Source organism: Globicephala melas, chromosome 7, assembly GCF_963455315.2.
Source record: "Globicephala melas chromosome 7, mGloMel1.2, whole genome shotgun sequence".
Taxonomy (NCBI): domain Eukaryota; kingdom Metazoa; phylum Chordata; class Mammalia; order Artiodactyla; family Delphinidae; genus Globicephala; species Globicephala melas.
This window is the reverse complement of record NC_083320.1, coordinates 57,410,673-57,482,761: the sequence shown is the minus strand read 5'-3', so window position 1 is coordinate 57,482,761 and position 72,089 is coordinate 57,410,673. Positions and strand designations below refer to the sequence as shown.

Genomic DNA, 72,089 nt, shown 5'->3' with positions numbered 1-72,089 from the left:
ACCCTGTCTGCACACCTTCCTAGGGTGCCGGACTTTGTGCTGAACGCACAGTGGAACCTCGTTGTCCGAGGGCAGAGCATGCCTCACCAATTCCCTGTTTGTTGCTGTGCCCTGTTCTGTTCATCCGTTAGGATCGCTGAATGGCCACTCATTCAGTAGGTCCATCTGTTGGGGCCAGGGGAGACCGAGACAAGGGAAATGAGTCCCAGCGCTAAGAATAGGTCCACACAACAGCATCGTTAGATGTAACTATTGTTAATAAGAATAGTGACCACTTAATCACGACTTACTATATGCTTCCATACATTAATGAGCTCACTTAATTTTCATAACACCCCTATGAGATAGATGCTATCGTTCCTCCATTTTATAGGTAGGGAAATTGAGGTAAAACACAATTAAGTTACTTGCCCAAATTGAGATTCCACCACAGGAAAAAAATCCCATCACTTAACTTCTCCCCTTAACATTGTTTCTTTTCAGTGTTAAATGGACTTCAACAGAGTCCCGAGTGGTGCAAAGGGCCATCACTATCATCTTACAACAGATTAGTTGCTGAAAAATGGAAGGGAAACCAAATATTTGTTGGATAAGTCTCATTTTCCAAAGAATTATATTGATTTCATCCTTGAATCTGAGTTTTCATTGATTCAGAGCTTCCCAGCAGTGAAGTTGGTCTGTGTGAGATCCTGATCTCTTGCCCTCAGACTGGCTAGTTGGCAGTAACCTCTCCCATTCACTCCAGTGGAATGTGCAAATATTATCATGCCTACGGGTTCCTTGATGTGACACTGGTAGTGAAAGCACAGCAAATTAATGGGTATTTCAAGTTTTCTTGCTCTTGCCTTCTTTGTTGAATACTTCAATACTAAATGTGCTGGGTAAGTTTGCGGCTTAAAGGGGCTTTTTTCCCCTCTTTTTATTATCTCAATTTAGACCATCTGAAGTTTTAATTTTCTGAAATTAGATTTTTTCCTGGCTTGGAAGAAGGCAAGGTTTCAGTATTTAAGAGACACAGAGGAGTGAGATACCAGTAGAATAGAGTTTTGGGATATTACATTAGAAGGTGTTGAGTTCATTGAGATTAAAAGAACACACAGGTGGGGGGAGAGATAAATTAGGAGTTTGGGATTAACATATACACACTACTACATGTAAAACAGATAAACAACAAGGGCCTACTGGAAGCACAGAGAACCATATTCAACATCTTGTAATAACCTATAGTGGAAAAGAATCTGAAAATATATATAACTGAATATATGTATAACTGAATCACTTTGCTGTACACCTGAAACTAACACAACATTGTAATTTAACTATACTTCAATTTTAAAAAATGGTTAAAATGTTAAAAAAAAGCACACTGAAACTGGAAGTAAACTTCAATACGGTGCTGCACGAGAGGGTGATCTTGAAGGTAAGTGACTCAGAGCACACAGAAATTTGCAAAATCCAGATTACATAAACTCTATCTTATCCAAGAACTGAAAGCAATCAACCAAAGAATTATTTATGCAAAGATCTATACAAATGTTCTTCCAATAAAGACTTATCTGCATTTGAGAAGGTCTGAAGTATTTCTCCTCAAAGCCTGCTCCACATATCCCAGGTAGTTAGAACAGGGCTTCTCAAACTTGCTGTCCCTTAGAATCAAGTGAGGAGATTTTTAAAACTCTTGCGGCACAGGCTGTACCCTATACCAATTAAATCAGAATCTCTGGGCCTGAGACATAGGCATCAGTCTTTTAAAAAATTTCTCAAGTCATCTGAACATTTGAGAACATTGTTCAGAGCAGTGGTTTTCAAACTTGAGCTGCACTAGGATCACCTAGAGAGCTTGTTAAACCATAGCTCGCTGGTTCTCACCCCCAGAGTATCTGATTCAGTAGGTCTGGGGTGGGGCCTGAGAATTAGTAGATCTAGCCATCTTCCAAATGGTGCCAATGCTGCTGGTCCAGGGAACCACATTTTGAGAACCACTGATTTGGAGAATTATTTACATATTCATTAATGCCATCTGAAGACATGTAAGTCATAAATTTTTTTGCTGGGCAGCTTAAGTAGATGCAACATCCTTGGAAAGGAATCTAACCACAGTTGTGAGCTCACTGCACACACTGGTTCTTTGGCAGGGCTACATTCATGCCCATCTGTTAGGCTGGCAGCATGCCCACAGAGAATGTGCTATGCCAATTTCAGCAGGGCATAGGTGCTAATCAAACACGGTTGTGTAGGGATGGTTTTCAGCACACAGCGAGCGCCGTTTCTTGGGCCAGGCAATCCTGCTGTTTGCAAACAGCTCCAGTCTGGGGCCTCATGCTTCCTTACATCTGTAGGTGCTTGAGGACATGATTAAAAAAATAATCAACAAATGGTTGATTATATTTCTCCCTCAATCTGCCTTAGTATTGTAATTTGGCATGTAGAGAAGCACTCTCCCTTCGGTGAGCTGGAAGCCATTCCTAAGTACTTTACATATGTAATGCTTGAAAACAGCAAGATTTGGATGAACTGCATGTATTTGTTTGTAAATGTCATCATTGGTTTTTTTTTTTGATTTAAAATTTTCTTTATCTTAATTTTAAAATTTATTTCTCTTTATCTTTTTTCTTTGTTTTTAAATAAAGGTGTTCACTCTGTTTCTGAGCTAGGCTTTTTTCCCTTTTATCACCAGTTTTCTTAAGTCTCTGATTTGACTTTTAAAGTATGGAAGTGTCTTATTAAGAAGTTAAACCGAGAGTGGGGGAGTTTCTGCTGCAGAATTCCAATTACATTATAAATCGATTACATTGATTATAAATCAAAGTGTATTTATTATTTCATTTGTCCCACGATCAAACCTGGGCTTTGAAGAGATCTTTGAACATTTTTAGATTAAAACATTAGTTTTCAGATTAAGAATTCCTTGACCACTTTAAAATAAATACAAAGTAAAACAATGAAAAAAGAAATTCATTGATTTATAAGAAAGAAACCCACTGATTTCTGCAAAATCTTCTAAGAAATCATACAGATTATGCTGGGATTATACAAGGGAAACTAGGGCTGGGAGAATGAAGGGGCAAGGAAAAATGAGAAGAGACAGCCCTCTTTCTTTACCATGGTTTGGATTTTTTTTTTTTTTTTTTTTTTTTTTGCGGTACGCGGGCCTCTCACTGTTGTGGCCTCTCCCGTTGCGGAGCACAGGTTCCGGATGTGCAGGCTCAGCGGCCATGGCTCACGGGCCTAGCCGCTCCGCGGCATGTGGGATCCCAGACCAGGGCACGAACCCATGTCCCATGCATCGGCAGGGGGACTCTCAACCACTGCGGCACCAGGGAAGCCCTATGGTTTGGATGTTATAGTTGATTAAGTGGGCTAGAAAGAGCAGTCAGGATCTGAAGCATTATGTACCCCAAATTCCAGGGGAAGGAACCTCTGGCCATGAGACCTAAAGCAAGGCAGAATAATGAATTGTGACTATGGAAAATCATTTTTATCAACTGTTCCTACCTAATTTAATGAGGAAATTGGATTTAGAAATGATAGGCCCCCACTAGTCTCTAAAGCCCTTGGAAGGGTCTAGACGTTTCCTTCAGAATTTCCACTGAAGTCTCCATTGACCATCCCTCCAACTTCTGTATTACAAGTACTTCCTTTCAAGGGCAAGTTTTGAAGTTAAATTAAGGAAAAAAAGCCTTATTATAATTAAATGTTATCTTCTTCACTAGTAATTATTTTTCAAGAAAAATTTTTTATTCCTTTGTACTTTCAAGGTTGGATTTGTGGCTAAACTCAAATAGGATTTGGGGAATGTGCCTACGGATGCATCTAGCTTGTACAACATCTTTCCTTTGAGAAAGTATGATCCAAGAGAGAAGTACACAGCTTAGAAATGAGCAAAAATCTTGGGCAGACAATCTGTTCAAAAGTTGAGAATCATCTGCACACAGGAGGTTTTCAATAGGAAGTCAGCACATTCGGTATACTTTTCACACACTCTCAGTTGGGATGTTATGCACTTCAGAGACTAAATTACTATTCCATTGCAACCTTAGGGAAACATTCTCTTGGAACAATTTCTAATTATCTGAATAAATCCACTTCTGTATAGAGAAAGGAAGAAATGGAAAAAGCCAAATATATCAAACATCTGAAACATCAATTTAAAACATTTTATGTAGTATTCAAGCAAAACTTTTAAAATTTCAAAAGGTAAAAATTATTTTATAGTAAAGTTGCAAAGTCTAAAGGCCAATTGGTGGCTTTTTGAAAACATCTTTACTGAGGTATAATTGACGTACAATAAACTGCAGATATTTAAAGTGTATACTCTGGTAGGTTTTGACATATGTATACACCTGAATGCAACACCACCTTCAAGACAGTGAACACATCCATCACGCTCCAAAGTTCCCTTGATGTCCTTTGTAATCCCTCCCTGCCCACCGTCACCCCCTCCCCTCAAGCAACCACTGATCTGCCTTTCTGTCACTACTGATTAGTTTGTATTTTCTGGAGTTTTATATAAATGGAACCAAACAGTGTGTACTCATTTTTGTCTGAATTCTTTCACTCAGCATAATTATTGAGAGTCTTTCTCAGTTGGTGGCTTTTTATCCCTGATTTCAAATAGTCTTTAGGTCAAGTGAGATTTAGCTTTGCATTAGGATGACATAGGCTCTGTCCAATAGAAGGCCAATCAATTGGAATTGTAAGTTGGAATCCGTGTAGCCAAGGAATTAGCAGGCAGTCACATTTACTTATAATATCAGAGTCCATCTCAGTTGGGTTTTGGGTTATGAGTAAAGGAGACATTTTCTGGTTAACTTACAGAAAGGAGGAATTACTGGAGAGAGAGGGATTGGCTTATGGAAAAAAAGGAAAATGTGAACCACCAGGACCGTGTAGTGCCATTTCAAGCCATATTGAAGCCTGAGGCAAAAGAAAAAAATCAGTAACACTGATCCTATATTTAAGATTTTGGTATTTTGTTCATCATGGAAATTTGCATGAATTTTGATTTTTAAAAATATTGTATTAAATTATTATTTATATTGACTACTGAGTTTTTTGGAGCACCTCTTAAATTTTGTGCTCCAGGTCAGTGCCTCGCTTACTTCACCCCCTCACCCTAATCCTGGCCCAGGCTCTGTCTGGATGAAAAACTGGGGCAGCTCTGGGTTCTAAGAAGGAGGCCAGTTTCTTTGAGGCATGGCGGAAGTGTAGGTCAGCCCTCACTGCTTTGCTCACTGCTTTTTCAAGGTTCAAATTCCAGGAGGCAAGACCCTGATTGGCCCAAATTGGGTCACAGCATGTATCTAGTCACTCCAGTCTCAAATATGCGTCATTTTATTATTATTATTTAAATAGTTTTTTCATTTTAAATAAACTTTATTTTTTGGAGCAGTTTTGTGTTCATAGCAAAATTATGAGTTCCAATATTACCCATTCCCCTTCTCCCCCGCTCCACACTCATAGCCTCCTTCACTACCAGTACCCTGCACCAAAGTAGAAATTTGTTACATTGACACTACATTGCATTATCATCTAAAGTCCATAGTTTATATCAGGGCTCATTCTTGGTGGTGTACATTCCATGGGTTTGGACAAATGTATAATGGCATGTATCCACCATTACAGTATCATACAGAGCAGTTTCACTGCCCTAAGAATCCCAAGAGTCACTTTAGACTTCCTCCTTCTAGCTAATTATCCTCATCTTTAGTGATACTCCTTCCTGAATACAATCTTGGTTTGTTCATTCTTTTCCTTATCACAACCTCAGAACTGTGAAAGAATAAATTTCTCCTGTTTTAAATTATAGTAAGTGCCCTACATATGAACCTTCACATGGGGAACTTTCAAAGATGCGAACGTGCATCTGGTTCCAGCAAGGAATCAGAACCTGTGTCATGAACGTCAAGCATGAGTGAAATTGCAGCTTGCCCTCCGACTCCTATTGTTGACGATCCTTCAGCTCTACCATCTCCCACCTCCTCTCCCTCCTCCAGTCAGTAGGTCTTCTTGCCTGTTCACTCGATGCCAGCCCCCGTATGCCAGCTATTGTACTGCACTTTTCAAGGTACTGTACTGTAAGATTAAAAATGTTTTATTTTTTGTGTTTGTTTTTTATGTATTATTTGTATGAAAAGTATTATAAATCTATTACAGCCGACTGTGTTTGTTGGGCACCTAAGCTAACTTTGTTGGACTTAACGAATAATGGACTAACGAATGTGCTCTCGGAACGGAACTCGTCCATACATAGGAGACTTACTGAACCCAGTTTGTGCTAATTTGTTATAGCAGCCCTGATAAGCTAATACACCACTTCACTCCCACTAGGATGGTTATGATAAAAAAGACAGACAGTAAGAAGTGTGGAACTGTGGAGAAATTTGAACCCTCATATATTGCTGGTGGGAATGTAAAATGGTGCAGCCACTTTGGAAGACAGTTGGACAATTCCTCAAAAGGTAAACAGAGTTATCATGAAACCCAGCAATTCAACTTCTAAATATATATCCAAGAGAAATGAGAACTTATGCCCAGATAAAAATACTAGTGCTTATAGAGGCATTCTTAATAACGCCAAAAAGTGGGAACAACCCAGATGTCCATAAACAAAATGAGACGTATCCACACACTGGAATATTATTTGGCAATGAAAAGGAATAGAGTACTGACCCATGCTACAAAATGGATGAACCTTGAACACATTATGCTAAATGAAAGAATCACAAAAGACCGTATACTGGAGGATTCCTTAATGTGAAATGTCCAGAATAGGCAAATCTGTGAAGGCAGAAAATAGATTAGGGGTTGCTTAGGGCTGGGGGTGGGGCATGGGGAGTGACTGCTAATGGACATAGTATTTCATTTGGGGGCTGATGAAATATCCTAAAATTAGACAGTGATGATGGTTGTACAACTTTGTGACTATACTAAAAACCACTGAAGTGTACCCTTTAAATGGGTGAATTTTATGAGATGTGAATTATATCCCAATAAAGCTGCGAAAAAGGAATCCATTCTTCTGTGAATGCTTTTTATTTTAGCTGTGCTGAACTCCCTTTGCTGTTTCCCACCTCTGAGATCTTATACATAGTGTGCCTGGAATGTTCTCCCCAGTTCTGCTACCGGTAAATCCTGATTTATTCCCAAAACCCAGTTTGCACATCCCCTCTTCTGGGAAGCCTCAGTCCTCCCAGGAAAGTAAGCACTTTTCCAGGCTGCCTCTTTTTTTAACTGACATATAATTGACATATAATATTATATTAGTTTCAGGTGTACAACATAATGTTTTGATATTTGTATATGTTGTGAAGTGCTCACAATACGCCTAGTTACATCTGTCACCACACACTGATGAGAAAATGAGAACTTTTTAGATCTACTTTCTTAGTAACTTTCAAATAAACAGTACAGTATTATTAGCTATAGTTACCACGCTGTACATTGCATCCCCAGGACTTACTGATCTTATAACTGGAAGTTTGTACCTTTTGACCCCATTCACTGATTTCGCCACCCCCCACCCCTGCCTCTGGCACTCTGGCAACCACCAATCTATTCTCTGTAGTATCTATAAGTTTTTTAAAAAAAATTCCACATATAAGTGAGCTCATACTGTATTTATCTGACTTATTTTACTTAGCATGACGCCCTCAAAGTCTTGCCTCAATTTGGTATTTGGGGAACAGTTGCACGTTTCTCCCTGTATCGCCATTCTTCGTCTGCCTTTTGCTTTGGTTTCGCCTGTGGATCGAGAAGACGAGGAACATATCTTACCACGTTGGCATCTACCCTCAGTGCTCGTCACTGTGCCTGGCACATAGCAGGCACTCAGGGAGTGCTTGCTAAATCTAACTGAATAATCTGAAAGCAGATGGAACCAAGCTCAAGAGTAAACAGCAAAGAAAGGATTACATAAGGTTGTGGTCGTGAACAGCATTTCCTAATTAAACTGCTAAGAATTTGGTAATAATTTGGTGTTTGAGGTGCCTATGGTTATAAAAGCTCTCAAATGTATCCTTTTATCATCCTAGCTATACTTCCAAAAGCCAGCTAGCTTTTAAGCTTTCATTCTTTCTTTTCTCCTACTCTCTTTCCTTCCCTCCCTCCCTCCCTTCCTGCCTTCCATTTTATCCCTGAGTCAACATATGCTGTTTTTTCCTATTAAAAATTTTAAAAACTCTCCATTTTGAAATAATTTCAGGCTTACAAAAAAGACTGCACACGTCAAAGAACTTTCATATGCCCTTCATGCAGCTTCTCAAATGTTATCTTACAAAACCACAGTACAGTGATCAAAACCAGGAAATCAATATTTATCAAATACTATTCACTAACCTACCGGCCTTATTCAAATTTTGCCAATTGTCCCATTAATGTTCCTTTTCTGGTCCAGGATCCAATACAGGATCAGAGTCATGCCTTTTCAATCTCCTCCAATCTGGGACAGTTTCTCAGTCTTTCAATGACCTTGACACTTTTACAGAGTACAGGGCAATTGTTTTGAAGAATGTCCCTTCATCTTACAAATGCATACCAGATACTTTTTGTAGGAGCTGTGCTAGTCTCTGGGGTGCCTGAGTCTAGGTTCAGTCTTTGCCCCCAGGAAGCTGGTCTTACAGTGAAGAGGCGCAGAGATGTACAAATTAACAGGTAATTACAATCTAGTGTAATTACACTACAGTGCTATAATAGAGGTAAACTCTGAGCATGAAGAAGGTATTAGAAGTGGCAATTGGCTATATCTTGGGGGTCCTGGAAAGACTTCTTGCAAGAGAATATCTCATCCAACAGCGGAAGGATGGGGAGGTGATCAGGGCAGAAGGTGGGGGCCACAGACAGAAGACCGTTCCAGGCAAAATTTAACCCATCAAGTATAGCAGAACACTGCAGTCATTTTAAGGAATAGCCTAAATACTCATAAAAACCTTTATAATCAGGACCACATTTGAACATGTTGAAGAAATCTGCTTTGACCTTTTCTGTCTTGTCAGAATTCATTAAAAAACCCTTGACATTCTGACATTCATCTCTGTACTTTGGCAACTGCAGAAGTTCTGATGAGAAAATTGACTTTAAGAAGCACAATGAATGTGAAGCTAAAGAAAAAAAAATTTATGGAGGTGAATTAATACAAGTAAATTCTGAAGTACATGAGCCTCTGAAGAGAATGATTAAGGATGGTATAAAGGGAAATTAATTTATTGGAGGGACTCTGGCCCTGGTCATTGTCAAGAAGCAATCACATAAACGTCACGATCAAGTCAGACAAAATCATGCAATTGTGTAACCTTTTTGTATCTTGTACCACCCAACAGGAATAGTCCCCACTGGAACACAAGACTTATAATAGGTTTGTGTTAAGAGATAGCTGGCCAGACTCATTTAAAGATGGGCACCTGTATGTTGACTTGTGAACCAGAGCCTAGTCTATCATCACTCAGGGTCAAGTGTTTTTGGTTAGGAACGTTTGAATAAGATTCTTGGCTGTGAGTTAAACACATTATTTAAAGGATGGGGCTATAGGTAAACTGTGCGTTCAGAACAGACCTCCTCTTCTTCTCCTCCGCCTCTTCCTCTTTGTTATTATTTTTTGTTCTCTACTTTCCCTTATGGTAACAGCCTTTCCCCTACCTTACTCCACCTGCCAAAACTTGACCAATCATAATTTCTTCATCTCTTTGGCCACTGTGATTGGCTTGAAGAGTGGGAATAATACTTCAGCATGGCTAATCAGAGCCTTTGGCTGGGATATTTCAAATAGGATCTAGAAAGAGAAGTCTCATTCATCTCTAGTGGTGGAGTTAAACAGGCAGGAGTCTGGAAGTTATAATTAGAAAAATGCAAATGATTCTGACTAGATTCAGGTTAAAAAAAAATCTGGTCAAAAAAGAATGCCATTAGAAATATAAAAAGAGTGTTTTGTCTGGTGTCATTGTGATGTGAATTTTTACATATAAGTTGTGTTTTAAACATTTAATGATTATTCTTCTGAATGCTCATATTACCCTGTCTTTGGTCAGTGGCAACCTTTCAGGTTGGCTCCTGAGAACTGTTGATGCAACTCTAACTCTATAGCTTCCTCACTTTCAGTTGTGATATGTAGACTCATCCTGTACATTTCCTGTTCCAATCAGGAGACAGCTATTTCCCCAAGGATCTTTGGTCTGTTCAGTGGAAAACAATATTTGGAGTCCACAACCTCTTCCCCTTTGTAAGGTTCTAGGGAACTAACTTATATTGAAAACTGTTACAGGGAAAATAGCATTTATATTGCCTTTTCCATTTGAACTGTACCTCAAGATATCAACAGTTCATAAGGGGAAGTTTTTCTGTTCTGTGTTTTGTTTTTCAATAGAAGTATTTCAACTAACAAAAGAAGATGGACTGGTATCATTAGAATATCACTATTTTCCATTCCGTTTTGAATTAATGGACCTGGGCAATGATCACCAATGGTTGTTAGCATCTCAAAAAGAGAGACAGCTAGATGTTATGTACTTCTTGATGGAAGTAATCTTGCCACAAAACAGTTGAGTCCATTCAAGTGTCTCACTATCACTACCAATTTATAGAAAATATAAGGGACAGAGGAATATGTTACACTGTACCACAGACATTCAAACAGCAAAAATCCAACCTTAGGAAGCCTATATGACCAAAACCTGACTTCTTCAACAACAACAAAAACATTTCCAAAAGGTGGGGGTGAGAAGAAAGAGGGAGAGAGGGGGAAAGAGAGAGAGAGAGAGAATGAGAAAGAGAAAGAGAGAGGGAGAGAAGTATGGAAAGGAGGAGTAAACTACAGATTAAAATGTACTTGAGGCATATCAACCAATTTTAACACTTACTGAATATTGACTATTGGATATTGATTGTAATTGGTTATTTGGAAATTGACCCAAACAAACTGGAAACATTTATAAAGCAATTGGGGAAATGTGAACACTCACTGGAGAATTTTGATACTAGGACAATATTTTCTACATATTATTAGGTTGATGAGGGCATTATGGATCTGGTTTTACAAAGAGTTCTTTCCTTCAGAGATTCTACGCAGGAAGTAATATGATATCTGAGAATTTTCCTCTAAATAACCTGTGGGGAGTGCAGGGTGGTGATGTAGCTGAAACAAAACTGATGAGCTCAGTGATGGGTACACTGGGATTCCTTATATCATTCTACTTTGTATCTGCTTGAAGATTTCCATAATAAGACTTTGTTTTTAACTGAAAAGACAATCTACCACCTGGGAAGAGATATTTAATGCCTAGAACTTAAAAAAAACAAATATATAAAAAGAAGTTATTAATATCAATAAGAAAAAGGCCAAAATTCCAACTTAAAAATTGGGCAAAGGATATGAATAGGCAGTTTACAGAACAAACTCTAATGATTCTGAAACACATTAAGAGATGCTCAGCTTTACCACTAATCAAAAGAATGAAAATTAAAATCACATTGAGATATCTTTGCACAACTATTAGTTTGGCAAACATTAAAATGCTAGATGATACCACATGCCGGAAACTTTGTGGAGAAATGGGAACTGTCCCTTGCCTTCGTAGGAATTAAAATTTTTATATCCACTTTGGAGACCAACTAGGTAACAGCAAGTCTGAAAATCTGCACATCTCCCAGAAATGAAAAATTACAAGACACTTGCCTTCTTCACCTTCGGTAAAGATGGGATGCAAGTGTCTGACCCAGTCTGCCAAACAGATACATCAGCTCCAAACTTTGAATCTGAAAATGACGTTAAAAAGTAGGGACCAAGAGAATGGCCATCATCAAAAAATCTACAAACAATAAATGCTGGAGAGGGTGTGGAGGAAAGGGAACCCTCTTGTACTGTTGGTGGGAATGTAAATTGATACAGCCACTATGGAGAACAGTACGGAGGTTCCTTAAAAAACTACAAACAGAACTACCATATGACCCAGCAATCCCACTACTGGGCATATACCCTGAGAAAACCATTATTCAAAGAGTCATGTGGGCTTCCCTGGTGGCACAGTGGTTGAGAATCTGCCTGCTAATGCAGGGGACACGGGTTCGAGCCCTGTTCTGGGAGGATCCCACATGCCACAGAGCAACTAGGCCCGTGAGCCACAACTACTGAGCCTGCGCGTCTGGAGCCTGTGCTCCGCAACAAGAGAGGCTGCAATAGTGAGAGGCCCGCGCACCGCGATGAAGAGTGGCCCCCGCTTGCCACAACTAGAGAAAGCCCTCGCACAGAAACGAAGACCCATCACAGCAAAAATAAATTAATTAATCAACTCCTACCCCCAACATCTTCTTTAAAAAAAAAAAAAGAGTCATGTACCACAATGTTCATTGCAGCTCTATTTACAATAGCCAGGACATGGAAGCAACCTAAGTGTCCATCAACAGATGAATGGATAAAGAAGATGTGGCACATATATACAATGGAATATTACTCAGCCATAAAAAGAAACGAAATTGAGTTACTTGTAGTGAGGTGGATGGACCTAGAGTCTGTCATACAGAGTGAAGTAAGTCAGAAAGAGAAAAACAAATACCGTATGCTAACACATATATATGGAATCTAAAAACCAAAAAAAAAAAATGGTCATGAAGAACCTACGGGCAAGACGGGAATGAAGACACAGACCTACTAGAGAATGGACTTGAGGATATGGGGAGGGGGAAGGGTAAGCTGTGACAAAGTGAGAGAGTGGCATGGACATATATACACTATCAAATGTAAAATAGATAGCTAGTGGGAAGCAGCCGCATAGCACAGGGAGATCAGCTTGGTGCTTTGTGACCACCTAGAGGGGTGGGATAGGGAGGGTGGGAGGGAGGGAGACGCAAGAGGGAAGAGATATGGGGATATATGTGTATGAATAACTGATTCACTTTGTTATAAAGCAGAAACTAACACACCATTGTAAAGCAATTATACTCCAATAAGGATGTTAAAAAAAAAATGGGTGTGGGCTTCCCTGGTGCCGCAGTGGTTGAGTGTCCGCCTGCCAATGCAGGGGACACGGGTTCGTGCCCTGGTCCGGGAAGATCCCACATGCCGCGGAGCGGCTAGGCCCATAAGCCATGGCTGCTGAGCCTGTGCGTCCAGAGCCTGTGTTCCGCAACGGAAGAGGCCACAACAGTGAGAGGCCCGTGTACCACAAGAAAAAAAAAAAAAAGGGTGAATTATATAGTATGTGAATTATATTTCAATAAAGCTTTTTTATCAAAAAAAAAAAAAGTAGGGACCAAGCGGAACCCCTGTCGTGAAGGTGGCAGCAGAGACAGCACCTCTGTACAATTTCTGGAGTCGGCAATGAGTACAGTCCTAGAAATAGCACAAGCATCGAGCAGGTGTCATTTGGAAATAAAAGGGGCAGTACCTGTGCCTTTAAGCAGAGCAGCATTGTCCTTATTAGATCAATTCCATGGTGTGATGTTAGGTAGTTTATCTTCAGGTTGGTTCTCAAGCCCTTCCTGAGATTCTGTAAGCTACCTGACATTCTTTTAAAAATTATTTTTCTTGTTTAAATGACCCATAATGGCTTTCCGTTGCTTATAACTAAGACTCTTGACTGATGTGGAAAGCAATTTGGCAATGTCTATTAAAACTGAGGCTATGTATATACCCTACAACTCAGCAACTCCACTGCTGCATATATACTTTAGAGCAACATTGTCCAGTAGAAATTTCTACGATGATGACTGTGCCCTCCAATATGCTAGCCACTAGCCATGTGTGGCTACTCAGCACTTGAAATGTGGCTAGTGTGACTGCGGAATTAAAATTAAATTGTATGTGATTAATTCTAATTAATTTAATTAATTTAAGTATCCATATGACTACACAGTGGCTAGTGGTTCTTTATTGAACAGCAAAACTCTAGCATAATGCTTGCCTTTGTGCACAAAGATACACATTACAGCAGTAGTTGCATTAATAGAAATTCAGAAACAAGTTGTAGTCACGCAAACAGTACCGTAAAGCAGTCAGAATGAAGGAATCGAGTTTATACTATCAACACGGATAAATCTAAAGAACACAATTTGGAGGGAAAAGGCAAGCTGGATCATCTTAGATACAGTGTGACACCACTCTATGTAAAGTTAAAGGAACACAGAAATATTCTTTACTGATTTAAAAATGTAGCAAAATTTAAAAAAACACAGAAGGGAAGACTTCACGCTAAATTCAGGAGTGTGTTCCCCCGGGTAAGAGAGGAGAGAGACTTGGAGGTCTTCCACGATACACATTCTAAGAGCTGTTAAAGCTTGGGTAAGTATCACTAATTTGTTTTATTGTTAGAATTTTTATCCATATCTAGGTATTTCGTATACCAAATATGAAATATTAAAATATTTTAAAATTCTATAAATATATACCTTTTATACATTGAGTAACTGGCTAGCCTGCCTCTTCAGCCTCCTTTCATTCCAATGATCCTAAGGGATTCTCTGTCCTCCTCTTCTTCCATAATAATGGAGCTGTGGCTAGGGTGAGACTTCCCATTTCCCAGTCCCCCTTGCAGCCACTGGGTGTGGGACTAAACTCTTGCCAATGGAAGGTGGGCAGAAGTGAGGTGAGCAACTTGCCTCTCACAGATTCCTGGCTCTGGACTTCCCGGTGGCTGGAATGGCAACAACCAGTATGGCCTTGGCAGCCACATGTGGCAGAGGGAGAGCTGTCATCAGCCACAGTCTCCAAACAGAGCCGTGCACCCACCTGTGACTGTTACCTGAGAGAGAAATCAACTTCCTTATTTCTTAAGCCTTTTTGTTGTTGAGTTTCATTATGGCAGCTCCTTTAGATCTGTAATCATCTTTTTTTTCACTTCTTATGTTCCAAATTATTTTTCTGGTACCTGCATTGTTCATGGTGTTTATTACTATATTTATTAATTAAGGGATTAGGAGTAAGTATAAAATAATAGTAATTTTCACTCGTATTTAGGAAATAAAGAAAATACTGTAAGTTTTTGTCACTGCCAGATAGAGGATAGTGAATTGAAGATTATACAAACAACATTTTCACAGCAGTTATAATTTACTAAGAATTTCATATCTGGCCCATGTGGGCCTGCCTCTAGTTCCAACCTCTCATTCCCAGATTAAGAAACCACGGCCCACATAAAAAGGAATGAAATAATGCCATTTGCAGCAACATGGATGGACCTAGAGATTATCATACTAAACAAAGTAAGTCAGACAGAGAAAGATAAATATCATGATATCAGTTTTACGTGGAATCTAAAGATGATACAAATGAATTTATTTATAAAACAGAAACAGACTTACAGACATAGAAAACAAATGTATGGTTACCAAAGGGGAAAGGAGGGGGGATAAATTAGGAGTTTGGGCTTAACAGATACACACTACTACATATAAAGTAGATAAACAACAAGGACTTACTGTATAGCACAGGGAACAGTATCTTGTAATAAGATCTTGTTCAGTACCTTGTAATAACCTATAATGGAGGAGAATTTGAAAATGAAAAAATATATATATAGTATATTTGAATCACTTTGTTGTACACCAGAAACTAACACAACATTGTAAATCAACTATACTTCAATTAAAAAAAGAGAAAGAAACCACAGCCCAAAGTTATTGTACTTGGCTAAGTTTACACTGTGAATTAGTGGCAGAGCCTCCTGGTTTATTCCAACTTCATTCCTCACCTCCTACCACTGCCTCCCTTGCTTGGAAGGGAGCTTAGAGATAATTTGGTTGATGTATGATGCTCGAATTCTGCCCACAGTAATTTATTGAAACATCAGGAAAAGATACACACGCTTTTCCTGGGAATTTATAATTATGGGCCACTCTGAATGTTCACTTACGCACATTATTGTTGGAATAAACTTCTCAGAGCTAGTTAGAAGTTTTGAGACACAGTAATGAGTCTGATGATAAATTCTGGTACAGTGACTCAAAGGCATGAGTGCTCTTCTTCACCCTGGAAGATGAGCATTTACTTTCCATAAGACGATGCCTCTCCAACTTCTCCTTTGCAGCTCCCCAGGGACCAAGCTCTCTGTGTGAGAGGACAAGGTGAGAGAAGGGTTCTGGGTGTAAAATCTAAAGCTCCTGCCTCATGAGCAAAATATCTTTGAAGGGTTGTATTTTGCTTTGAAAATTCTTGCTGATTTTTGCATGCTACTCTACAACATGGCTTTACTTCTTCTTTTAACACAAAAAGAATCTTTTAAGTCATCAGTTAAATTTCTTAAGTCTCCATTCAAAATCTTTGTGGAAAGTTGATGCCTTATTTGTCCTGTGTCTGGATACACTTCCTCAGGTCCACAAGGGTACAAGTTTCCCTTTTTTTTTTTTTTGGCTGCACGCTGTGTGGGATCTTAGTTCCCCTACCAGGGATCGAACCCGTGCTCCCTGCAGTGGAAGCACAGAGTCTTAACCACTGGATCACTAGGGAAGTCCCCAAGTTTCCCATTTTTATACTCATAGTTAAGATATTTGGCATGAGAGTAACTTAATGCTCTTCATTTCAGAGCATCACTTCTCCTTCACTCCCCTGAGATTCAGGTTAAAGTTGCTTAGAATTAAAATCTTCCTGCAGGGGATGTTTAAAAACTGGGACTAACTAGATTCCCATGAGAGCCTAGAAGCTTAGTTTTGGAGGGGGCTGGGGGAGGAGGAGGTCACTTACACTTTGGGGAGAATATGAACAATAGAACAGAAGTGTTAAAGGGATGCTAGAGATGATTTAACACACAGCATCAATTCACAGATAAAACAGCAGAAGTCCAGAGAGATTATGGTTCTTGCCGCAAATTACAAAGCTGGCCAAATATTAACATTGACTTTTTCCTTGATTAATAGTTAGTTGGGATATCTTTTGCCCACATTCTAAAATACTACCAGCTATAGAATGCACAGTGGTCATCGGATGCTTCCCAAATTACCAAGAAGTTGTGGAACACTTATAGTTTCCTAACTCTTCAAGGTGGTTAGTACGATTGAGATAGACATTTTGGTAGATGATTTTAGAATCCTTCTGCATTTGAAATGTTATTTAAAAGCCACGTCATTTTAAGCCATGTTCAGCAACAATACCAAATAGCATTCCTAACTCATAAAAAGAAATAAATTATTTAAGTAGAAATAACATGCAATGCCATAATGCAAAGGTCTAGAGCAGGGCTTGGCAAACATTTTCTGTAAAAGGCCAGATAGTAAATATTTTAGGCTTTGCAGGTCATATAGTCTCCGTTAAAACTACTCAACAATGCCATTGCAGTGTGAAAGCAGTCATAAACAATATGCAAAGGAATGAGTGGGACTATGTTCCAATAAAACATTATTTACAGAACCAGGCAGTATGCTGAATTTGGCCTTCAGGCTGTAGTTTGCAGACCCCTGCCCTAGAGTCCTATATTTTATAGGCTTTAAGTGGTGTGTGTATATAAAGTCACCCAGAATGCTTGCTCTAAAAATGCTAATAATCTTTAGTTTGGTTAGTTTTATTTATTTTTAAAATAGCTCCTACATATTTTAATATGTTGAATGTAAATCTAAGTGACAGGATACTTCTAGAGATGTGAGTGTCCTGACAAGAGTCGTGTAATACGACTCAGCTCAGTTACCTCATCTGTAACATGGCTTATTGTATCATCCTTATTTAGTTGCTTTTTCTGAACCAGCTGGCTCAGGAATGATAGCTGGATGCACAAAAGATACAAAGGGCATATCATGTATCTCGAGATGAATTTGTTCTATCTATCTGCTTCTTTATTTTGCTTCTCAAGAATGCCAAGTTTCTACACCAGCCTCTTGTGTGGCCCACTGAGAGTCATCGCAGCTTCTTTATCTGAACGCAAGGAAGGGTGCTTACCCACCTCGCATGGGTGTGGCAAGGAAAGCTCTCCGGCTCTGCCAAATGCCATCTCTCTAGCACTTAACGCTACTGCAGCCGGACCTATCCACACACTTTAATTGTTGCCGACAGATGACTGCCAGGCCCCATGGTCTTCTGGCTTTCCATCCAACAACCTGAGAAGGGAGGTAAAAAGGAAAGAAAACTAACAAAACAGGAAAGGAAAGACAACAAAAGGTAAGGTTAATGGCTGAGTGGATAATGGCAGGCAACATCTTTTGCTACCATGAAAAGTATTAAGCCAATGTGTTTGCTGATTTCATTTTGTTGGTGGTCACTTTGCATTCATTCTGAACATCCAGCAGTTAGCTAAGTAAACACACATGACTGATGAAAGAAGAAAGGGAACTATTTTTACGGGGGCCATTAAACTTTAACTACCATCTGGCAGGGAATGATTAGAGAAGGTCAAAATTAAGGCAGTCAACACAAATGCTGTGTGAATACCTCAGGGAATTAACATGGATAAAGACACTGAACTTGTGGTTAAATAAAGAGACAGACATAAGAGGGAAGTGGTGAACACATCCTTTATGGCTTTGGACCTCATGGTCACGTTCATTGCCAGAGGAGCTCAAAGAGGGGAGAAATAACAAGGAGACCACGAGAAAATCTGAAACACCTGGAAATAATCAGATGTTCTGCGCAAATCTTAAAAAAGAAAGTTAAAGAACTACACAGGACCACATCATTTGGGCTTCCTCCCTGCCCAGGAAGGGAATGTTTATAGGAGAGGTGTGTTGAAATCGGAAGATAGTTAATATTCAGATTAGTCTACTATTTCATAGTAGGAAACGGTTGTATATGCTGCTGGGAAGAAACATTAGGAACTATATGCTTGTGAACACTAAAAGACCCCATCATTTTTGGGAATTGCTGTTTGCCCACTAATGAAACAATCATCCAGCAGGTAGTTTGAGAGAGAATTTGAAAAAGGGAAGCTGGGCCTTACTCTTTCAGGTCTTTGGTCAGTTGATAGCACAGTACTTAACCCTAGGGCAGCTTCATCCCGTTGAAAACACACAGAAAAGATTCTTAGAGGAAGCTACTTGTTTTGTCTTGTTTTCTATTTTTGTAGTTTGTATTCAGATGGACTCAGAAGGCCAAACTTCTGAGCATCTGAAAGAGGAACCATGACCAGTGAGTGGTGCTGGGTGGGCCCCTCAGCCTGCTCTAAGTTCTGAAATAAGGAGCTCCATCTGCGGAAAGTCCAGGGCCCTGAGCTTTTCTTTATTAATTCATTTATTAATGGAATATATTTAACATAAAACACTGTGTCAATTTAAAGTGTACAACACATTGATTTGATACATACATATATTGTAATAATGATTGCTACTGTAGTGATGGTTAGTCCCTTCTGCCGTGGCATCATTTCTTTTTTGTGGGAATAATTGGGTAAGAATAATTAAGATCTAGTCTCCTAGCAAGTTTGATGATTATAATACAATATTGTTATCCATATAAACTACACCATGCATAGGACCCAGAATTCTGATTACTGGAATGATCAAGACAGATTTGGAACAAACAAGCTGAAGCTAGTCCATCCTAGGCATCAATTCGGAAACACTCGGATGCAAAAGGAAGGAAGGATGTGTTCCCAGAGGCAGTGTACCTGGAAATTCATGACGCACAGCTTCTCTCTCTCTCTCTCTTTGATTTCTTATTTAAGGACTTGACTCTATACCAGGTAGTGTGCAAAGACCATTTCCATTCCTTATCTTCTTTGATCATCAATACAATCCTATGAGGTACGCATTATAATCCCCATTGTACAGAGGAGAAAACTGAGAACCAAGACGGAGGGAGGTTAAGAACTGGTCCAAGGATAAGGCCATATGACTGGGAAATGTGGGTGCCAGGACTCGAACTCAGGTCTCACTCTCTGCACAGCTATTGCTGTTATGTTCTTCCCCACAGTGGAATAATCTCCCTCTGCAGCGCTACTGGCACCAAGGTCTTCATCTCAGTTCCCTATGATTATGGGGATTATGATTTCCCCTTCTTGAGTGAGGGTGGGCTCAACTTCCCTTTGGGATCAGAGGCTTAAAAATAATGGACACAACCTAAGCAAATCTGCTATGGTCCCCCTGCATAGCCAGGGAGGTAAAGCCAGGGAGGAACAGACAAGCCATTGTCACAAGGGCCCAAGCCCCTTCAAGAGCTTCTGCAAAAAAAAAAAAAAAAAAAAGAAAAAATCAATGGGAAATAAAACAACTGAGTTTTCCAAGCTGTGAATAATGCTTGGTATTGTCTAGTGGCGGTATGTAAGAATATTTCCCTTGTTCCTTATTTTTAGCATAAAATATTCTGGAGTAAAATTCTATTTTAATTAAAAGTTGAATAATAGCATGACACGCACATATACCCGATGTGCAAGAAAGCGTGGTGTGAAAAGTAAGAAAATTCAAAGGTATGCTAGAAACCTCATCATTAGCGCACTTCCTTCTGCCTTTGTACTTCTAGAATCTCTAAACATCTGGCGATTTTACCATCAGGAAAGAGTGTAATGTCCATCTGTTAAATCAGGCTTCGGCTTCACTCACCTGGGAGGATCAACCAGATGTGGAGGTCCTTTACATTATTAATGATTTCAGTCTTCCCTTTGTACATGCCCTGTGAGGGCACAGTGTGGGGTACGGCCTATAAATCACTAGAAAGTGAGAAAGTCATCTTTTACTTTATTCTAGGCATAATGAAGGCGCAGAACATTTTTTCTTGGTCAGAGCATAAATCATTAGAATCTATTTCAACTTTGCCACCAGAAGACTTTTAACTGCTTTGCTTTTCTTTGACAGACAAACCATCGCAAATCTTACCTCAACACACACACACACACAAACGCATGCATCTGCGTGTTTCCTGGTGCTAAGGCCGCAGATGCTAAGTGGATCGTGCAAAGATCCTCCCTGGATCACTCACATGGTGGCAATCTATGTGATCTTTACAACTTATTTATAAATAGCTTTGTGCGAAATTTCGGTCCAGTCTTTCCTATCCCATCACAGTTATGAGTTGTGCCTCATGTTACAATGTCCCTGTGACAAAGCACTGACTTCAGTTAGCGTCTGTGGACTGAGAAAGCCTGGCCTAATGACAAGTGTGGCTCTATCCATTGTGACACTGTGACCTTTGGCAAGTTACTCAACCTCTCCAAGCTTCATTTCCTCCTCTATGAAGTGGGGATGATAAGAATAGTACCTACTTTACAGAGTTGTGTTCAGGATTAAATGTGACCGGGTGTATAACTGTACCTGGCACATAGCAAGAACTCAGCAGTCAGCAATTATCAAATAGTAAGACACTGTGAGCAAGCTACTTATCAAAAGCCCTCAGCAAAATTTAGCAGATTTCCCACATAACCCCTGCACAGCCTCCCCCATTATAAACGTCCCCCACCAGAGGGACACTTGTTACAACTGATGAACCTACACTGACACATCACTATGACTCAAAGACTATATAGTGTACCTTAGGGCTTACTCTTCCTGTTGTACATTCCATGGGTTTGGACAAATATATAACGACCTGTATCTACCATTACAGTACCATACAGAGTAGTTCCACTGCCCTGAAAATCTGTGTTCTGCCTATTCATCCCTCCCCACCTAACCGTGGCAACCACTCATCTCTTCTACTGTCTTCGTAGTTTTTCCTTTTCCAGAATGTCATATAGTTGGAATCATACAGAATGTAGCCTTTTCAGATTGGCTTCTTTCACTTAGTGATACACGTTTAAGTTTTCTCCATGTCTTTTCATGGCTTGATAGCTCATTTCTTTTTACTGCTGAATAATATTCCATTGTCTGGCTGTACCACAGTTTGTTTATCCATTCACCTACAGAAGGACATGTTGGTTGCTTCCATGTTTGGGCAATTATGAATAAAGCTGCTATAAACATCTGTGTGTAGGTATCTGTATGGATATAAGTTTTCAGTTCATTTGGGTAAATACTGAGGAGTGAAATTGCTGGATTGAATGGTAAGAGTATGTTTAGTTTTGTATGAATCTGCCAAACTGTCTTCCAAAGTGGCTGCGCCATTTTGAATTCCTACCAGTAATGAATTAGCAATGAATCTGTTCAATTTTGCTGTGAGCATAAAACTGCTCTAAAAAATAAAGTTTATTAAAAACTTAAAAAACATCTTTCTCTCAACAAAATATTTTCTGTGATCTGTTTTCTTTCATGATCTGGATTAGTAGTCCTGCGATCATGGGTATGGCCAATTTAATCTTTCAGTTTCTTCTTCTCTGAATGTGTTGGTGCCCATTATAGTCATAGTAAGATTATTATACTTGTGAAGTCTAGAGGTGCTAATTGCAAGAATTATCATCATCTTCTCAGCAGGTATTTTTTGAGAGCTATCCACATGCCAGATCTGTACCAGGGGCTGAGACATATGGTCAAGACAGGAAAAGAGCATTGGATAATTCCCAACCTTCACTATTGGAACTCTGAGATATAGTTTGCAACTTAAATTTGTAAAAAAAAAAAAAAAAAAAAAAAATCCCTTAAAAATCCTCAAAGATAATTTACATAAATCTGGTAGAAACATAAGCTTTTCCTTATTTTCTTCATGAGGGTACCAGAGTCTAGAAAATCACATTTAGCAGTGAGAATCAATCCATGTTGCTGCCAACCTCTGAGAAGCACAGAAACTGAGCAGTGAACATCTCATCTAAAACCAACATAAAAAATATGATAAGCCACCAGTTTTTCTTACTTTAGCTTACGTTGCATTAATTACCATCATGTGGACCTGGGGACACACCTCACTGGGTGGTTGGCCTTAAGCATTTACTCTTTTCCCCTTCCCTTCCCCTCTCTCTGTGATCAAGCTTACTTCTGCCCTCATCTTACTCTTGCCTCTACCTGGGACATAACTAGGTCACTTGCCATCATTCGCCAGCTTTCCCAGGGGCTGGGGTAAGAGCTTTTAAGAGGTAATGTGGGGAACTTCCCTGGTGGCACAGTGGCTGAGAGTCCGCCTGCCGATGCAGGGGACGCGGGTTCGTGCCCCGGTCTGGGAAGATACCACATCCCGCAGAGCGGCTGGGCCCATGAGCCATGGCTGCTGAGCCTGCGCGTCCCGAGCCTGTGCTCCGCAATGGGAGAGGCCGCAACAATGAGAGGCCCGCGTACCGCAAAAAAAAAAAAAAAAAAAAGAGTTAATGTGGGAACCTCTCCGCATTTCCCTCTTTATAAACCCCTCTCTTGCCTCCATTTCCCCATCACTACTTCTTATGCTTCTAGCTCCTTCTTGTGGTTCAGAGTCCCATCACCTCTCACTATTCACACCTTGGAGGTGCTTACAGCTTGTATTTTGGAGCTTGGAAGACCCAACTTCTATCTGTCAGGGAGGGAGAAGGGGAAAGACAAAGTCCCTGTTCCCCTGCAGGGCTGCAGCCAGAGGAAATGCATCATTAGTATCTCCGCTTCACTTTCTGAAGTCGTTTTCCAAGAAAGATTGAGCCAAGCTGCGGTTATTCTCTGCAGTGCTTGTTGATTCCGTATTTCACCTGCATTCGATGTTAATGGGAATTCTGTGATTGACCTGATTCATGAGTCAACATTAGAAGCAAAAGCCTCTTCATTAAAAAGGGATAATAGTGCTGGGGAATAGAACTAGAACCTGCTATTCACCAACAATAATTTAATCCAATTTTTTTCTGGAGATATTTGTGGGAGCCTCTTTTGATCTGACTTATATTCTATCAACCTAATAACATATTCCTTTATAGAAGACCCTATAATTGGCACTAGATTCAAACATCTGCCCAACCACAAAATGGCCTTTCTCTTTGCGTGTGGCTCAGTTGAGGGGGAAAAGATGCAGAGAAAATCTAAAGATTGGATGTCGTCAGGTTAGGGCCCTGTGTGGCTACAGGCTTCTCTGACTCTCTGTCTTATGACTGGGCCACAAATCCTTTTGGAGTGCTTTCCAGATACTCCTCAAGCTATTCCTGATCCAACATTCCCAAATTCAGAATTTTACTTTTTTTCCTGAAATCAGGCCAAGTATCTTTCTGTTCATATAGCTAAAAATTGAACACAGATTAAAGCACTAAGAAAGAATATGGAGAATGTTAGAATACTGTTTATATTTCTTTATTGTAAAGGATAATCATTTGCTGAGAAGGACACACCAATATCTTAATTATAAATATTAGTGAGTTAAACTATTAATTGAACTTGACTCCATGACATCAAATTCAAATGCACTGTTATTAAATGACAAATACTGACTCAAAATATAATTCAGATTTAGTGAACAATTGCTTAAAATAGGAAGCAGAATTTTAAATAGGATATGAATTCATCTTTGAAATACTTTTTCTCCATTTGTATATAAACAGAGACGGGAATATAAAATATGTCCTACATGTTAACCAGAAATTAAAAGAAAGCCACTACTAGGAGGGCTTCGAACATACTTTGCATTCTTAAGGAACTAAGGGTGTTCATACATTTAGTAGACTATTCATTTTCAAAATCAGCTTCTACTCCAAGATGTAAAAGGAAAAGAAAGGAGATAGAAAACCATTTAAATGAGGTAATTTCTATGTCTTAAGTTTAGAAATGAAGATATTGATGATTTTAGTAAATGGATATTTTATGCGTCATAAGAAGGTACTACTTTATGGAAATAACAATATAACTTACTGAGTACCTGCTCTGTGCCAGGCATGGTATTAGAGACTTCACATTCATGAATTATGTCTCTGAATCCTCAATCTAACGCTTCAAGGTTGGCAAGTTTCTCCAGAAAAACCAGTGCTCAGGGAAATAAAGTAATTAGACATAGCTTATAAGTGTTATACAAAGTTTGGTTAGCAGCACAGTGCCTTGGAGTTTACCTTCCATCTGCAGTTATACCTTCTCTGGAAGTCAAAATGAAGAGAACCACCACAATCGCATGGCGGATTGCAAATGCCTCCTTACACACACAGTTAGAGAAAGGGCTTTTAAACACGTCACTCCCTTGCTTAACACCTTTCAAAGCCTTCTCATCACACTTCAGAAAACCCAAATTAATAAGCCATACGTGATCTGGCCCCAACCCCTCTCCAAGGCGATTGCTCCCCCACTGCCCCTCCCTGGCTCTGCCTCAGCCACACGGGCCTTCTGTGTTTCTGGGAACACCCAGGAATCCTGGAACACTGTTCCTCCTCCCTGGAGAGCTCTGGGCACTTCTTACGGATTATGGCTTAAGTGTCATCCCAGAGAGGCCCTCTCTGTTTGACCATCACCGCTCCCTACTTGCTTCCTTCACAGCATGTAGCTGTGTATCTATTTGTGTATCGTTGGTCTCTCCCACGGACTGTAACCTACCCAAGGGCAGGGAGTACAAACCTATGTATACTTAGTGCCTAGCATAAAAAGAAATACTTGTGGAATGGATAAATGGGTTTATGAATAGGGACCGAACAGGAAACTGAGAACTTGATAGGATTCTGGGTGACAGAATTCCGATGCCCGGACCTTATATGACTTCAGGAACAGATTACATGGATTAGGACATGTGGGCCTAATTTCATGGGCGACACTGAAAGAATTCTTATACCTTATATGGGAAAGCAACCCACCAAAGAAACCCAGATTAAGATGGTAACGGTGTTTATATCCTTCACGAAATTGTTGTACGATTTAGCCAACTAATTGTTGCTTAGTACATCTAGATATTTGTATTCATCATAGGTTTCATGATTAACACCTCAATATTTGGAAGAGTTTTAGGGAACTGGGTCCTGAATGTCTTATGCTAATCTTCTCTTAGCTCCGTCTGTGCCCCAGGGGCCCACAGGCTGTGACAAAAAAGAGTTCTGCATAGAACATTTACACGCTTGACGTAGTACATGGCAGTTGCTAAGGCAGAAAGCCAGAGGTAATGAGCACTGTGCGAATTATGTGCAGTTCTTTGCAGCACTTTCCGGCTGTAATTGAACTATCCCCTCCTCGTCCTTCAGGTGCTATCAGGATGAGTTTTCGCAGACTTCAAGAAAATCCCTGAAGGGCCAAAGACACTTTCTTGGTGTTACAATCCTTATTTCAACTGAAGCTAAATGTTTGGCTCCTGAGTACTTCAATAAGTTTCAAGAAAAAAGAGTATTGTAAGTTGAGAGTCCTTGCCCCCTTACCACCAAATGCAAAGAAATCGATCTTTATTTATTGTCAGGGTAAAAGAAATGCATAATATTCAGAGTCATACGAGAAGTGGAAGTTTGGTTTTCCAACTTAAAGCCACAGCATATTTGTGATCTGTAGTTTTTTACACCTGTTCTTCTGAAGGGGTGGTGGCATGGAATTAATGTTTTATTAAGGAAAAAATGCAGTGTCAGCATATGAGCCCACCTAAGATCCTTTGTGACAATAAGCAATGTCTAAACCTAGCCGTGGGATACACAATGCCTATCTAAACATGGAAACCTGGCTTCCTCTCACAAGTGACGATTATAAATTTCACTCAGACAATAAGAATGTCTGAAAGCTATGTCTCTGTCATAATCCACCCTTGTCTCAGATATTCTGTTAAATCTACAGGGCTTTTTTGTTTTTAGCAAGGAAATGGCTTTAATTCTTCTGCAAGTGGTACCCATAATACCAAGAGTACAGAGACCATTTAGTACTTGTGGCCTCAGCAAAGAGCCCAAGCACAGAATAAACAGTGATAAAAATTCCTGCTCTCGTTTTCTCATCTCCTAGTGTTGACTTAGTAGAGTGATGATACCTACCTGAGCGCCCTCTCTTTGCATTTTGGAGATCTAGCTTTTAGATCTGTCTGCAATTTGTCCTTTCTGGGTGTACTAAAAAATATTAGATTTCTAAAGCTAAACCTCACTGGAACATCCATTTCCATGCAAAATTCACTGTAATACCAATGGCCACCACTGTTAGAGCTCTTACTATGGACCAAGCACTTGACATTTACTTCATTCAACTCTTATCACATTCTCTAATGTAGGTACTATTCCCATTTTACACATGAAAAATAGGTGTGAAGAGACTCAAGATTCCACAGTTAGTTAGGGGTGAGGCGTGGTTTCACACTCTGGTTTATCTGGCTCTGAAAAATGAGCGCTTGGCCACTACATGTTTCTGCCTTTTCCCTTCCCCCTCTGGATTAAAAGAGAAAAAGGAAAAAAACCCCCCAAAACCCTAAACTCTTTTTTCACACAACGATTGGTTTTTACTACCATCCCTTCCTGTATTAAAATATAAAGTCTCTTTTGTCTCAGTGCCAAATATTCATTTTTTCAGTTTATCCTATTCATATTCAAAATGCACTTGATCTAGAAAAAGGGGAGTGTGCTCAATTTGATCTGTTTTAAGATTCCTGCCAAATTAAAATATGCCCACATTCAAAATGGTCAGATGTTCCTTCAGTTACTTATTTTCATAAGTTTAGTTTTTCTAAAGAAATAGTTTCCAGCCTATGGATCTTAGTTTCTAGGAACCCTTGGAGTTACTGTAAAAGGTGTGTGAATGGATTCTGAATTTGTGTCTCCCACATATAGGCATTGCTACTTTCCAAATATATGTATATGTTGTGATTGAGTAAATGTAAGTTAATTTAAAATTCAATTAATCATTAACCTGGCAGTAGCCTGTCATCATTATGTAGCTTCCTAATCAGCAGATACTAAAAGTTAAAGGACTTTCAACAAGGGATTCTCATACTTAAGAAGGTTAAAAACCGAGTTTCAAATGATGGCTTTGAGATAAATAATCACTACTTTCAAATGTTCACTTAAAGAGACTCAAGATATCCACTCAAAATTACAAATTTTATAGCCTTTGTAGAATATCTCGATTTTTGTTGGGCTCAACAATTTGGGAGAGAACCAAAGAAATACAGGACCTATGACTTCCTCAAATCAAGGTTATATTTATGCAGGGAAAAATGGGGCTTCAATTCAGTATTGAAAGGTTGATTGGCAAAATGTACTTGACATGACTTTCTGTTTTAACCATGATTTATCGCTTTGGGAGAACAACTGGTCACCAAGTATGTGACCCCGAGTCTCCATTTCTTGCTCTTGTCAGAATACCTCAAAACCAGAAGAAAGAGATCTTCCTTCACTCCCACCCCCGTTGGATGCTGCCCAGGAACGGTAGGGGACACAGCTTTTCTGTGCTGAAATACAAGTAGGGCAGAAGAACCTACCGTGGAGACCCTGTAGAAGTGGCCCTACCTAGAGACGTGAATACCTATTATATGGGCTGCCAACTCTGGCCGCTCCCCTCCCTGGCTGGCCCTGGTCTGGGCTTCCACTCAGGCATGGAGGAAGAGGCCTGTCCTTCCCTCCCTAGTGTAAATCTTCTCAGGGGTCTCTTTCTGGGTTTGTGACAGCCTAGTCTCAGACAAGTGGTGGAGTAAATACTCCTTATTTGAGTTAGCAGGCAATATAGATTCTTCAGCTTATCATTCATTAGGGACTATAAAATATACATTTCAATCTTGCTCTCTGATATTATGACTAGACTAGAGATGGATTTGTGGGCGTGCATTTCACAATTCTCCCTTTGTCCGGACCTGAGTGGTAATTTGATTTGTATCTGGTATATATATGTGCATATGCATAATGCTGTTCTTAATGTCAGTTTGCCCACCTCTAGAAATACTTTTCTTCCAGGGTAACCAAGCTTATTGGAATATATATAAAAGAGTAAATAGACTCTAAAAGAGGGGTCAAGGAATTTTCTCAGGAAGAAAGGGGATGAACTTTGGCCTGATTTATTTTTATGTCTTAGATGTCTTTTCGGTTTTCTTCCAGTTCCTTGGGTGTTGTATTCTGAAGAATGAAGTGATCAGATACATGACGTATAGTTTAAGTGTTACTATACTTTTGAAAGCATAGTTAGGTCTATTTTCTCAATTGTTGACAAGGTCAAGGAAATAATACAATGTGTGTGTGAATTCTAAGGTCAGGTGGACCACATTTCATCACAATAAGAGTTATTGGAGTAAAGTTTGTGGGGTAGAAGATGACAGTTTCATCTATCTGTACCATCTAACACTGAAATGTAGTTGCCTTTCTGAAGGCAAAATGTTTCCTAAAGTTTCTATTCAGAAAAATAATGTTTTGCAATTGAATGGACTTATGGCTGTGAAAACATATTAATTTTACATTTCTGGTTTTTACTCCTTATTTTAAGATATAAGTAGCATCTGTTCTATAATAAAATAAATTGACTTTTTTTTGCTATAGAAAAAGTAATTCCATATATCTTAAGTGGTAGGTAGTTTCTATAATAAAATAGACATATTTTTGCATTTTTATTCAACTTGAAAAACAAGTATAAATCTTTAGAACTGATTCCTACACCAAAACACTTTTTTTTTTTTTTTGGTACGCGGGCCTCTCACTGTTGTGGTCTCTCCCGTTGCGGAGCACAGGCTCTGGACGCACAGGCTCAGTGGCCATGGCTCACGGGCCTAGCTGCTCTGCGGCATGTGGGATCTTCCCGGACCAGGGCACGAACCTGTGTCCCCTGCATCAGCAGGCGGACTCTCAACCACTGCACCACCAGGGAAGCCCCCAAAACACTTTTTAATGAAAAGTTGTCAATTGTGGTAGTTTACAAGGACACATTGCAGTAGTTAACAAGGACACAATTGCAGGTGTCTTTATGTTCCAGCATATAAGCTTAGTTTGAGCATTCTTACTGTCATGTCACTGCTCTTCCCTGTAACCTTGATAGATCACCCCTATAAATATCTCTTGGGGTGAAAAGTAATTTAATCTGTGGATCTGTATATTACCTCCTCACGAACATCCTATCAATTGTGCCAGAATGCTTTCATGATATGCACTGAACTGAAACCATCAAACCTATTTCATTGAGGATTGTTAGTTAGACCATAATCTTTGGTCTCAACTCTGTCATTAAATTTTGCTGAAACGTTGTTCACTTATGCATGGAAAAAAAGCTAAGTTTGTGATTTGGTCTCAAAAGATCCTCTGCTTATAGGCCTGGGTGACTCCTGGGAACTTGAATATTCGCTTTATCTTGAGGTTGACCCAGTTAGAACCCAGATTATGATCCCATAAAATGGCAGAACTCTCACCACTTCCCAAATGATCTGGGAACTCAGAGCCAGGAGAACACAGCTCACCCTTTATCACCAACACAGTGGATAACGCTGAAATGATCTCTCCTCACCAGTTCTCTTCTAATTCACTGCCAGTAAGCTTAGTTGAAAATTGTCTACAGCCCTCAGATACGGGTTTATTAAGAGATAGTCTGAATAGGATACTGTGAAGAATACGGGCAGGCAATTCAAGACAACATGGTTAATAAAAAATGAGATAATTTACATAATTTTCTTGATGCTTTTAATTAAGTAGTCCTCAAGAGAGAGAGGCCTTGAGGCCTTATTGAAAGAGCCCAAGGCTCTTTTCCACTAACTAGTGTGTAATTTGGGGCCAACTGTTTAACCTCTCTGACCTTGGTTACTATGCTTGTTAAATGGGGATGATAGAAACTGCTCCATCTCAGGGATGTTAGGATAAAATGTGATGATAAATGTGAATGTACTTTTCAAAGTGAAAGGGCACTCTGTATACAACTGCTTGGTCTCAGAGAATTGCAAGTTAAATATATTTTTCCATTTAAACTGTATTTTTATGTATTATGTTGAGATATTATGGCCCAGAACGTAACTGTTTTATCAGCTGGTACGTGGGGTATGTATTTACGTTTTATAGAAATTATATAGGGGAGGATGAAGTAGTTCGGGTAGCTACTAAATCTTCACTATGTCTCTGTTAAGTGTTCTGATCCTGTTTATGTAAGTTGCTGGTAATCATTTGTGTAAGTTATGTTATAAATTATACTTTATAACTCTGGTGAATATTTATTTTAGATACAAAATAGTTCAATTTTTTATGATGAAAAGACTAATTCAACCACAAAAATATCACTTAATCTTTAGTGGGAAAATTAGCTAGTTGTAAACCAAAACATTTGGTTTCATTGCATAAGGGTCCAACATTAAATTTAGCTTTAATATAAATGGCAAAATTGTAATAATGATAATACCCTTATTCTTAAACTCTCTGTAAATTTGTTGTCTTTCACTACCAGCAGAGGGAGCCCTGAGAATTAGATTGTGCCAAGATGGCTTTGTTAATTCTTCTGTGTTTACACATTTAGCTCATAATAAAGAAATAAAAATCCATCACAGATTAATGGAAAGTCATCATTCTTGGATTAGGCTGTAGATTACAATTTGATTTGACTACTGATTATAATGAGCTTTAATAGACTAGGAATATCTATAGCCTGTCTCTGCTCATCCTATCAAGGCATCAGTTACAAACTTCCACAATCTATCCAAGTTCAGTAATGATATCACAATGCGCAACTTCACAGGACATCAGAAAGGATGCACTCTCAAAACATAATTTTATCAAATACACTGCAACAGTATTATGAATTGCTCTCACTGACTACATAACGTCCACATGAGAATTGGAAAACACACATATGATGTAATCAGTTTTTCCTCATTTAAACATATTTATTACTTAAATTTTATTACTTTTAAAAATAGGAAATAGACCAAAGTAATCTGAAGGGAAAACAAATGAAGTCCCAGCATTTATGATTCAGCGAAAAGCTTATTTACAGCATCTCACTGAAAAATAAAAGTTTTTCCAAACTTCAAGTATAACCTATTTATCGGAGAGCATATTTGCATTGTTTTATTGCCCTTAATTAGATAAGAGTGCAATGCAATTGTATATTTTATGCACCTGTGACTAAATGAACCTGCTGAAAATTGAGACTGCAGTAACTGTATTTTAACATTACACAAACTCATTTTAATAATGGTATTTTAATTTTGGCATAACTGCTAACCTAATATCAAGAAGTTTCTTTGCATCAAGACGTTTACAAGCATGGGTCTTTGCCTTCAAGGAGCTTATCTATTACAGTTGGAAATTCAATAGCAATTGAATTCCTTTTTCATGCTAAGGAATTCACATCAGCAAACACTTACTGAGTACCCATTATGAGCCAGGCACGGTACTGAGTGCAGAGGTACAAATGTGAATAAGACAGCAATCAAGAGGCCAACACTGACGAACAAGTCAAGGACTACAAGGCAAGGTGGTACATACTGCAGTACAATAATAAAGGCAACACACTGCTGGGCTTTGAAATTACTGAAGGCAGGGAACTTATCTAAATCTTTGTAACCCCAATACCAAGCACAGTGTTTTGCATATGGTTACCGTTTAACAAATATATATTGAATTCATTAATTAACAACATGTGAAGTGTTTTAGTAAAGCATCTTTTTGGTAAATAAGTTACTTTAATATTTCCTACTACTTCCTTTTCCCATCACTCCAGTCTTTTTTCCCCTCATTCTCACAGCTTACGGGATAGCCATGCTTTCCTCTCATGTAGCACAGCAGTTGAGTCACATAATTGATGCTTGATTATTTGCTATTCCCCTGGCTTTTTCATTTGCTATTCTCTACCCTGTGATACCTTGGAATACGTGAGATGTATGTGATAATAATAACCCCTTTTCCCCCCAAAATCCCTACGACAATGACAGTAGTGATGGGCATTCGGCTAAGTACCACATATGCATTATCTCACTTGAGCCTTCAAATAACTCTCACCATTCCTATTTTTAGAAAAGATCTTATGCACAGAAAAATAATGTTCTTCAGGTCACAGGGTTGGTAACTGGTGGAGGTCAGATATGAATCTAGGACTCTCTGACAATAGCCTTCCTGCTCTGGATAACTGCACTATATTGTCTATTTAGATTGTCAGAGGCAATTTGAATTAGTAGTGGAAATACTTTCTTGGAAGAGCTAGTATACTTCCTCTGAGAGTACTACAAATAAATGGGTTTTAATGTATCAGATATATTTGTTTTTTAAATTATATTGTGAATACAGTAAAATACTTAGGTTACAGAAGCATAAATGAATCAATAACTGATAATGTTTTCTCAGCAACATTTTTTTTTTTGGTTGCACTGTGCGGCTTGTAGGATCTTAGTTCCCCAACCGGGGATAAAACCCCAGCCCTCTTCAGTGAAAGCACCGAGTCCTAACCACTAGACCTCCAGGGAATTCCCAACAAGTTTCTTTTAAAACTGAAGAACTAAGAGTTCGATTTCTGTAATAATCAAAACACCTTAAAATGTATCTTCACATGCTCACCAGACCCCAAAGGACTCCCCAGACCTGGACCACAGCACAGCCTGCTGTGGAACGCTCAGCAGCTTTGTTTTCCCAACTAGACTCATTAGCAGCGCCAGGTGGTAATAACTAGCCGACTGATTCCTACTAGTAAAAAAATCTGCCTGAGGTCACCATGGACTCTTTCCCCCACTCTCTGCTTCATCTCTGACCTGATAGCTTTTGGAAAATAATTATTCATGGCAGGAAGTTGTCATACAACAGAGAACGATTGTGTGTCCTGGGATTATAGAGGCCCTCAGATCAAATACTTACTGCGAAAAGAATACACTGAAAAACATGGTTTTCACCTGCATAGAACAGAGAAATCCATTTATGTTTTTTTTCTTTCCTGTTTATTTCATCATTAAAGACCCAATAAAGGAAAGTATTTACCACTAGGGGAGAATGTTAGCACTGATGTTTAGCATTCAGCACAATCACATAGATTCTATAAACAGAAATAGCTCCAGCCTCCAACTGGAATAACAGAGTAGATATTTTAAAACCATCTTTTTTCACACATTATAAATTGTTACTCATGAGGTAGAAATATTCAGTATGAAGTAGTATGTGAAAGAAGTAAGTACTTAGTTAACCATTCTCTAGGAGGATTTTTCAGTTACCTAAATTTTGTTCCTGCTTCATTTTTTTTTAATTTAAAAAAGGAAGATAAGGGGAAATAAATCAGAAGATATATTTAAAGCAACTTTCTGCTACCTTCCAAAGATTTGGTCGGCCAAACTCCTAGACCTGCAAGCACTGTCCAACATAGTAGCCACTAGCCACATGAGGCTGTCAAGTATTTGAGATATGACTAGTTCAAATTGAGACTTGCTAAAGTTTAAAATACATACTAGATTTTTGGAAACTGAACGTGGATAAAAAAGACAGTATCTCAGTAATAATTTTTTATATTGATTAAAGTCTAAGGCAGTGAGCTTGGTGGTCCGCGGATCTGTCTCTTGCTTCAACAGTATTTGGACAGAACAGGCCCAGGGACGCCCTTTGCTCCAGCCTCTGACCAAACTCCAACCTTTTTCCAGTCGCAGCCTTCAGAACCAACCACTGACCTATCCTCGGCCACAAGGACCAGCCAACACCATTTTTTGAGCTTAGCGCCTTATTACCAATCAACCATGAGCTCCCAGATTCGTCACAATTATTCCACCGAGGTGGAGGTCGCCGTCCACGGCCCGGGCAACCTGCATCTGCAGGCCTTCAACACCTACCTCTCTCTGGGCTCCTATTTCCACCGAGACGACGTGGCTCTGGAGAGCGTGGGCCACTTTTTCCACGAATTGGCCGAGGAGAAGCGCGAGGGTGCCCAACTGTCTCTTGAAAATGCAAAGCCAGCGGGCGGGCCCCCTTCCTGGACGTGCAGAAGCCACCCCAAGATGAGTGGGGTAAAACCCAGGACTCTGTGGAAGCTGCCCGCCAGACGCCCCGCTCTGTGACTTCCCGGAGAGCCGCGACCTGGCTGAGCAGCTGAAACTCACCGAGAAGGTGAGGACCACGTGACTCACCTCTGCAAGCTGGTTGGTCCCCAGGCAGGGCTGGGCGAGTTCTCTTCCAAACACTCACCCTCAGGCATGGCTAGGGCCTTCTGGAGCCCAGCTGTTACCAACCTGGGCTCTTGGACTCTTTAATCAATAGAAATTGATAAGAGGCCAGAGGGGGAATTTAGGCAAGGCTTTATTGGGACTCATGCTGCAGCATGAGGGAGCAAAAGCAAGTAACAGGTGCCCTCGCTCGTTCCTGGGAATGGCGAGGGTGCGTTGCACTGGTCCCTTAAATGAGGTGAGGGTAGGGGTAGATCGGCGGGTGGGGCTGGAGGGGCGGCTTAGGTGGTCTGCCCATCCCTCTGGTGGTGCTGTGAGCAGGGATCATGCCTAGTATCCTGCTTTTGCTCCCCACACCTCTGAAGTGTCAGTTGGGTTTTGGCCTTTTTGTATCTCTTTGTTCATAATTTGCCCCAACTGTGCAAGCAGGCAGTTATTTTTAGTCCCTTATAGTTTCTTTGTATTCTGTTGCTGGAGGAGACATTTGTCCAGGTGCAAGCACTCCAGTAAAGGGTCCCAGGTCCCAGCCTGTCCCACAGCAGCGTCTGAGGAGCCCCTCTGGCGTCAGAGCTTCTGCCTGAAGCCCCGTCTCTGCAGCCACTAGGCAGCTTTGTAACCACCCTGGGGCCCTCTCCCAAGCCTTGGGCCAAATGGGAACAGTAAAGCTTTTTGCAGCCGAAAAAAAAAGGCTGAAAATATTTTAGATATAAGTTCAATAAAATTGTATTATTAAAATGAATTTCACCTGTTTCTTGTTACTTTTTTAAAATGTGGTTACTAGAAGATTTAAAATTACCTATATAACTTGCATTATATTTCCATTGGACAACACTGTCCTGGGCTTTTACTTTGGGACATCATTGTTCCCAGTGAAACAACTGACCATTAGTAACAGCCAGATCCTTAATCACAGAATTAAAACTTAATTCAAAACACTTCTGAATGGATGAATTGTATGGTATGTGAATCAAAGTTAAGAAAATTATCCTAAATAAATTAGAAAACTCCTTTCTAATTTGCATACTGCTGCATTATATGTCATGGTGAAAAATTGAAAACAACCCAAATGTCCAAATAGAGGAGTGACTAAATAATTAATGGCATAGTTTCATCATAGAATTCAGATATTAAAATGAAGAGTGTAGGCAAACTCTTGACAGAGTTTGTAATAATGAGAAAATTCCTGTTTTCTATGATTAAATGGAAAAAAACCCCAATATATATTATTTGCATCAGACCATAACAGTTAAAAATGCCTAGAAAAAAAAAAACTAGAGGGAAATACTAGCCCCAAAGTATTAGGAATGTTTGGGCTGTGGGCTATGTGAAAATTTTTCCTCCTCACACTCTTCTTATTTTCCATATTTTCTATAATCATCAATTTTAAAATTGAGAATATTTTATTAAAAAACCCAATAAATCCTAACTTTAAGCCCATTTTTACATTTTAATTTCCAAGAAAGGAGAGTAGAATAGACTTTTACAAAATTTAAAAACAGAAGTTGGAACAAAGGTAGAATTTCTGTTTGAAATCTTCAATAAGCCTTCAGTTAACCAAAACATTAATTATCCCACTAATTAAGTACCACTGTCCTTGTTATAGAAACATGAAGAACAGTTCACCAAACTGAGGTGAAAATGGAGTCAACTAAGGGCTGGTGCAGTGTTGTTGACTGTTACTTTACTCTGTTGATTGAGACCATGTAACACAAATTCCACCAACTATTTTCTTTTTTTTGGTAGTATTATTATTAAATGCACTTATTTTTTACTTTTATTGAGATGTAATTGACATATAGCACTGTATAAGGTTAAGGTGTACAGCATAATGATTTGACTTATATATCGTGAAATGATTATTACAATAAGTTTAGTCGACATCCATCGTCTCATAGATTTAGAAAAACAAATGTTTTTTCCCTTGTGATGAGAATTGTCAGGATCTACTCTCTTAACAACTTTCCTATATATGATTACAACAGTGTTAACTGTAGTCATCATGTTGTACATTACATCCCTAGCACTTATTTATCTTATGACTGGAATTTTGACCACCTTCCTCCAATTCCACCTCTCCCCACCCTTTATCAACTATTTTCATTTTCTTGAAGTTTTCTTTTCTTCCCGTAGCTGAAGTCTGGAAAGAATAAAATTCCTTGCTCCTTCCCAAAGTGAACTTTTCTATGTTGCTCTCTTTCGGTTGCTAATTTGTCATATATTCACAAACCTGTTCAAATCCCGCCCCCGCCTTTTCTAAAGAAGCCTTTCCTGGGCCTTGCATTTAGGCTTCCACTTCAGGTTCTCCTCTCTCTGCTCCCCCGTATTACCCACGGCCTCCATTTTCTTTCCCACTTAGCAGTCTGGGTGGTATTTCGTTCCCACTTAGCAGTCTGGGTAGCTGTGACCCTAGTAGAAGAGCTCTCTGTAGTATTTATTATCTGCTCTCACCAAGCCCTGTGACCTCTCTTTGCAGTCTGCAGCAGGATTCTAGACAACTAGCACTCCCCTGCCCTGTTCAGGCTGCTGCCTCTGCCCTCAGTGCCTGGTCATCTACTGCCCATTAAAGATTTACCCAACCTTCAGCCCCAGCTGGTAACCCACTTCCTGCCAGAGATTTCTCAGATTTTGGCAGGCAAAAATAATTCTCACTCAGTCCTATGTGAATGGAGGGCACGGGCTGGGTCTCATTCACCTTGTTCCTACTCAGCAGAAAGTTTTCCACACAGTAGATAGTGCTCGATACATGCTCACAGCGTTGGAGGGACTGAAAAGACAAGGGGTGCTGAGCTTTTTCATCTCCTCTTAGTGGTGTGCAGAGATTTTTCACAGCAGTTGGGGATTTCTGACTATCCCTAAAATAGAATTTTAGAGCTAAGAAAGAGCTGATCTAAATTTCTCACTTATAGATGATGAACCCAAGGCCCAGTGGCATTGAGGCCAGACACATAGTTGGTCTCCAACAAAACCAGAACTAAAATGCAGGCCATCTGGCTCCCAAGTCAAATCACTACTCACCTTTCCCTGCCTATCTTGTACTTTCTTTTTGTTGTTATTGTCGTCTTCTCTCATTTATAACCTTGTACGTATTAGGCATTCCACAAATATTTACTATACAGACCAAGATTTCATGATCCTCATAATAATGTGAGTGATGTAGACAGGAATAATGTTATAAGACCCATTTTACAGACAAGGAAACTGAGGCACAGAATGGCTAAGAGGTAGTGCTTTTGGACAGGTTGTTTAAAAATCTCTCTAGGTCAGTGCTCTTCCCAGTCCATTCCATACTGGGGACAGGAGATTCAGCAGAGTCCATGCTTAGTGGCAGGAGGTAACAAAGAAGTAGGTTTGGGGAAGGTGGGTCTTCATTTTGTAATGGACACACTTCTCCCTTTAATCTTCATAGTGTTGTTGTGGTCAAAGATGTGGGTAGATTTTTCTGTGAACTGCTTCAGCTAGCCGCCAAGGTCTCCTAGACGTTGAGGGAAGCAGGGGAAAAAGGGAATAACTAGGAGTCTGACTCCCCCTTGTCACCCTCCAATACTCAAAAGTGTCAGTGTGTCCATGATGAATAGCTGAGGCTGCTCCACCTTCTTCTTCAGAGTTTCCTAAGGTTCCCAGAGGCAGCAGCTGCATCTCTCTCCTGCTCAGTTGAGAACTCCTTGTGGAGTTCCTACCTCAATGTTCTCTGATGAACTTCTGTTTATAGCATTTACAATAGAAATGAACGATGAAGTTCTCAATATTGAGGGTCCTTTAGAGGCACGTTTAATAGAGAATGGGCTCCAGAACCATTCTACTGTTTTTGAATCGCACCTTGATCATCTCCTCTTTGGTGACTATGGGCAAATTTCTCAACATCTCTGTGCCTTAGTGTCTTCATCTGTAAAATGAGAGTAACAGTACCTTCCTTATAGGATTGTAAGCATTGAATGATATAAAGGATGTGAAGTGCTTAGAACAGTGTCTGGCATATGCATTCACACACACATATATACATATACGCATACACATATGTAAGCGCTCATCAAATGTCCTACAGTATTTCTATTATCATAGAACCACATATTGCCTTCACAAGTAGTGAAATCTTAATTTCTTTTTTTTCCAATCTTGTACTTTAATTGCCTAAAACTTTCAGAACTGACTTTTTGTGTCCTCACTGAAGCCTCTCAAGAAGGAATAAAAATAATCTACTGTGGACACTACTGCCCTCCCAGGTTTGGGCACCCAAAATTTTAATTCACACTGAATATTCCTTTTGTAGCAAATAGGGTGACTAGCTGTCCTGATCTGCCTGGGACTAAGGAGTTTCCCAGGATGTGGGACTTTCAGGGCTGAAGGAAAAAGTCTCAGGGAAACTGGGACAATTGGTCATCCCAGTAACAAAAGTTCTACTAAACACTTTAGTCTCCTACCTTATATAAATGACAGCCCTGTGCATAGGCATTTGCATTCCAATTCTACAGATAAGGAAAACCGAGGCATAAAGGCATTAAATGATTTGTCCAAGGACATGTAGATTATAAATGGCAGGGCAAGATTAAACCTTACATGTGTTTAACTATAAACTCATGATCATTCCACTACTTTCCAATGTGGAAGTGTGGGTGCTCTACAGCTGTTAACATCTGCACAGGGAAAGATAACCCTGTGAAAGACTTAGCTTAACAACTGATTTATTATGGGCTAGTTTCTTTGAGGTCTTGCTAATTTGCATGATTGACACATAGGAGAAGAAAAGCAGCTGCTTAATATGCATAAATTATTTGAAAGTGATAATGAACCAGGTAAAATTTAACTTATGCAATCTCAGTCCGTTTAGTCTTCCCTTCCTGGAGTGGGAGGTGGGGTGGATGAGAGACAAATATGACATGTATTTACATGTCTAGAAAATATGAATCCAGTTAAGTTTATTAAGCTAAGTTTGAATCAAAGTAGTACACTACAGTCAAACTAGTATAGAAGAAAATTAGAAGAAATATTAGTAGTTTGATAGTAGTTGGATTAATAATTTGATAGTTTGATAAATTAGAGCTTGGTTTTCTTCTTTTCTGTACTTTTGAGATCAATTTATTGATTCATTCTTTTCTTTCTTTAGGAAAAAGCAGTAATTATAATTAAATACTGTTTTAAAAATTAAATGCTTGAATTTTATATTTATAAAAAGATAATAACAGTCAAATGGTTTTTTTTAAAAAAAGCATTAACAGGCTATTCAGTGAAAAGTCTCCCTTCTACCCTCAAGCTACACCACAAAGTTGTTTCCCTCAACAGAACCAACCACAGATATTCATTCTGTGTATGTCCCTTTAGAGCTAATTAATCATCCACAAGCAAGTACAAGTTTATATTCCTCCTCCTTCCAAAAAAATGGTAGCATGTGAAGGACATTATTCTGCACGTGAATATCCTTTTAAACACAGTAACACATCTGAGAGATCTTTCTCTATCAACACATAAAGACTTTCCTTATTCTGTTTTATGGCCACATAATATTCCACTCTATGAATCTGCCATATTTACTTAACTAGTTTCCTGTTGACGGTACATACATCACTTAAGCAACTTTAAATTTATTGAATAAGTAATACATTCACATGTTCATTACATGTATATAAATAATTTATATATATAAAATATATAATGATATTTATATAAAGATAATTATATAAATAGCTTGCATTCATTAATGTCTTCCATCCACCCCAGTACCCCCACCTTACCACAACTACGCCCAGGTAAAAACGTTATTAGTTTTAGATATAGCTTTCAGAGTTTCCTTATTGATATAGAAGTAAATACAAATGTATGTGCTTAATTTTCTTCCGATTATATGTAAAAAGTAGACTAGTATATACAAAATATCCTGCAGTTTGCTTTGTCCACTCAATAAAATATCTTGGAGAAGTTTTCATATCAGTACACAGCAAGCTTCCTCATCTTTTAACAATTTATTTAACAATTGCATAATCTTCTGTTGTGTGGATATACCATATTTTATTCAACTGGTCCTCTATTAATTAATGGTCATCAAATACTATTCTGCCTGTTCAAATGCCCTGTGGCTCAATGTCCTGTGACTATTGTCTGGCACAGAGAGAATTTGATAACTTAAGTTTACGATAAGTGCTCAACTGCTTCTTTACTTTCACTGAGTTTTTCACATTAAGGGTTAAATATCCACGCTGATCTACTTGTTATTCTGCACATGGCAGAACCTTCTTACCTTAAGCACCATAAATAGTCTCTCTGAATATCACTGAAACGCTGTTGCTATCACAATGAGGAATTACAGAAAATGTTGCAGCAATTATTACATTACTCTTCCCTATTGATTGAGCTGTTGCAGAAGATACCAGACGTGAGTGTTCCGAGGGTGCTGACAATACCCGAGGAATTTGTTCTTAATCATTTTTGTTTTTTGGGGTGTGGAGAGAGTGAAGCCTTCAATGTTCATTGATTTTTAAAATGTTCCCTGACCATGATCCAAAACGATAATTCCTAATGATCCCTAATTAATTACTTCAAGAGCTAGAGTTTTACATCATTAAATAATACAGAATATGTACAAACCTGCTTTTAGTTTGTTTTGGTGGAAACAATTTGCATATCACATACAATACTATAAAGTCCTTCATATGCAAGAGACATTATTAGAAGGCTTTTATTAAAAAAGCTAAACATAAATTACGGTAAGGTAGCTTTGGTTGTAAGATGGTTTAAACGGAAACAATCCAGTGGGGGGAAAATTAATCTACTTTTCTAAAATAGAGGCATGTTTTGCAACGAAACAGGGCAGACTCGTTGCTGTTTTACAGAGCGTCTTTAATTCTAATGCATACTTACTACAGCGGTAATAGTGTCTATCGAACACAGCTTGGCAGCATAAAGTAAAAAGAAATGGCATTGAACTATAGCAACAATTATTTAGTTTTCACATAAGGATGGGTTTCTGGGGTGTAAACTTTGTTACTCAAGAGATATCATAGATTTAAAATGTTATTTTAAAGAATAAGGATTTAGGCTTCAGAGATAGTGTGACATTTTGGCATCTGATGGGCAGGTTAGTATAGTGGTTAAGAGTATGTTATACTGTTGTATGTTGTACTGTATGTATGTATGTATGTACTGTATGTACAACTGTATGTTGTACTGTTGTATGTTATACTGTCTGCAATACTGTCCATAACTGTGGAATTCATGGCCAACACGGGTATGAATTCCAGCTCCAGAATTTTGTTACCTCCAGGTAAATCACTGCGCCTCTGCTTCCTTATCAACCATGTAGGGCTGTTGTGACAGCGCCATGCCTGCTTGTGTATTTCAAGCTATCAGTAAGCGGCAGCTTTTTACAGTTTGCTCACTGCACCAGGGCACCTCTGCAAAGCCTTTGAATCTCGTCTTTGATTTGTCCCAACTTTAAGGCATGTTCTGGTGTCGCGTTGGGGTGTCAGATGACATCCTGGGAGATGATCATGAAAGCCTGAGTTCTGGGAGGCCACCTGTCTCTCCACCTCTTTGGGAACATCCCTGGGTTGGTTTTGTTAGGGTTGGGCTGAGAACTGAGGGTGGGGAACCACGCTTAGTAACCCCCTTGATGGCCTCCCTATCTAAGGACTGTGCTGTGCTAGGGCATAAATCTTCTTGTCCTCCATGTCTTGGGACTATCACTGGAGTGCTCCTGCAACTGGATGAAAATCATATTGTGGGATATAGAACATAAACTCAATACTGTCTGCTAAAACTCCTCTCCTACACCTGGCCATATTTTTCTGAGCACCCAGAAGAAATGGTGAGAAACTAATGATCAGTTGATAGCAAGTTGAAAGGGCCCTTTTCATGTCTAGTTCCTACATTCTAAAGTAGCTATACAGTAACCTGTCAAGAATTTTATTCTTTCTTTAATACCTGTAATAAAGAATGGGGAAAAATAGGGTAATGAAATCAAAACTGTGTTCTGCCTAGTTTGTAGATGTATTAGAAAGAAGTCATATGCTATCAAAAGTGTCTATGATACATACAGAAGAATAAACACAGTATTCAAAGAGTATGCCCTTCAGAAAAGGTCAAAGAAAGACGAGCCTACAGTTTAGAAATGGTAATAATGTATGGATTCAATGAAAAATTTTAGGTTGTGGCTGATTTTTAAAAACATTTAAAAAACATATAAGGTCTAAATCAACATCTGAAATAAACAACACATAAATATATATAGGTCTGAAAATTTTCTTTCATTTATAATCCTTTTTTTTTTTTTTAGATTAAAAAAACGCCTTTATTTCTAACATGTGGCTTAACTACACACGCGGTGTGCTAAGCCAGTTTTGGAACTGATCCTGCAGCTCGGAGTAAAACCGGGCCAATGGAGGAGCAGTCAGGGCGCCCAGTTATGGGCACCAAAGTGTCACTGCTCCAGCAACTCAATCTAGAGTTTTTCTTCAGCTGTTTTTTGTGACGTATGGAGAAGTCATTTTGGATTTCTCTGTACGACAGAGAGGTCCGACCTTGAGGAAGACCGGTAGCCCACATCCTCTGCTTTTATAGGCTTAATGATATGGCCTGGCTTGGTGACAACCTTGGGCATAGTCAGCTTTTGGAAGGACCTCTGGGGGTTCCATGTAGATCCTATAGGGGTCTGAATGGTCCTTTCAAATTGCTGATGGTGTGTGAATGGATATGGAAGCATCCGCACCTGATGAGCCACTGCATGGATGTTCCGCTTCTCATTGAGAATCACATTTGGCAAATTCTTATCTTTCCTTGGAGGACCCTCAGGGGCTTTAATGAGAAACCGGCGTCTCTTCTTTGCACTGGGCTTCAGGCCCACACCACCCCACTCGCCCCAGCCAGGCAGAGTCAGGTCCACATCCTTCGGCTTACTCGCCTCCACAGCTTCCCTCTTCTCTTTCAAGAAGTCTCTGATGACATCATTCCCAGCAAAAGCTTCCTTTATCATCTGCCTTTGATCTCTCTCTTCATCTTCCAACTCCTCTACTGTCGTGGGAACTGCCAAGGACTTCATGGAAGGAGATTTTGTGGTCAGGAGGTTCTGGAGATCAATCATTTGCTCCTTCCTTTTCTTCTCCTTGGGGACACCAAGATGATTACTTGGGTTCCTCTCCAACTGCTGCCCTTCTTCCACAGCTCTGGGAAGCTCCTTGTTTTGAAAACATCCTTCTTTGCCCAGTTCCTCCAGAGTTCGTGCTCTCTCCGGCCTCTGCAGCAACAGAGGCTCCTCTTCCTCCCCGGCAGGTTCCTCTCTCTGGACCGCCAGAACTGTCCTCGTTGAACTCAGTTCTTGCTTCCTGGACTGATGGCTCTCCCTGTTGAGTTTCTGAGTCAGTGCCCTCAATTCAGACAGCACCTCCTAGCTGCTAAGATCTTTTGCTTCTTGACTGCCCACTGGCTTGGCGATCTGGTTGAGCCCAGACTTTTGTCTAAGTGATCACCTTTCCTCAAATTCTTTCAACGGAATTTCTTCCGCTACCACTGGTCCTTCTTCCTCACTTTCAGGAGCCTCCTGAGCTGCAGGCTCTGCAAGTTCTTCAGGGTCCCCCTGGACCTCAGCCTCTTTTGTGTCACCTGAGTGATTCCTGAACATCCAGGGGTTCGGTCTGTCTGCCTTCACCTGCACCTCATTCACCACGTCAGGGACAAAGGGTTCACCCTCTTCCTCCGCACCTCCCTCCTCTTCCGCACTCTTGGAGGCCACCTGGATCTTCTGCATCAGCTCTTTGTTCCTGGCCAATTGTTCCTGCATAGCCTGGCAAGCCTCCAGGTCATATTTGGCCATAACTGCCTTTGACTTTGCCCATTTCCCACTGTTCTGGTGCTTAAGGCTCATTCGCTCCATCATTCTGGCCTTTTTGAGTTTTTCCAGTTCTTCCAGTGCTGCAGCAGGATTGACCTTCCGCAGCTTCTCAAACTCTTTTAGGGCTTGCTTGGCCTTTCCTTTCTTCAGAAGTTTGTGATACTTTTTGCTTTTGATTTTCTTCTCTCTTCGAGCCCTGGCCTCATAGTAGGACTGCAGGGCCCGGGCCCTTTGAAGCTCTGCTCGGCGCATCTTCACCTCTTTCAGGCTCATGGCTTTGAGAGAGGCCTTTTCCATGGGAGTCAGTAAAGGGTCTGTCACTGGCTGCTTGTTCTTATGGAGGAGATTAAAAATCTCCTGCTCCAGGGGAGTTCTTGCCTTCCAGCCACTGACCACATGTTCGATGGGAGGAAAGATGGACTGCTGCTTGCTCAGGGGAAAAACCAGCTGCTCTGCTTGCCAGTTCTTCTGCACGACGGGATCCCATTTGGAAAGGACTTGTGGGTTTTATCGAATGCCACTTCTCTGTGGATCCGCTCAATCTCTTCTCTGTGAAGGGGTAACTCCACAGTCTTCTTTGATTTGACTCTATTCAGCTGCTTTTTCACAGCAGCCAATGAGGATGAAGTTTTAACAGGCTCAAGCAGATCTGAAAGGACCAACTTTTCTCCTGATCCTTCAGAACTGACACTGAACTCTGACACCTTCGGACTAGCCTCAGATCTCTCAGCCAATTTCCGCCTATTCTTTCCATCAAGTGAACTGATTGCTTCCAGAAGCTTTTGATGCTTTCTTTCTCCATCACTGTCCCCCTCATCTTCACTGGTGCTCAAGGGGTACTCTCTTGGCAAATCCTCTAGTTCTTCCTGTTGGTTTAAAGCTAGAAGGCTGCTCTCCGCAGCCCGACTCGAGCTCATCTCACCAGCCTGTATCTCACATGGGCCAGAAGCGGAAGCCAAAAGGCTCATTTATAATCCTTGATCTTCAGGAGAGGGGCCACATCTTCAGTCACTGCTTATCCTAGGCAGAGCTTACATACTTGATGAATAAGTGAATTGATGAATGAATGAATGAATAAATAAATTAGAATAATGCCAGGGTCCAAAAACTCCTGACAAATTACAACATTTACAATATTTTCAATGGGATAATAGAAAGCCACAGATGTAAATGTCTCATGGTTGAGTGATGAATCTAAAAATAAGACAAAAGAATTCTTCAGTATTTAAGGAAAAAAATGGTAAATGTCATCTATAAATTTCCTGCCTTTATAAAAATGCAGACTTTTGATTAAATATGAAACAAAAGATATGTCTCATGACCATATTACTCACTATGACATAATTTCATCAAGGGGCAGTGAGTGAACGTGTCATTAGTAATATTCACACAAAAGAAAACCTAAGCTAGAATCCTTAAGTCAGTATAGCTGAGGTCAAACACACTAATCCTTCCCCTAATTTTTTGCCGTTTTATTATTTTAGGAGCAAAGATAGAAACAAACAAAAAAACCTGTATTTTCAGGTGTGCTATTAGCTCATTTACTTTATTATCTGAAGATCCTATAAAGTAATATTTTATTCTGAGTCTTGCAAGCAATTTGAAATTAAACATTTTCCCTGCACCTGTAAAAATGTGTAAATGATGAAACAGGCAGCATGATGATCGCTTTACAGAGAAGCATTTCCTTCATCATCTTCAAGGTTGTTCAGATTTATGACCTAATCACCCGTGGCCCTTTAACAGGATGCATTTGAATCTGATTAAAAACAAATATCAGTATGGATTTATTAATAAAATGTGCCTGACCTTTTCACTTATCTACCTCTTTCAACATAACGTGAGTTTCAACTCACAATCAAAGAAGGGAGTTTCTGGCAATTTAATCTTGAATGTTTCAGCTTCACAGTTGCTTCAGGAGTTCCTGCCTTCGTATTGGTGTGTGTGGATTGTGGAGGGCTATCTGTTTCCTCCTTCTTTCTCTTTGGGGTTTAATTACTTTACCTACATCCTAATTCAGGTAACTCATAAAGCTTAGCCTTTGTTGTAGGTCCAACAGCTGTCTTATGTCAGTAGCAAGTAAAATGTTCACAAAGTACCGGAATGCAGCAAGACGGTTTATAGCGCTGCAATAAAAGGTAAATTGAATTTACAAAGATGCATTTGTCACTGATTAAAAACTTACAAAGTTAATTGGAAACACTGTGGAGGTGTTACCACACAACTCGAGGTGTAATGGGTGCTTCTAATTCAGCCTGAAGGAGAGTTGCGGCTCCCGTTATGGTCTCACACAGTAAGATGCCTGGCGACGCTCTCCAATTTAAGTAGCAAAGCAACACCATAAAGATCTTAAATATTTTTAATGGAGGCGAGTGTAAATTTACTCATTATTATTCTTGAAAACAGCTAGAGGAAAAAGTCTTCAGTGTTAACTGAAACACAGTGTGCTAATCACATGGTCCCTCCTAGAAAACATATTGTAGGGTTTTTATTTTCCCTGTCTGCAACTTTTCTCATTTTTCTGATATTTACATTGGCAGCACTACTGCAAGAAGCATATCAGTTGGGAAGGAAAAATGAGACTGAAACAGCCAGCAATCTGAAGTCAGCAGGACCCTCCCTTGGGATGTTGGCGAATTATCTCCACATAATTCACTTAACCTTTGCCATTTGGGGACTTGGGAAACTGAATGTATTTCTAAACTTGAGGCTTTTAATTGCTGGTTTTCGTGTCACTAGTCCAGGTCAGTTGGAGAGATGATGATTGAAAAACTGCTCTAGGAGGTTTTTCACCTCTGGTGCGCATCCTGGTTATAATTAAGTTGGTGGCCTGGGGTGGCCTTTAGGTTTCTGCAGACAGGAGTGAACGGTTAAGCCCCAAGAGATGGGCCTTATGTGGACATTCTGTGTGTGCCTGGAGTTAACGTAGAAATTTTAATTTTAGACTAGGTTTATGTTGAGATTAAAAGGAAAAAAACCGAGATAACTAATCTGAGTAATTGTCTTTGGTAAACTCATTCTATCAAATATCTAGTACCAAATTATTATAGAGTCATAGAATTTTTGGACTGGAGTCTTAGGGATTAATGCTTAAATTCAAGTATCATGAATTTTATACATATTAATACATATACTTTCCAATACTCTAACACTGTTTGACAATAGTGTTTTTGGTGTCAGAGATGGTAGTGACTGTGGAATTTTCATATATGTTTAATTTGTTACCTCTGCTGCATGAGCAGAGTTTTAAGTCTGATTAATTCCTTTAGTCAACAAAGGGGACCATATAGCCACACAAATCTATTTTTTTAAAGCTAGAATTTACTGAGTGCTTCCTATGTACTAACTGCTTTTTGTATTTAACCCCATTTAGTCCTCACAGCATTTGAGTCCCAAACTTCCCTGACAGGCTTCCACTGACCTGAATAAGACAACTTCTTGAAACCTCAGCTTCCTTATCCATAAAATGGGGATGATATACCTTAGGGAGGTTGTTGTGAGGATTTAATGAGACAACATGGGGAAATACTGGGTAAACCATAAAGTCCTATTTAAATACTAATTACAGTTTTTCTTCTTCTTAATGTAACATCATTTACAGAATTTTCACCAAAATTCTCTCTTCTAAAATATATGCACTCACAAGCTGCTTAATAAACTTACCTGAGTACACATGAATGGAGCAATGACTATGATCACAGAATATCAATCCTAGGAGGGCTCATTGTACCTACAGTTACCTATTTTGTTCAGAATCTTCCAGCAAAGCTAGGTAACTCTCAGGAAATTGTCTTCCTGAATGATGCATTGTCAAAGGACCAATCACTTTGCAACTATGGAGAAACTTGGAGCGAAAGGAAAATTCAAGTTAAAAACCTCTGAAAATTTGCAGAATTTCATTAGAGTCTCTGAAAAATCAGAAATGCATCATTATGGAAAAGGGACCACAGAAAAATGTTAAACATATCATTCCTTGAGGTGTAAAATGTGGTTCAGCCAGAGCCTGATTTCAATCTGCAATTTAAAGAAAACAAATTTTAGCTCTAGTTTTCTTTTTCTCACCAAGCTTTTGTCGAAAAGAGTCAGAATGTTGTAAAATGGCCAAAAGTTAGAGTGAAATTCACAAACTTAATAACCAGTTCTTAAAATCTGTGCAGTTGAAACCAACTACCCCATAAAGTATAGATTACTATTATCCCATTCTTTTCATGAATAAGGAAATCAAAGTTATAAGAGATTAAGGGACTTGTCTAAGATCAGTGGAGGCCAGTCAGGGAAGAATCTGGGATTTACATAACAAATCCTTTTATAGAAGGGCTCACAGGGATGTCTCTGCCACAAAGGATAATGACTCTCAGTACAAGCAAATGTATATTCTCATCTTTGAACCCAAAGGAAGCATCATCTTCCACAGACAAAATCAAGTTTATTTATATATATGTGTGTAAATATGTATCAAAACAATTCTATGTTTTAAAAGCCTGTATCTCAACAAATCTTTGTCTTTTGAAAATATGATGAGGCAAGTAAAAAATATAAGATGAATTATGGTTTGAGAGGAAAAGCTGAACAACAAAAGCACTGAAAGGTTACAGTTAACTTTCCTTTGTTTCTAAAATAGCGTCCTTCCTCTGACCTCAGTTCAAGATCAAGATCTGAGAGATTTCACAATTTGAATGAGACTTGAATGACTTCAGAACATTTTAAATTGTCATACAGCTGCTTTTGACTAAGGATTTAAAAGTATTTATGAATGAATGAACCCACATTTATTATTACTCTTAAAAGGTATGGGTAATAGACACACAGTATCCAAATTATGCCATCTGCAGGCAGAGGAGATGAGCGGCTAAAAGATATTATTCGTATTTCTAAGGGAAGGGTCTTCCTTATCACTGGGCTCTATGACACTATACTTCCTTTCACATAGCTAGATTTTTACATTAGATAGTATGAAATCATCATCGAATTTAGAAATTAGAGCTTAGATACCACTAAAGATGAGTAGCCGTATAATTTCGACAGTCAAATAACCTCTCTAGGCCTAGTTTGCTCCTCTTGAAAATGTTTATGTCCAGGAGGGACACTGGAAGAAGGAGAAGTTTTGCCAGCTCAGTGCTTCCAAAACCCTGTTTCGAGGCTCACTGGCAGGGGTGTGCTGGAGCCAGGAGCTTGTGAGGCAGTGCACGTTGTGTTTGACACTGGCCGTGGAGGAAGTGTTCACACCATGGCAGTTGGTAAATGCTCCAAATCAGGGCCCCACCTTTTCCCAAGAGCTGGTTGTTAAACATTTACCAGCACTCCGCTAGCCTTTGTAGATACTCTTTGAATCAAGAGTTCTACAGTCAAATAGGTTTTGTAAACACAAGGTTTCTCCATCTCTCTCTCCTTCCTCCTCTCTGTGCCCCTCTTTCCCTTCTTTTTCTCCTGCCCTCTTTCCTTTCTTCCCTCCTTTTTCCCTTTCTTCCTTCTCTTGCCCTGACAAGTAATGTGACTCTTGTCACATTAGAGATATACAGTACCGCACATTACAAAACTTTACAAAAATGCTCTTCAGACACGTCTCTTAATCCTTAAAGTTCCATTCCTCACTGGGACTGATCAAATCTCTCCCTATCTCTCTTCTTTTTCTCCACTTTCTCTGCCATCTATTTCTTCCTTTCTTTCTCAGATAGCACACCATATATTTTTGTATAAAATAGGAAAAAGTAAAATATATTTAGAGAATAAAATATAAAAGTCCCCACCCTCCCCAACCTGCAGTTTTTTGTTTTTATTTTTTTTACTGCAGGTCTGCTGAGCCTTTAATATGCTAATGTCCACTGTGAGCCTTCAGAGGGGACATTTCCAACTATTTCCACACAGAAGCTTTTTCCCCAAACACCTATTAGTATGTTGAAGTATGTGAATATTCTTTGGAAGATGGTTCAGAAAAAATGGACGAATGGATTTCTAAGAAACTTTTGAATTGAAAATTATACCAAGTATATGATTCTAAAGATGGTTATGATTTCAGATATAGGACGAACCACATGATGTATGGAGGTCCTATCCCATTTCACAGGATAAACCTATGAAATGAAGACAAATGATTCTGTTGATTTATTTCCAGGATGGTGAAGATACAAGTATTGAAATGTTCACGTCTCTTTTGCTGGTTATCTAGAGTTATGACAGGTAGAGATTTTGTGAAATTTCAAGAAATGCTATGCTGTTGCTCTAACCCAAAACATCCTAGAAATACAGCCTGTGTGTAGTGCCTCTTGAAATAGAAAATCAATGACAATTCTAAGAACTAAGTGTATTTCAAAATATAGCTGCAGATATATAGAGATAGATAAGAGACAGACTGATGGCTAGATGAATATATAGTTTTAAAGATTCTAGAAGAAATTAGAATACATGAATTCCATTTAAAGCCTGGCTTTTACTTCTGCTGATCCTGTTCACTAAATTTAAATTATTTCTATGGTACATTGGCAAGTTTATGCCCACTGCTTCACTAGTACTAAGGGATGTTATAAGACTCTAATTCTCTCTTAAGGAAAATTAATCCAATTAACTCTTTTGATTTATTGTCAGAGATCTTCTAAAGATAAATTACAGCTAAACTGTAGTTATTGAAGACAGATCATTTGCCTGTGAAATATGGTATCATTATGAAGTCTAATGTGCATGCCAGGTTCAGTGCCTTTCTTAGACTAGGTTCATACTACTAGAGTTCTTGTTAGGTTGAATTAGTATATGGATTCTGATAATTGCTATTAAAGTAAGGTGAGATGTTAAAAGACTAAAGTAAAGCAAAAGGCCAAGGGAGATGACAACACAGATTAAAGGAATTATTGAACTCTTACGCCAGAAGACAGAGATAAATCTTAAAGATCGCCTTCTTTAAGCTCACCCTGTATCTTACTGAAGAAAGCAATAAAAAACTCAGTCTGGTCTCATTGTGCTAAACGCTACTGCTGAAAGGGTGTGAGACTGAAGGGATCCAGTGGTGAGTTGTAAGCGACACATGCACAGACCTGTTAACAATTAACCTTTTTCTCCCTCTCGGAATTCACAAGGGACTTGGCCCACAGGAAACTAGAGTTAGCTTTCTTCTCCTTTCAGTTAGGAGAAAATGCCTTTTGCAGAAAATACTGCCTGCTGACCCTATTGAAGATCACACTGAGAATAAGTCAACGTAACATCACCATCCACGGTTCGGTTAAGTGTTGAAAGAAGGTGGTATGGAACGGAGGCTGGGAAGACGTCGAGTGTAAGGACTGAATAATGTTGAAACCCAAGGCAAACTGAACAGGGAAAATAAAGATATTACAAACAAACTCCTGTCAGAAGCGAAGATAAGCTAGGGTGATTTTCAAATTATTTCTGATGATTCCTAAGGGACAGATTATAAATTCCTGCTTACTCTAAGGATGAATGTACATGAAATGTCAGTGATACTCTTCCCAGAAAGAGATACTTCAGCTTAAGTGAAATGACTCTTCTCCTATGAAAGTAGAGTTGTTCTTAGGAAAAGAAAGAATAAATGATGAAATGAGCTGGATTCATATTAGTAGTAGACTAAAATCATTTTTTGAAAACTGAACTATTGTATATCCAGGGTCTAACACATATTAGGCAAACAATGCCGATTTGCTGAGTAAACAATGAACAAAGGAATACAGAATTTTTTGAAATGGAGGTGGGTAGAGAAGTCAGTAAGCAAATAGAAAAAATAATTGAAAGCTAGCTAGATACCTTTATACATATCCAACACAAGTTGATGGATTCAATTTTCCTTTTCGGCAAATTAATATTACAATTCTTTATAATAAGCGCATAGTTCCATCATGTTTAGCTAATACTTGTGATCTTTTTGTATTTTTCCCCTTTATTCCAAAACCCTTATGTCCACTAGTGATGGGAGTTAACTCTAGTATCCTAAGAGTGCTGGAGAAATCTCTCTCCAGGGGAAGTGGGTGCCCCTAGCTCACAGCAGAACCAGGTTACTGCAGGGGGGGGGGAGACTTCACCCTCAAGGGTCTGTAAGCACCCACACACACACACACACGCCAGAGATTGTCCAGTCACCTTATCATGCTTCTCCAGGTCTCACTTCCTACTTGAAACCTGTTTGTACTTGTGTCTGACAACTGTGAGGAACTGGTTCTCGAGCTCCTTGCCCTACGCTGTCCTCCTGATTGAACGCTCTACAGCAGGATCCACACTCAGTCCCACTTTCAGCCTCAGATCCTGGAAGACCAGCTTTGGCCAACAAGCTGGCCATTCTATCTTTGGAGGGGAGGTCAGACTTGGTTCCCAGTTCCCTCAAGGAGATTTAACTAGTTCACCTCCAAGGTCATGCTCAGATCTAAGAGTGGATGAATTTTGATTTTTATGGTTCTAGGAGTATATAACCTTAAGAAGTAGTAACCACAGAACATGAAAGGCCCATTTCAAAGGTCTGGCCTATATTTGATGGGCCAGGTGGATGGAAGGAGCAGAAAAGCTACACTGAGGAGGTTGCTGTGGCCAACAGCAGGTATGTAGGTGACTGCCCCTCAGGGCTCCTACAGAAAGGATGCATATATATGCACTGCCACTTCTGGAGGTGTGTGGGGTGGATAGGGGGATGTCAGGGCTTGTCTGCCATCTGGCTCAATCACTGCAAAGATTATGATCCCTGCCCCACCCCCATCTTTGTACGTATTTCAAAATTAAAATACCTCCTCTACATGAAACTCAAAATTTACACATTCTAAAATGAAAACTGTGTTCTTTTTTTTTTATTAAGCTTTCCTCATTGTAAAATTCTGGACAAGTTCCAAGTTCAAGTTGAAATTTTCTCACTGCTATTGCAAGCATATGCTTGAGTCTTCCTGTTCGAAAATCTCACACTGACACTGAGTTTGGGTCTGAAGCGCTGCTTCTTGTTTCTGCGAAACACCGTCTCAATGGTTCTATCGGTCAGCCATCTGTGGAGAACCATGAGTCTAAAACACCAGACCCAGGCGCACACTATAGCTTCACAGATTAACCCCAAGAATGTCTCCAGCCCTCCTTCCATTTTTGTAATTCGATGACATTCTCGTTAATTCTAGGGCTTCATCGATAACTTCTGTGTCAGTGGTTCTAGAAAACCCTTTCTAGGTCCACCCTGGATGATCCCCAACATTCCACTTTCTCCCCACTGCTCAGCCACCAATTTCTGTTCCAATTTCTGCAACATTCTCTCAGTCATGTAGCCCACAAACTCGAGGTAATTTTTGACTGCTTCTACTTTTTTAATTCATCTCTTCATTTAACAGTAGCTGCTATGTCCCTTTCATGCACCAGGGCTGTATTAGGAACTGGGGATACAACTGGCCCTGCTCTTGTGCAGCAGACAAGCAGGTCTGGAATATCTCTTGCTTCTTGCCCCTTCCATTCTACTCCCTTAGCTCCTGTTCCAATGGCCCTGCACTAATGCTATGTTGTGCTAATACTGACCTTTTAACCCAGTTTACATAAGGGACTGCCAGATCAATCTTCCCCCGAACAGAGACAATCATGTCATTCCTTTGCTCAAAAACCTTCAGTGGCTCCCCATTCCCTACTATGACACAGCCCTTTGTAGCAGAAGGAACACTGGGCTGAGAGTCTGCAGGCTGGGTCCTGGAACAGCACGGACTACCATGGAAATGCAGTAGGTTTCTAATCCTGGCTGTGCCTGAAACTCACTGTCAGACTTGGGATCGTTTTCTGGATCTTTGTTTCCTTGTCAGTAATGGGTTAGAAGGTTGGGGGTTTGGTGTGGTGAATTCTAAACACGAGCTCCTATTTTCTATTCCATTATTATTCTGTTTTCAGAGCCCTTACTCCTCTGCAGACTCAGGGGTCTTTGAACTATGGCATATTTTCTGGCATGTATACAGATTTTCAAAGAAATTTAAGAAAAACTTTCTAAGAATTTCTGCTTTTTTCTATGGAGTTGCAAAAGCTCCTTTGTCTTACCCCTAGAAAGAGATGGCTTAATAATTCTCTGCTCTCTTCTTTCTCAATGTGAAAATAATCACCAGTGCAGCCATTCGCTCCTACACACACACACACACACACACACACACACGCACACAGAGAAAGTGAGCATTGGGAAGACTAAGGCTGGCTCTGCCGTTTCATTAATCAAAATACTTATAGCTTAAAGCTTTGAACACAGGCACATCTTCTGGCGCTAAATGAACATTAGGGCAGGTTGGGAAACAATTACCCTCTCTAGGTTGGGCTTTGGCCGCTGACTTTCGCTGTGGCTTTTCGGTGGCACCCAGCTAAGGAAGACGAATGATGATTCTTCCTGTTCCTAGGGGGCTTCAGCCTCCTTTCTATTGCTCCGCATTCAGATGTCCAGAGTCGGCAAGTTTGGTGCCTTTGGAGCACCGCTATTTAAGAGTAGCCATTTCAACACGGGAAACAAATATGGTTATGAATATATTTGGATTTATATTAGAAAAAATCTCATGTTCCCAGAACAGACGTATGCAAGCTGATTCCCGCCCCGGGCCCCGGGCCCCCTGCCCCTTTTGATGCTTCTGTGACAAATCTGTTGTTGAGTTATGGTCATCAGAGCTACATAAGGAACAGCAAGGATAAATGATAGCCCACCATATATTACCATGATGTTCCCGCGTTATTCAGGGTGATTATACTGATTCTAGAGGTATATCATATTGACTACCAGCTCGAGTCTTACCCACTGCTGTGCCCCCTCTGTGACCTCCACAGTTACTGAGTCCTGCCTGCTGGCTTCCTGGGGACCTTGTGTGTGCAGAGAAGAGGATGATGGGGAGATAATGAGAACTAGTTCTTCATCTTATTATCACCTTTGTAATTTCGTACTTGAATTTTACTTAGAGAACAGCAATTGGTAGATTTGGTTAGAGAGCAAATAATATACATTAGGGAGCTGTTACATGGTTTATGTAGTTTTTGATGATTTCCTTGTAAAATTATGTCTTATAAAACCATGTCCAAATTATTTAGAAAATAATTACTAATTTCTTAGCAGAATATACTTAAGCTAGATCATTTTGGTGGCTATTATGTATATATGAGTAAAGCAAGTTATAGGAATTTTGTATTTTTCCTGTATTTTTCATTACTCTGATCTTAAAAGACAGAAGTTAGACCATCTTTTAAAAAAATTTGTATTCCAGCTATTTTTTTTACCTCTACACTTAGCTATTTCTCTCCTCAGGTAAGATGTTATTGCTCTTTCTTAATTGAGTTGATATTTATAAAGCACTTGGAACAGGACCTGGCACATGGTATATGTTAAGTAAAATAAATAACTGCAAAAATTAATCAAAAATTAAAAACCCCAGCAATATTTTTGGGGAAAATTCCAATAACTTTGGCTTTAGCTGTTGCTCACATTGGAAAGTGATTTTAGAATTTATCCCCAGTAAATGAGATTTTAAACCAGATTGATAAAAGCCAATATTTCTGTTTAAAAATATATTAAATTTATTTTACACACTGATTACTCGTGCTTATTGTAGTAAGTGTATGCAAATACAGATAAAAAATATTCCAATACTCAGACACAATCATCTTAATATTTTGTACATTTTCCAGAATTTTCCCCTCTGTGTATGTGTGTGTGTGTGTGTGTATATATATATATACTGTACATATGTAAGTATTTAAAATATAAAAGTATGTGCATATTAAATGATATGTTTAAAGGTATACATTTATACATGTACATATTTTAAATATATATTTGGGTGGGATCTGTTTTTCTCATCCATTCAAGTGATGGCTTAACAAATCCCTACAAAGTAAATTATTGCCATGTTGATAACGATGCGGCAGGCCCTGGGCTCTGTGCTCTACATGTATTATTTTGTCTGGTCCTTATAACTTCTAAGAGATAGCTACTATTCTGTCCACATCACAGAGGAGGATCCGAGGATTAGGCTAAGGAATTTAGCAAGTTCACTTAGCTCGTGTCTGACCTGGAATTTGAATCTACTGTGCTCTGAAGCACTGGACTTTCATGCTAGACATCTCTATGGACTAGGACAATAATAATTTATTACTTTCATAAGACTTAGGGCAACAGCTTCATAAAAAGGTATAGAAGTCAGTCATCACAAGCCGCAAACTACATTCAATCCATTTTCTATACTTTGGTACCTGCGTTCGACTTGCCGGCTGAGATTTCCACAGCATGAAAATCGAAAGATCTGAGTTTTTGTCCCGTCCCGATTCAAATCAACTGTGCGACCTAACACATATCATTGTTCTTTTATTGGTTTCTTTTTTATCGTCTGTGACAAGAGGGGATTGGGTCAGGAGTTATTTATTCACTTACAATTTATTGATCACGTTTGAAAAGACAAGTTAGATATCAGGATAACAAAAGAAATAAGATATTCCTCTCCTCAAGGAGCTCCCCTAATCGTAGAACAAAGACGGCTGGGCTTCAGCGCGCTGTGTGCTTTGACAGAGGGGCGAGCACCGAGCTGATGGAGGAGGAAGGAGCCACGCCTCCTTCAGCCGTCCCAGCTCTGAAACCCAGGACTCCAAAACGACTGGTCCCTTCAAATGTAGTTCACTTCAAGGTGAAAACTATGTGTTCACTGAAGCTCTCAAAATAAAGTCACATGTATAGTAGCTTAGCTCACTTAAACACTTCGTTGGAAAAAATTGCAATGACAGTGTAATGTCAGCCAGTTGGCTGCTTCTTTCACGGTGGAATAAAAGCCTTGAGTATGTTTTTGAGTTGGCTTGTTATAAATAAAGAATTGATTTGGGCTTTGCAAAATGAAGGATTCCATCATATGATTTCGTTCCATTGAAAAAAAAGGCAAGATATGCAAAGTTGAAACTAATGCCATACAGAATGGATATTTGTGAGTTTTCTTTGTAAGTAATGCTGGAAAGTCCTCAGATAAATTGCTGGAAATAAAAGCCTCACATTTCATATTTCTTAGTAAAATATTTGTAAAAAGGAAAAAGTTCAAACCTTATTTTGTTGAAGTAAATTAAGCGGCACATTGCTAAAGAAATTTCCGTAACTTGTTTACTTTGTTTTATTCATGTGCTGCTGCATTCTACAAGGAGATCATCTATAACCCATGGTGTCCCTGCGCTCATACTCGTGAAGTAACAATATCCAAAGAGCAGTCAGGCTCTAGAATCCTGATCTCTTGGGTTTTCTTCTAGGGCTCTTTCTACTACACCACCTTGTAGGGACTTGTGACTATTTTTGGGGGTGCGGGGACAGGTCCAAGTGGACTCGATTTAAAACTTTATGGTTCAAAAACGATAGTGACGGTAACTGTGCTATGACTCACAATGTCTGCTAGTAACTCTACTGAGTTATAATTTAGCCAAAAAGTCAGAAGAACAAAGTTAATATTAACTAACCTTAAACATAAATGATACATAAATTGTAACGGTTATAAAATGCAGGGGAAAATTACAAAATCATGGACTCAGATTTCTAATTTAACAGTCCTAAACTTCCTGGGCACCCATTTGGAAATGGAATTCGTACAGGTCACATCTCGTTGATTAAACGTGATCCTGAGCTGCAAAGTTCTTCAATGAATTTTATGTGTAATATCTTTCTGGTTCTATGGAGAACATTCATACTACTTTGCAATTATGCAGAGAAGACAAACATTACTTGTTATTCTTCGAGTGCCTTTTCCTCCAGGTGCTGCGTGTTTTCAGGTTCTGATTTGCAGATAGAGGGAAACGTGGGTCACAGAAAGCACCATGATAATAGATGGTACATGGAGAGACAAGAGAAACCATGCATCTCCTCCTTTTTTGATAAAAATGTTATTTGCCAAAACCATTAATTTTCTAGGTATTTTTAAAGAATAAGTGACCCCTTTCAATCTTAGGACTCTGTTTTTGGAGATTAATCTCAGGGTTAGGCAAAGAAGCTGATAACCCCCCTGTTAGTCCTCCTGATTTTATTGCTAAATTTGCCTCTTAATTTTTCCCAGCTGGGTCACCTTTGCTCAGGGAAGACTTTCCTGACTCATGCCAGTCAGGATGCTATTATTTCTGAACAATTAAAACACAATCCACATCTCCTCTAATCGGCAAACCTCCATGATTATAATGCAAGGTTTGCTGATATTTTAAAACCAGAAGGGCTCTGAGCTGCTGAGACCAGGAAGCCAATGAGAGATGGGGGGATGGATCACGTGACACGGAGCCTGGCAATAAAAGAAGAGGTAAAGTTGGTGAGATAGGTGGAGATAAAGGTGAAAGCATTTTTATTACTTGGCAATCCATCATTTTAAGGAGGAGAGAGACCCAAAGAACAATGGAACTATGCAGATACAGTGAATTTGGCTGAAGAAACAAATGTTACTCTACAATGGGGTTGTCAATTGACAACATCTGTTTATTGAACACAGAGCAGAGCACTGTACTAGACGTTATGCCAGGGCTTAAACTGCAGACACTCTCAGATTCACACCCCCTCCTTCCTGTAACTTGGAGGGAAGGGAAAGAGGGAAGAGATATTTATCTCCTCCCTCCCCTTAAAGTTCATACTGTAGCTAGTTCCATATTCTAGTGAAATGATTTCACGCCAGGACGTTCTTTCTTATCAATGACATTCTGTTAAGGAAAAGAGGACTCTTTCCTGATTAGCACATTAATATAGTTTCATAAATTGCAGTTATCACACGGATGAAACGACGAGGGTAAAATAACACTTTGCTTACACTGAGACAAGTATCTGTTGTTCAAGTTTCTTCAGGTCCCTTTAAATATACGGTACTCCCTGCCCTCCCCTTCCCTATTTCACTTCCCCACCCCAACTCCACTGGCCCCCTCCTTATTTGGAATAATCCCTTCCCTCCCCACCCCACGACTTGGTTTTCCTTCACTCCATAGAAGCACAGAGCCACTTGCAAAAAAAAAAAAAAAGTCAGGAAGCAGGATGAAAGCATCCTGAGCAGGCAGTTTAAGGACGGCAGGGAGTCTTCCCTACTCACTCCTCTCCCTCCCCCAGTCAATTAACTGGAGCTTCTTTTGGTATCAACAGGTCCTCTGTGGGGATACAGAGCACCTCTTCAGAGTGCTAAGCTTTTTGTTCACTTTCATATAGTATTTATTTAAGCAAATCAGTACCTGACTTGGGGTGAAGATGCTTTGATGCTGATATAGAAAAAATGCAAAGATGCTGCAGCAGAAGAGAAGGTGAGCATGTCCAGGAGACGAAAAAAGCATAAGAGAGGTTGCTGGAACTCCACCACATCAGCCCTTCTCCTCTACGCTTGCCCTAAATCCCACTTTTCTGTGCACTTTGGTTCCCAACATCCTCGCCCAGGATTGGGAGGTGGCTACCTTATGATCTTATTACATTGTTATGGGCTGAATTACTTCCTCTCCAAATTCATATGCTGAAGCCTTAACCCCCAGTGCCTCAGAATGTGACTGTATTTGGAGATAGGACCTTTAAAGTGGTGATGAAGTTTAAATGAGGTCTTTAGGATGAGTCCTAATCCAATCTGGCTGGTGTCCTTGTAAGAAGAGAAAGTTTGGACGCACAAAGAGACACCAGGGATGCTAGTGCACAGAGGAAAGACCACGTGAGGACACAGGGGGAAGGTGGCCATCTTCAAGCCAAGGAAAGAGGCCTCAGGAGAAACCAGCTCTGATGACATCTTAGTCTTTGACTTCCAAGCCTCCAGAACTGTGAGAGAATGAATTCCTCTTCTTTAAGTCGCCTAGTCTGTGGTATTTTTTTATGGCAGCCCTAGCAAACTAATACTACATGATGGAGTCCTGCAAAACAAAAGGCTCTTAATTCTCTGGAGTATTAATTGAGTCCATCTAATTATATAGTGCTCCTAAGAGTGCTTACCATGTGCTAGATACTGTGCCAAGCACTTTACCTGTATCATCTCATTTAACTGTTAAGCTAAATCCTCTGAAATCCTCTGGAGGTCAGACTTCTCTAAGAAACTCAATATTATAGTGAAGCTGATTTAAAGAAAAGTTGTAAGTAATTTCTTTATCTTATAATTTGTTATATTCTATTACATTTCAAGACAGTTCCAATCTAAGGACTTCAAACAATTTAATTTACCAAAATCATTAAACCAAATAACGTCTCTGGTAGTGGCTTCTAGATGGGGACGGCGCTTTTAATACTATCTTTGGGAAAAACCAGAGAAGAAAACGTATCTATAAACAAGAACTAATTGCTATAAATTACTTGGAAAGGGAAGAATATCAAGTTAATAAAACAAATATTATTGACCCATGGATTTACAACTATATCATAATTTAGTACCTGGTTTATTTCTTAAAGACTGAAAACACTTGTTCTTTTCTTTCATTCTATTCTATGTATGTAACATTTTGATAGTTAAGCAGAATAGATACATGCACCATCTCAGTCTTTGTTGTCTAATTAAAAACTTTTTATGCATAGCAATTTTACTATTTTGCATTATCACTAGAGCTCATTTCTCATGGAAAAAAACTAGCATCTGTTTAAAGGAACATTTCTTTAATCGCCAGTTCTGATTGTCAGTAGGACCATTTTGTAGATAGTTTTTAGCTGACTAACAAATCTTTTATTTTATTGGCTGTCTCATTTTGTTCTCTTTCATATTTCACATTTATGGTCTATTCAGACATTCTCCTGTTTTGTTAAGTAGGAATCTGTGTGGTCTTTGATGTAAGACATAATTTATTTGACAAGGAAATATGAGTCTGTGCCCTGAATCTACATTTAACTGATGGATTGAGAAATTTAAAAATTGCAACAAGATAGACTCTCCCCAAGATTGCCATACTACTAGCATTTTGCTAATCTATTTGGCAGTGAATTTACATATCTGTGTCTATATATGAATATACAGAGATTCACACAGTCATACAACAGTACCCACGTGTTTTCATTAACAGAAAAAGTCTCATTTTTATTAGTCATTGATGCTTCCTGTGGAAAAATTTTAAGTAATTTTTCCTTGAGATCAAAATCAAGATATTTATTTTATTTTATCTTTATATAGATAGTTATAGCTATATAAAAGGAGCCATAATGTCTTCAAATCTATGTTGCTCATTCCTCAACCTAGTAAACGGAAGTTCTGTTAGCATTTCAAGACTTATATATTTCATACATTCTCCCATGTCCCAGTTCTGGTAGTTGGAAACTTACTTGCAGCTCATTCCCTCTGCTCAAACTGCTTGTCAATTAACCTTTGAAAAATGAAAGTTTTAAAAAATAAGACTTTCCTATTTCAATCATGTTCATTTTCCATCACCTGAAAATGTAGAAATTAAATAACACTCGGGGGCCTGCAATGCTTTTTACATATCATTTAAGATTTGAAACTAGTCTTTAATGTTCAAAAATGACCTCTATTTATATGCAATGGATGAGATTACGTGGTTAAAATTACTTGTGTTGGGTATCTCCCTGCTTTGTTTATAGGTATGAACAAACTACTAAGTACGCCAAAGCATTTTTCACCAACGTGCACCATTTCTGTTGATGTTTTGGACTGCTGTCTGTGACATGCTGGGCCATACTGAGCACTGGGGAAGAAAACAGGGTTCTACTGTATATTTGAAATTTACATTTTGATGAACTTAGATGGAACTGTTGCCTCTCCTGAGCTACTGACTATATGAGGGGGAAAAACCTGACAACTTGTAAGAATAACAGGAATGAAAAATGGAAAAAACTAAATGCTAAAGGTAAAAAAGATGGGCAAGTGCTGTCATTGTTACCGTTGACAGTAACTATGGAGCCTGTGTTTCAGGAGAGGTTGGAGTCACTGTTTCCTAATCCAGGTAGTAGCTAAGTAGAGAGGGAAGAGGTCCGGCATTCAGTGCAGACACGTTTATCAGAGCTTCCTATTATGCAAAGGATTCTGGTTTCACAGAGATGAACTAGACCCTGATTTTTCCCACTTTATCAGCCCCCTCTACCCACCCCCATCCTGGACTGCTTAACTGTTTATCTGAAAATCCATGTTTCTTCCTTGGTATTTATTTTAACTTGTGTTACTAATCTGGTAAAATTTCCCCATGAACGTCACAACTCTAATATCTATCCTTGGGGAAAAGGGTGAAAACACAACCTTCTGTCTCAGTTGAAGGCAATCCTTCAGGCTCTTGGGAACATCTCAATGTAAAATTTTATGTCATTTATCTGCCTTCTGCCCTCCTAGATCTCAGATTTCTTTAGAAACAAAAGTTCTCATTCTTAGGTATACTCTCCCCCACTTAGAAAACCCACCCTCTACCACACTTGAATCCTATTTAATAACCACTCTTACTGTTTTGGAAAATTCCCAAACTTTGCCTGATCTTCTCTGTCTTAGAGCCAATTTACTCCTCACCCTGCTGGCAGAGAACAAATGTAGCACAGAACTGTAGTCTCTTCCTCTCTTGCCTTTTTCATTTTTGTCCTTTCTCATACATCATTGAATATTTGCAAAACTAAAATCCAATGGTCATTTCTTACTCTGAAGTAATAAGGGTTTTTCGGGTGTGATAGGACTAGGTTTGACTCTGGTCATTACTACTTACTGTGTGACTTTGGGGAGGTTCATTTCTCCTTTTTGAGCCTCAAGTTTCCCCATTTGTAAACCCCACTTTGTAGAGCTATGCAAACAGAAATAAAACATTTAGCACAGGCTTGACACAAAGTAGGTGCCCAGCAAGTTCTATTTTCTTAGAAGCAGTATAGGATAGAGGTTAAAAGCATAAACTCTGAAGCCAGACAGCCAGGGTTCATAGTGCCAGTTTTACCACTTAATGCTGTGTAACCTGGGCAAGTCATCTAATCTCTTGGTATGGTAATAGTAATTTACTTCCTAGGGTTTTTGGTGAGGATTAAATGAGCTAATATCTGGAATTGTGCCTGGTATCTGGTAAGCATTATTTAAGTAAGAGGTATTATTATTTTTCTCTCCTTTCTCCAAGGTATAACCCTGATCTCATGAGTGTAATTTTTTTTTTTTTTGGCTGCATTGAGTCTTTGTTGCTGCACACGGGCTTTCTCTAGTTGTGGTGAGTGAGGCTACTCTTTGTTGTGGTGCGCGGGCTTCTCATTGCGGTGGCTTCTCTTCTTGCAGAGCACGGGCTCTAGGCAAGCAAGCTTCAGTAGTTGTGGCACACGGGCTTAGTTGCTCCGCGGCATCTGGGATCTTCCTGGACCGGGGCTCGAACCCGTGTCCCCTGCACTGGCAGGCATATTCTTAACCACTGTGCCACCAGGGAAGTCCCATGAGTGTAATCTTTGGTTCTCAGTGACTAGAACCAAAGTTGGGCTGGGACCTGTTGGTGAGAAAGAGCCGTCCTTGGCCAATCTTCCAAGCAATGCTCCCATGATTGCACTTTAACTTTTCTTAAGCGAAGGAAAACATGGAGGATACGTTCTATCTGCTATGAGTCATGAGTTGGAGAGATGGCGGCCCTCACTAGGACACTGGGCAGATTGGTTGGCTGTAGTTCATAATCACTCTTATTTATTTGGGATATCCAGGAAACCAAGATGAGGTTAAGGCAAGGAAAGCCCTAAGAGTAAACCTCTGAGCACTGAATTCTACATCCTATCAGTAGTACTGAAAACTGTGAAAGGAGAGGTTGCTCATTATTTCAGCAATCAAATAAGAGTCAACCTCATTTATTTATGTGGGCTGGAATTGAGTCAAATGAAATCCTAGTGGAAACTCAGATGAGAAAAAAATTCAAGATCAAATTTCTTTTTCTATAAATCAAAAAGAGACCCTTTAAAAATGTAACAGTGATGCCTGTATTTAGCTTGAGGAGACTGAGATGATGGTATGGGAATTCACCAGTCAACTTCTGGGGGCTGGTGATACATAAATTACGTAGACCGTTATGAATGTAAATTAAAGATAAAGGAAAGATAATGTATAGAGCACAGAGCTTTGGAATTTTTAACTTGCTGCCCTGATTACATCTTGCCAGAGCACCAGTGTGATTAGAGCAATTGTTTTTCCTTTTATCAGTTCATCTTTTTATCCTCCATCAGTAGCCTCTTTACCTTTATTCATTTCTATAAACAAAGGCAATGCTTTGACTTCATAAAAGCAATCCTTGTTTTGCCTCAGTTTTATTTTAGACCTAGTTTTGGTCCATGATGAATTGCTGAGTGGTTGATTTCCTCACACTCCTTTTTGCTAACATTTCTTGACAGCTTCTGGATTGCTCTACCTAGTAATTTGCTCCATAATAATGGCTACTGTGAGCTGTCTCATAACTATTTCCTTTATTTTTAACAAGGATCCTTAACACCCTCTGTAGGTGACAGTATGCAATTACAGATATAAACTGTCCCTCAGGGGATGGCTGCTCACAGATGCCACCAGGATTTTTGTAGTGCAACTGTTACATGTAATGAAAACAAAGAATCAGATTCTCCAAACATCCAGTTCAAATAAAATTTTAATTAAAAGTTATGAAGGCATTTTATTGATTAACAATCTTAGTAATTAAAGAAAGTGGTTGACATTTTTTTCTCTAGTTGGATTTGTCCTTCCTTTGAGATCTCTAATTGTTGTATGGTTTTACATTTATTGATAACTCTGTTTGATGAATGCAGATGCCACCTTTTACAGCCGTCGTTGACAGAGTAATCATATTGTGAGAAACACCAGGCTTATGTAGTAACAGCTGTTGCAGTTATCCATGCCGACATCCATTGGGGAAATGTGTTTGCTGCTATCATGGGTACACGATAAATGGAAGGTGCAATAAAGCACAAGCTAACATTTTGAATATCCTTACAACTTGACTAACTTTATTGCATATTACAAGCACTTTGATCTCTGTCCAGTACTTAAGTCTTAATTATCAGACTAATTGCACAGACTATGTTCATTTTCGATGGTAATCCTTTTGTGAATAGCTTCTGTGTTCAATAACTGACTTATCCTTTAATTAAAAGGACTATTAACCTTAAGGTTGCTGCTGTGTCTTGGGAGTAACCCATACAGAGTTAATGTTTAATATCATTGTAAAAGCTTTTGCTGAATGGTGTAGCGTAAAAATGCGTGGAGGAAAAGGCATGAAATGTATCTCACTTTTCTGATATGCAAAAAAGCTCTGCTAAAGGTGAGCGTTTTAAGGGAGCCTCCTTGTAGATTAAATTTCCTAAGGGCCTACTAAACTGTCCAGCCACTGGATTCACCCTGTGAACCTTGTACTCATTTGCAGGAGGAGAGTTCTTACTCTAGGAGAAGGCTAAGTTCTCGCTCCAGTTTCAATATCATTACATGTGTACGTGATCAGGGTACTTAGCTGCCTGTGGTCCAGAAGAGAGAATTTCTGTTTTCTTTTTTTTTTTTTTAACCCTTAGAGCTGAAAGTTTTTTAATATTGATTTCTCTGAAAAGGGTCACAGCAGCTGGAAAAGAGACAGAACAGTGGCACATTTATCCAAGTTCCAAGCAGTGCACAAAGTCGGTAAAACTTGGTTCACAGGTAACTAGTCAAATGATGCAGAGAGAACCAGTTCCACAGTGTGGAAAACCTGCCAAAAAGCCAGATGCAGCCGCTGGTCGTGCTCTACTTCTTCCTCACTTTGGTATCTGGGTTCTGCAATGAACATTTTCCCCCAGTGCGCCCCATGGCCCGGGGTCTGTTACTGTGCTGGTCGCTTAGGACCAGGAAGAGAAATGGTTTCTCTGATTCCTGCCTCTCTTGCTTAGATCCTCGCCTCCCAGAGGAAGAGGCCCTTCATTGATTTCTCTCCCACAGTGTCTTCACATGTAAAACGCAGGTTGCCAGGACGAAGGAGCTGCAGGAATGCCTGCATTCTAAGGCACCTGGGGCAGCAGGCGACCCGGCAAATGCTGTTCTGTCTCATCTTCCAAATTTTACTTCCTCTATTAGTGACGTGAAGACTAGCCAGGCAAGCAGTTTTCTTCAATGGCACATGTTTTTCAGGAATTCAGCAAAGACATGAAATATTTACCAAATAAGCATTGCCATCTGCTGGGGGATTCTGTGGCGAACAAGAGTGTGAGGTCCCACCCTCCTGAAGCTTAGAGTCTAGCTGGTGGGATAGTAACTCCTTCCAGCCCACCATGCTTATTGCTGGGGGTGACAGCACAGCAAGGGGATTGACTATGCCCTGAATAGATTGTATTATCTCTAGGTTTAGAATTCCCTGGGTATTTTGTTCCTAATAATGAATAGAGAGTTTGCATGTGATGAGTGGGGCTGGTAACATTTCACCAATGTTAGTAGGAGGGAGTCTACCTCGGTGGTTTACAGCATCAACTCTGGAGCCAGATAGATAGATACCAGTGCAGTCCCAGCCCCACCGATTATCAGCCGTGTGACAGTGGATGAGTCACTATCCTTTCTGAATCTTGGTTTCCTCAACTGTAAAATGGGGATAATAGTAGTGTTCTTGTAAGGAATAAATAAAATGGCACACGTGAAGCACTTAGCACAATACATCATGCATAATATTTAATAAATGGTGGCTATCGTTTTCTAGATTTAAGTTTCTGTATCTTGAGAGACTGTCCAGTAGCTAAGAAATTGGGGGGATATGTTGCATACAGTAATTATGATGATAATACCTTCTTATAATTCTGGCCTACAGATATTTCTTTGATCCTTACAGGAAAGCTATGAAGTAGGCTGCTTTACTGATGATGAAACTTGGGGTAGGTGTGTGCCTTGCTCAGGCTTACATGTTGTAAATGAGGAACTTAAAATCAAACCAGACTCTCCCAGCCCAGCACTCCATGGCTAGCAGTTCTATTAGAGTAGAGGGAGAAAGATGAATCAGGAGACTTCATTCTTTTTTGTTTCCCTACTAACTCACAGCTCAATCATTTATCTCCTTTCCCCTTAAGGCATTAAACTTGAAAAAAATAGAATATCTTAAGTGTATCTATTAATTATATACTCAATATATAAAATCTTTGGTAATTTCCCATAATTAAAGGATCCACTAATATTTGTAAATTTAAAATTTATTTATTTATTCTTGGCTGCATTGGGTCTTCGTTGCTGCGCGCAGGCTTTCTCTAGTTGTGGCGAGCGGGGGCTATTCTTTGTTGCGGTGCACCGGCTTCTCATTGCGGTGTCTTCTCTTGTTGCAGAGCATGGGCTCTAGTTGCTCGGGCTTCAGTAGTTGTGGCACGTGGGCTCAGTAGTTGTGGCACATGGGCTTAGTTGTTCCGAGGCATGTGGGATCCTCTAGGACCAGGGCTCGAACCCGTTTCCCCTGCATTGGCAGGTGGATTCTTAACCACTCTTCCACCAGGGAAGTCCTGCACTAATATTTGTAAAGTTAAAAAATCTACCCTTCTGTCAAAGTAGATTTCAAAATATATTTCAAAAGCTCTTACAAAGCGATTTGCTTTCAGTAGAGAAATTCTAATTATGCATTTAACTTTGACAGCAAATCTGCATTAATTATATGAGATTAATTTACATTAATTATGATTTATCGTCTATTATATTATCATATTATCAAATAGTTTGGAGGGAAGCAATGAATGAAAAACTATAATATTACAGCTAATGTTAAAGTAGAGCTGAGGTGCTGTTGTTTCTGTTCTACTGTTTAGGAGCACATGTGAAGGAGGGTGATCAGACTGTTCAATGTGTTGTTTCTAAGAGAAAAATGGACCAGCACAACACTGGGTAAAACTGGATGTGTCTAAAGACATCATCCTAAGATAACTTATTGGCCCTGACAATTTTGAGGTCAGGGGTGGGAGGACAGAGAATGTGCTGACACATGTATACAGAAAATGTCTGGTAGTTTTAGGGGTAGATTCTACAAGCTAAGTATTTATGCATACATTTTAATTTTTGCCTATTATCTTAAATGTAGATGAAGATACTCTGTATATGTTTAAAAAATAAATTGGAGTTGAAATTTCCACAATGAACAACCTATCTCAAATAGTACAGAAAAGTAGACATAATTAACCTCTTAAAAAAAAAAAAACCTGTTTAAAAATGTCTATTAAACATAAAGGACTATTTATTAAAGGGTTATATTTTATATGTTGCCCAAAGGTTTTTTTGTGTCTAGAGGGGAATCTCTCCACTATTTATACTTTCCTAGTGTTCAGTGGCATTGGAGAATTTCAACTCACTGAGATATAAACTGCAATCAGCGCACTCTGTGCTCCAGTCATGATGATTCTGGGCTTTATCTTTCCACCTCTTACATTGGGAGCTGCCTTGGTAACAGCCCCTCTGTTCTCAACCATCTCAGTCACTTTTAATTATTAAAAGTCTCATTTTGGTTACTATAATTTAGTCCCTTTTATTTAAAAATGTTAATCTCCTATTTGGTCTAAAGCATTCCTCTTCTCTCAGTACGGAACAGCCTTGGGACTCCAGCAGCTTAGGAATGCATGTGTCTGTGTGTGTGTGTTTGTGTGTGTGTGTGTGTATGTGTGTTGCGCAGTCTGCTCTGTCATATACCTCTTTCTCATCCTCGGTCTTACTGCTCTGGTGTAGAGGCAAGGAGGAACAAGAGAACAAAACCATTTCCCTGTAACTCCAGTGCTGAGTCTTTGTGGGTTGTAATGGCTGTTCCCATCCATGCACATCTCATGTCTGACTCCTTCCTTTCCATTGTGTTTTGCTCCCTTTGCTGTGACTGATTAGCCATCCTAATGCTGGCTCTCTTGTGCATGTGCCATGAGGTTCCTTGATGAGTTCTTCCAAGGGCTGGACAGACACCTCCATCAGAAAAGTCCCCCGTAAGAATCTGAGAGCCCTGTGAGTCTTGGTCTCTTGCTTTCTCCCTCAGCCCTCATTTCAGACTGTCTACCCAGTGGATGGCCTGCAGAGATGGCACCAGTTAGGGAGCCTTTTAAGGCTGTCTCCTCTGTCCTTTCAGCACAGTCTCTGACGTCCTTGAGAACATCCCTAGTTACTGATAGGCAACAACAGGATGCTCCAAGGCTGCCCTGATTTTCTCCTGCCTCAGAACATAGGAGCTCTGGCTCTTTGCAGAAAGAACAATATTAGAGACTGAAGTCTGAGTACTCCAGGTGTGCGCGAGCTTGAGAGCTGGTAGCAGGCAAAGTGCTGCTTTTCTCTTGGGTGACAGAGCTGGAAAATGTTTCTTTTAAGATCAGCGTTGTATTATTTTTCCAAAGTAATTCAAACTTACTTAAAATTTTTGTTTTAATATAAATACTTTTTCTCTATCACATCCTTACTTAAAATCTTCACCTTTCAACTAAACTGTAATTCTGCTGTTTTTTAAAAGAATTCTTACAATCTCAACACTCATCATTCTCTAATCATTTTATTGACACAACTGAGGATATTTTAAAATTTTTATGAGGGAATTACATAGTAATATATAATAAATATATAATGTATAATAAATGTATAAATATATAATAAATGTCTTATGATGAATTTTTTCAGATTTATTGAATCAGACTTAAGCAGAAAACAGTCAAATAATCAGGAGAGCTCTAACTTACTAGATTCTTAAATAAAGGTTTCTTATTGTATTGACACGAATGATGAATTTTCATTGTAAGCTCATTTTATTTTTGTGGGTGGGTGGTGGACAGAATCAGGGACCTAATTCTCAGCTTTCAACCCTCTTCTGCATTCCAGTGGCATTAACAAAACACAAACAGAGGAGTTTCAAATGGTCATCATCAGAGCCAAGGCTATTTCAGTGGTTAGCCAGAATTAAATCTTAATGAATACTACCCAACAGCTAGTCTTTAAAAGCTGGAAAAGGCAAGGGAATGAATTCTCCCCTGGAGCCTCCAGAAGAGAACCCAGCCCTGCCAACACCTTGATCGTAGCCCAGCAGCATCTATACTGAACTTCTGAGCTACATAACTGTAAGATAATAAATTTGTATTTTAAGTCCCTAAGTCTGTGCTAATTTACTATAGCAGCAGTAGAAAACAAAAACAAAACCAAAAACATACTAGCCAACAGCAACGTAGCCTAGTAATTTCAGTTTTTAAACTTTTTTGGGATTTTCACATTTCTGTCACCATCACCATGCATTTGTAATCTAGCTTCAATTATTACCATGGTTTTATCTTCACATGCACCAGTTTTCTTTTTGACGATGACTAGTTAAAATCTACCCATCTCTTCAGGGTTTTTATAAAATTGCAACAATTGTATTCATTTCCAAGATTTCTATATCTTTCTTTTTTTGTGTGTGGTACGCGGGTCTCTCACTGCTGCGGCCTCTCCCGCCGCGGAGCACAGGCTCCGGACGCGCAAGCCCAGCGGCTACGGCTCACGGGCTCAGCCGCTCCGCGGCACGTTGGATCCTCCCGCACCGGGGAACGAACCCGCGTCCCCTGCAACGGCAGGCGGACTCCCAACCACTGCGCCACCAGGGGAGCCCTCTATATCTTTTAAAAATGTCCTTGTACTTGAGTCATAGCTGCTTGTTTTTATTTTATAATGCCCTACTGTTTTAAGATAAAACCTTTCGGAAGATCTTAACAAATGTTCTTTTAAATTGCTTTAGTGCTTCCATTTCCAAAATAAAAGTGAATTATTTTGTGTTTTGAGTTTGTGGACTGTTTTTCATGGGGTGAATTTTCCTTAGTGCTTTGAAATTTTCATTCAAATTTTCATTTTCACTCAAACTTACTTTGAGTGAAAAAGTTTGGATTTTGTTTGTGTTTGTTCTCTTCCTGAGCTCATCCTTTCTTTTAAAAAATTTTTTATTATGAAAAATTTCAAGCAGAACAGTAAAGAGAATGGTATAACTAAACTCCATGTGGCAATTACCTAGATTTAATCTAGGTAATGGCCTAGACTATATTTTTTTTATATTTACTTTTTTTGGTGAGACTTTTAAAGTAACTTGTAGATATTGTGACATTCCAATGTGAATCTTCTAAAAAATGACATCTACCTACATAGACACAGAGCCATCATCACACCTAAGAAAATCAACAAAAATTTCCTAATATCACCTAATACCCAGAACACATTTAAATTCCCCCCAATTATCCCCATAAAAATGTCTTACAGTTGGTTTGTTCAAACAAAGATCCAATCAATAACTACTCATTGCATGCAGCTGCAATAAATTCTAGGTACCTTTTAAAATTTTTTAATTTTTAATTTTTTAAATTGAGGTATAGTTGATGTGCAATATTATATGTTACAGGTGTACAAAATAGTAATTCACGATTTTTAAGGATTATAGTTCATTTATAGTTATTATAAAATATTGGCTATATTCCCAGTATTGTACAATATATCCTTGTAGCTTATTTTATACATAATAATTGGTACCTTCTAATCCCCTACCCCTATCTTGCCCCTCCCCACTTCTCTCTTCCCCCTAGTAACCACTAGTTTATTCTCTATATCTGTGAGTCTGCTTCTTTTTTGTTATATTCACTAGTTTGTTGTATTTTTTAGATTCTACATATAAGTGATATCATAAAGTATATGTCTGTCTCTGTCTGACTTATCTCACTTAGCATAATGCCCTTCAAGTCCATCCATGTTGTTGCAAATGGCAGAAAGTCATTCTTCTTTATGGCTGAGTAGTATTCCATCGTATATATGTACCACATCTTCTTTACCCATTCATCTGCTGATGGACACTTAGCATCCTTTC

At 39.4% G+C, this 72,089-nt stretch overlaps 2 pseudogenes; one reads left to right on the top strand and one right to left on the bottom strand.

Moving 5' to 3' along the window:
- Window positions 1-34,246: 34,246 nt before the first annotated feature.
- LOC115851092 (ferritin light chain pseudogene) lies at window positions 34,247-34,707 on the top strand (annotated as a pseudogene).
- An 8,390-nt stretch (window positions 34,708-43,097) lies between these two features.
- Window positions 43,098-45,440, bottom strand: LOC115849789 (U3 small nucleolar RNA-associated protein 14 homolog A pseudogene; annotated as a pseudogene).
- Between the last annotated feature and the right edge of the window lie 26,649 nt (window positions 45,441-72,089).